Source organism: Populus trichocarpa, chromosome 16, assembly GCF_000002775.5.
Source record: "Populus trichocarpa isolate Nisqually-1 chromosome 16, P.trichocarpa_v4.1, whole genome shotgun sequence".
NCBI classification, from domain to species: Eukaryota; Viridiplantae; Streptophyta; class Magnoliopsida; order Malpighiales; family Salicaceae; genus Populus; species Populus trichocarpa.
Window position 1 is genome coordinate 7,184,535 of NC_037300.2, and position 72,089 is coordinate 7,256,623.

General features: G+C 32.6%; 2 protein-coding genes and 1 pseudogene across 2 annotated transcripts; 2 read left to right on the forward strand and 1 right to left on the reverse strand.

Annotated features, from left to right (window-relative positions):
- Positions 1-16,630: 16,630 nt before the first annotated feature.
- Positions 16,631-23,779, forward strand: LOC7467622 (citrate synthase, glyoxysomal). Its single transcript, XM_002322839.4, has 13 exons — positions 16,631-17,128; positions 17,252-17,432; positions 17,524-17,609; positions 19,417-19,521; positions 19,944-20,006; positions 20,208-20,317; positions 20,647-20,766; positions 20,927-21,002; positions 21,167-21,240; positions 21,365-21,485; positions 22,332-22,429; positions 22,568-22,691; positions 23,404-23,779. Exons 1-13 carry the CDS (start codon positions 16,892-16,894, stop codon positions 23,533-23,535), a joined length of 1,527 nt encoding a protein of 508 aa, XP_002322875.1. The 5' UTR covers positions 16,631-16,891; the 3' UTR covers positions 23,536-23,779.
- An 18,712-nt stretch (positions 23,780-42,491) lies between these two features.
- On the forward strand, positions 42,492-44,083 carry LOC7486477 (aquaporin PIP2-3). Its single transcript, XM_002322841.3, has 4 exons — positions 42,492-42,955; positions 43,049-43,344; positions 43,450-43,590; positions 43,680-44,083. Exons 1-4 carry the CDS (start codon positions 42,655-42,657, stop codon positions 43,797-43,799), a joined length of 858 nt encoding a protein of 285 aa, XP_002322877.1. The 5' UTR covers positions 42,492-42,654; the 3' UTR covers positions 43,800-44,083.
- Positions 44,084-70,122: 26,039 nt separating this feature from the next.
- Positions 70,123-71,156, reverse strand: LOC127904451 (photosystem I P700 chlorophyll a apoprotein A1-like; annotated as a pseudogene).
- Between the last annotated feature and the right edge of the window lie 933 nt (positions 71,157-72,089).

The following is a 72,089-nucleotide window of genomic DNA, read 5'->3' on the forward strand; positions in this document are numbered from 1 at the left end:
TTCTAAAATTGGTATATTTTCACAAGCGACCTATCCTTTTTCAAATTAAAAAAATTAGCCTATTTTTATGGGCGGCTTACCATTTTTTCAAATTCTAAAAATAATTTCAACAAGCCTTTATGCTTCCCTGAAATTCATCTATTTTCACGGGCGACCTACTCATTTTAAAATTCAAAAAATTGGTCTATTTTCACAGGCGACCTGCCTTTTTTCAAATTCTAAAAAAGAATTTCAACAAGCCTCCATGCTTCCCTGAAATTAGTCTATTTTCATGGGTGACTTGCCCATTTTGAAATTAAAAAATTGGCCTATTTTTACTGGTGACTTGCCCTTTTTCAAAACCCAAAAAGAATTTCAGCAAGCCTCCATACTTCCTTGAAATTGGTTTATTTTCACGGATGACTTGTCTATTTTGAAATTAAAAAAAAATAGCCTATTTTCACAGGTGACCTTCCCTTTTCAAATTCCAAATATTAGGATCTACATTGGATCCTTCTAAAATTCGAAACAAAATACTCTCCAAAGGTAAACTCTTAAAACGGGTGCCTTGTCTTATGGCTTTAATTATCCACACCCTATGGATGAGATGTCTTTGTCATTTCTCATCTTCCGTTCACCCGTGAAAATTTCTTCATTTTTCCTCTTGATTGTTGAATCATACGCCAACACTATTTCAAAGTTGAGGTTAAACCATATGCAATGCATGCCTTTCAAAATATAGGCCCCCCTTTTCTTCATAATCTCTTTTTTTTATTGCTAAGGGTTATTATTTCTAAGGTGGTCCCCTTTGTTGACTCACCCTCCTAGTTTACTTAAGCAAGTCCGTGCGAGTTACTTTCAAATCTTGAGTGTCGAGCTGCCTTTGTAGACCTTTTATTTTGTGAGTATTTAGGTCGTGATGAATGCTATCACCTTTTTCTAATCGGGAATGAATTAAAACTTTCTCTTATGACAATGTTGTTTTTTGTGTGCTTTTTTCAAATACTTGTGACACACACTTTGGTTTTCATTTTAGGGTATTTTCCCTACTAAAGATTTCAAAAGATTTACTTTGACTTTTCAAAATCCTAAGATTTTTCAATAACATGTCAAATAACAACATTCATGCAACACTCATAATTTGTATTAGTCTTTGAAGAAAGATATTTTATCATGGCGATTGGTTTAGGAGATGGCCTATTGTGCATTGTGTTTGAAAAAAGATCAAATACTTATTTGAAGTCTTATGTTTTGATTTTTTCAATGTGAACAAAGACAAATGGTGTTTGAGGATTTTTATCAATCTTTCCCGCTCGCTTAATTAGAATGGACTTTTCAAGGCACGTAATAAAGGTTGAGTTTTATGGCTACCGAAGAAAAGGAGTTCACAAGCCCAAATGGTGTTGAAGGATTTTTACGAGTTTTATGCCCTTTCATCCTCTTTTACTATTCTTCCAGTATATGCTATGCTATCAAAGACCTTTGCTTTTAGAAGTCGAGACAAAGGATCTTTCCAGGTTTTTCTTTTCACTCTAAACCTTTGATCAAACACCTAATTGGCTTTTCTTTCCTAAAATCTCTTTATCTTTTCATATTAAGATACCAATACCCTTTTTTATTCCATTTGCAACTTCCTCAATGATTTTTCTTTTCTTTGTTCGTCGAAGCTGCAGGAGAAGCTTTTGCTTGTTTTTTAGATACACGTGTGTCTTTTCATTTCGCAATGCCCCCCTTTTTTTGTTGGGCTATCCTATTTTGCGGCCTTAATTAAGATCTCGTGGATTTTGTTCACATGTATTCTACTTTTTTTGGGCTTTTTGACTACTTTCTCATCATTAGTGGACATTTTCAAATACCTTTATTCTCATTATTTTCTAATACTTGCCCCGAGTATGGGGTGTGATCCTAGCCAGAGTTATCTTACAAAGGAAGAAATTTCACTTCAACTCAAATTGGAACTGTAAGGGACATATTCATCTATAGGGATATCAAAAATGGTCTTTCCTCATTTTAAGCAAGATTGGTCAAGATTGATAAATTTTGACCTCATTACCGCAATAATTTGTATAGATTTGTTTTACAAGTCCATGACTCATGAAAACTTCATCATCTTTGTTCCATGTAGCTTTTGCACAAAACATTTTGATGGTTGGGTCATCCATTTAAGTTTCTAGGTATTTAGTCATCTCCTAGAGAGTTGCCAAGTGAATAGGTGCCCTTGACAAATCATTGATTTTTCTTGAAATCGTTATCCAAAGTCAAATCTTCAAAATCCTTTTTTTAAAAGAGAATGATTTTTTTAAAATGTTTTTTTTTTTAGCTTTTGGGATCATTTGCAAAATACACAAGATGTAACGAGAATGAATAACCAAACTTTATTGATTTCAAAAAGATGAGTACACTACGCATAGTATTTCTTTGCAGAGTTAGAGCTCACAAGCCTCAGCAAGTCGTCTCCATCCACTCTTGTTAATAACAGAGCTCCTCTAGAGAATGTTTTCTTCACTACATATGAGCCTTCTTAGTTGGGTGCCTATTTAGTCTAATCTTCTCCGGGTAGAGGTAAGATCTTTCTCAATACTAGATCTCCTTCCTGAAATACTCTAGGTTTGACTTTCTTGTCATATATTTTAGCCATTCTTTGTTGATATAATTGGTGATAACAATTTGCAGTAACCTCTTTTCACTTATTAGGTTTAACTGCTTATATCTCATTTTGACCCAATTAGCTTCCTCAAGTTTTGATTCCATCAATACCTTTAGAGAAGAGATTTCTGATTTTAGTAACATTATTGCTTCCATCCCGTAAACAAAGGAATAAAGTGTAGCTCATGTAGACACTCTTATTGTAGTGCGATATACATGTAGAGAAAAAAGGAGCATTTTATACCAATCCTTGTACGTGACTACCATCTTCTACATAATCTTCTTAATATTCTTATTGGCAGCTTTTACAACATTATTTATCTTTGGCCTATATGAAGATGAATTTGAGTACTCGATTTTCTATTTTGTGCAAAGCTCTATTATCGTTCTTCCATTGAAGTTCTTAGCATTATCAGTCACTATTTTTTCAGGTGCTCCATATCGACAAATTAAATTTTGTTTAATGAATCTCTTCACTACCTTATAGGTTACATAAACATATGAACTTGCTTCCACCTATTTTGTGAAGTAGTCAATAGCCACTAAGATAAACTGATGTCCGTTGCTGGCTTTTGGATTGACAGGACCAATTACATTGATTCTCCATATTGCAAATGGCCATTGATATACCTGAGGCTTATTTATCTTATCATTGTACACTTGATATATTCTATGCAATCCTTTTCCACAGTTATTCAGAAATACCTGGATCTTTTTATTTCCCTAGCCATCATATGTCCACTAGCATGAGTTGCACAAATCCATTTATAAACTTCTTGGAGCGCTTATTTTACTTTTATCCCATCCAAACATCTCAACAATGTTCCATCGGATGAACTCTTGTATAACACTTCTACATTGAGTTCATAGTACATGGCTAACCTTCGCAGGGTTTTCATATATGTATTGGATGTTCCCGTGGGATACTTCTAGTGTTGGATAAACTATTTGATATCATAATACCACGAATTACCATCCACTTCTCCTTTGACTAAGCAATAGGGAGCCAGAGAGTCTCTAACTTCAGTACTTATGGGTTGCACTCTGTTCCCATAATCAATTTTGGCCATGAAAGCTAAAATAGCCAAAACATAAACAATTTGGTTTTTGTCTCTTCCTATATGAGTTAATTTTATCTCGTCAAATTCTTTTACTAGTTTGGACAAATATTTTTAATATGACCTCAACTTCTCATCTTTTATTTGTCATTCTCCTTTCACTTGACAGATTATTAGCATTGAGTCTCCATATTATTATCTTCAATTCTAATGCAGCTTCTAATCTGAGGATGTAAGCTTCATTCTCAGCTATATTATTGGTGCACTCAAACTGCATTCTAATCAAAACAAAGTATTTCTTTCTGTTAGGAGAAATTATCACTACTCTTGTCCCATTGTCATATACATTTACTGCTTCGTCAAAATACATTGTCCACCAATCTGGTTCTTCTTTTTCTACTACCAGCACATCTTCATCTGGAAATTAAAATTTAAAGGCTTATAATCTTCAATTGCATTGTCTGTCGAATGACCAACAATAACACTTTCTTTCACGACTTTACTTGTCATGTATATTATGTCATATTCAGCCAATAACATTTGCCATCTTGCTATATCTAAGATGATCTAGTTTTGAAATCAGCCATGTAGTGTAATACAATATGTACTGTCAAAGTCATTTTGCATCCCACAAAAGTGCACAACAAAGCTTTTCTACCATTGTATATCTGGACTCACAATCTATGAACTTCTTACTCAGATAATATATTGCTCTCTTTTCTATCAGACTCATCATGTTGCCCTTGTACACATCCCATTGCTTTTTTGGTTGTTGTCAAATATAAAATTAACAGTTTATCTTGAACAAGAAGCACCAACAAAGATGGATTTTGTAATTACTGGATAATTTTATCAAAATTTTCTTGGCATTCCTCGTTCCATATCCAGAGGTTTTTCTTTCGAAGGAGTCGGAAGATTGACTTACAAGTTGCTGTAATTTGAAATATTAACTGAGCATTGTAATTCAAACAACCCAAGAACCCTCTAACTTTTTTTTTCTATTTTAGGAGCTGGCATGGCCTGAATTGTTTTTACTTTATCAGGGTCGACTTCAATACCTTGGCTACTCACCATAAATCCTAGTAGCTTTCTAGATTTCACCTCGAATAAACATTTTATAGGGTTCAGCTTTAACCGATATCTTCTCAACCTTTCAAACAGCTTTCTCAGATTCTGATAATGGTTTTCTCCCCTTTTGGATTTAACAATCATGTCATCCATATACACTTTAATTTTTTTATGCATTATGTCATGGAACAGAGTTATCATTGCCTTTTGATAAGTGGCCCAAATGTTTTTCAGTTCGAATGACATCACTTTGTAGCAAAAGGTTCCTCATAGAGTAACGAAGGTTGTCTTCTTTTTATTTTCATTGGCCATTTTGATTTGGTTGTACCTAGAGAAACCATCCATGAAGGAGTGAGCTTCACGCCGCATTATCAATCAGGATATCAATGTGTGACAAATGGAAGTTGTGTTTCGAGCTTACTTTATTTAAATCCTTGTATTATACATATACTCTGATTTTTTGCCTTTCTTGGGAACTACTACTACGTTAAATACCTATTATGGGTACCCAACTAACTCCAAACAACCAGCATCACATTGCTTTTCTATCTCAGCTTTCACCTTAAGCACCATATCTGAACGAGTTCTTCGTAGTTTCTCTTCATAGGTATACTTTCTTCATTTAATGGCACCTTCTGTACTATAATATTGGTATCTAAACTAGATATATCTCCGTAGGACTGAGCAAACACATTGACATACTCGTGTAGCAATGAGATCAGGTTTACCCTTTTACTAGCAGTGATTAGAGTCTCTATTTTCAATTCTCTTTCATCTTGCCTTGTACCAACAATAATTATCTGTAACTCTTCTTTTGTCGGTTTTCAAGCTCGCTCTGATTTTTCTACTAGCCTAGCAAATTGTTTTACATCATTGTTTTTCATTGAAATTGTGTACTTATCAAAATTTTGCCATTTATTCTTAGTGTAATTTGTTTGTGATTTTATGGATGATCTGCTTTCAGATTTCTTGGAAGCGAAAGGTGTTTTAGTGTAAGTGTGTATTTTGCAAAGATAAAGAGATAGGGAAATTTTTGAAAGTACATGATCTGATTAATAAAAAAGAAAGGCTCAACTACAATGAAAATCATATATTGACATCTTGAGCCAAGATTGCCAACTTGGTGTAAATGCAAAGACAAACATATAGACAAACATAAAAAGCACACTAGAATAACATTGTCATTTACTTTTTGAAGATTATAGAAGCCTCTTGGGTCACTTAATTTTGGAACCTTTCATCACTTGTCAGGTTTCACACGAAAGTCTTTGTAAATGTTTCTTCCATGGTGTGGACAGTTAGTTGCGGTAGCAACTCTTCTCTTCCATAACCTTTCTTTTCTCACTACAGCTCTTGACCTTACTATCATCTTGTTCTAATATGGTGATGCCCATAGCAGCCAAGCCTTGCATAGGGACATCCTTCATATCTTCAGAGTGCATTACATAAGTAGTCTTGGGGAATGATACCTAGATTGAGGGGATGACAATCTCTTCCTCTTCTAATTCCTTTCCTTTCCTTTCAGCCTGGCCAGCCTTTTTTCTCATCTCTTTTATAGTCTTTCTTTATAAGTTTAAAGTGGAGCCTAAATCTCTGATTTGAAGTCTTTAACCTTATTGAACTTATCCTCTTAAGATTCCCAAAGATAAGATCATACTGGAAAGGAAGTTTATGCTTTAAGAAATATTTGGTCGTCATTCTTATAGCTTCAAAAATTATCGATTTTCTCAATATCATGTTTTTTAGCACTCATTTTGTATTATCAATCTTTAAAGTATGGAGATTTCTATCTTTGCTTCGTTCGGGTTTTATGTAAGGAACTCTCATATTCTATGCCATTTTCAAGGTTTCTTTGGTCTTAACATCACCAATGTTCCATTTACAATATACTTCAAACACTAATGTAAGGATGACATCACGATGCCAACGATGTGTATCCTAGGCCTTCCTAATAACATGTTATATGATGAGTGGATGTCCATTAATTACAAGGTTACTAAAAACACTTGTAAGCCAATAAACATCTTTATTTCAATGGTCCCCACCACTTGCCTTGAGGTACCATCATAAGCCCCAGCTGTCATGGTGCTTGGTAGTATATACGTTGAATCAACTGGCATTTCATTAAGCACATACTTTAGGAGTACAATTAAAGATGAATTGTTGTCCACCAATACTTTGTCAATAGTGCAATCATTTCACCTCACAGTGATGTATAAAGGTTTATTATGACCCATTCCTGCAGTATCGAGCTCGTCTTCAGTGAAGTATAGGTAATTTGTTGCATGGATTCTTTCGACTAGATGCTCCATAGTCTTTTAGGCTATATCTTGGGGCATATATACCTTGTTTAACATTATTTGCAGTGCATTACAATGGGGCTCGAAACTCAGGATAAAAGACATCAAGAATATCCTAGCAAGGGTTTTCTTCATCAGCTTTAGGAATTTATTGTCTTCTTCCTCACTCACGAGTTTGTTTATTTCCATATCTTTGATGGCATATACAACCTCTTTGCCTTTGGATTTTTGTTTCCTTTCTAGTTCTTCAGGTATAAAACCCCGCCACGTCAAGTTAATCCATCAATCTCTAAAACACAAGAGTAAGATCCTCAATATTGAGAGAATTTCCATAATTATAAGGCAATGCATTATAGTTCCCATTGTAGGTAGCGACAGGCTTTATTAAGATAAGATTCAATTCTAACATGTTATACAACCTATCCATGGTTACCCTTAAAACCTTTTTTCTTTATTCCAAACTTCACAACATTTATTCCCGCACTACTATAAGCATGATTAGGCAAAGGGTTGGAATTGATGTTGGGGGTATCTTTAAAGGTTATCCATCCAGCATTGAGTAATTGTAAGAACTTCCTTTTGAATGTTAAGCAAGTATCAATATTATGGTCAGGGTTTCCAAAATGGTACTCATATGTTAGGTATAGTTTGTACCAATTTGGGAAGGGAGGCTTTAATGGTTAAAATGGAAAAGAGGCCACATGACCTATGCTTAACAATTTTGCATGCATTTCTTCTAAAGGCACACGTAAAGGCGGGAGTTGTTCTTGGTTTCTTTGATAGGCTCTTTTTGGATTGTTTTCGACTTGATTTTATGGTGGGTAAGTGGGCTGGTTTACTAGAAGAGGCTTAACAAAGTTAATACTAGATATTTAAGAAGACGAGGTCTAGTAGCCTTGGGTTTGGTAATTCCTCTTACCTTTATATTGTTCTTCCACATTTCTCACTTCAGCATCCTTTTTCCTCCTAGTAAACCTTTTTCTTTTCAGTAGGTTTCAATATTCTACTAGCTTTTATCCCTTGTTCTATTCTCTCAGCAGCAACAACAACATCATAAAAATTTTGGGTGGAGCTACCCATCAAATGCTCATAATATAGGGACTTGAAAGTATTAGTGAATAGAGTCACCATCTTTTTCTCCTACAAAGGTGGTTGTACATGCATTGCCTTTGTTTTTCCACTCATGAGTGTACTCCCTTACAGTTTCCTTATTGCTCTTCTCCATCCCCATCAAGCTCATATGGTCTAGAGCAATGTCAATATTGAACTTGTATTGTTGCAAGAAATCATTCACAAGATCACTCCATTTCTTGACCCTTGTGTTATTTAAGGTCATATACCAGCTTAATGCAGAACCGGTCCAACTGTCTTGAAAGAAATGGATAAGCAACTCCTCATTGCGTATAACTTCTGCCATTTTATTGTAGTATGACCTCAAGTGCATATTATGACATTCTAGTCCCATATACTTGACTAACTCAGGCACCCTAAACTTCATGGGCACCATTACATTTGGTACTAAGCATATCTCAGTTGTTATAACCAGGTAATATACATCAAATCCCTTAACAGCCCTCAATCTTTCCTCTTAAGCAGCCCACTTATCTTGTTCGGGATGATCAAAGGATTCAATCTCATGGGATCCCTCTATTGTTAGATCTCAGCACTTGAGCAGGCATAATCGGGCAAGTCATCAGAATGCTTGTTATTCCTTGTGGTCTCATAGCAGGATTTTCCTCTAAGTTTTATAAATCGAGGATAACCTGAGCTATTGGCGGCGATAGCATGGTTAACTGTTGACTGGATGTTCTATTCCCATACTATATTTACATGAGTTGCTCGAGTAAGCTAGTCATTAAAGCTATGTTAGTCTTAACATCTTCCAGCTCTTTTTTGCAGTGGGCCTCAAAGTGAGCCCTCTCTTCATTTTCCATTCTTTTGCGAAGCCTGGTATTATAGACTCTAGCAAAGGGCCTATGTTAGGAATACCTTCTTGCACATTCTATAATTCAAAAATGCATATGGATATATGATTATGCATGATAATGCATGTTGGATATGGATTAGCTATACCCTAGGCTAATATATGGCCATCATTCCTACATAAACGACTAGGTTCTGATCCTTTTGTAGCTGACATGACAATTTAATCTGAGCTAATTCTTAATAAAAATACACTCATCATAAAAAGATATTTCTCAAAAGGTTAGGTTTAAACCTTTTTCATTAATACTTAATGAAAACTTTTACATTTGAAAGATAATTTATTCATCATCATCGTTTACAAGGAAAAAGAAAGACTTTTGTTTTCTATGTCCCTAAGAAAAGAATTAGTCTTAGTCATGCTTTGTTGATATCGATGGACATCCCAAGCTATGTGAAAAAGAGGTAATGAAACACATTGACCACGTGGGTAAAACCCATATGAGCTGAAGAGTAAAAAGACTAAGAGAACTCATCTCATAAATTACAAACCTCATCCATCGAGCAATATCTGGCAAGAAAGGAGGTCCTATATTTCCAACCAGGTAAGGATGTATGCATGTCATCTAAGACCCAGCAAGGTTCTGAGCCCAACATGGTTTAACAAAGAAAGAGTCTAGCAAGACTCCAGCAAATTAGGACCCCGGCAAGGTTCTAAGCATAGCAAGGCTTTAGTTGATTAAGAACCTAACAAGGTTTTAAATAAAAAGTCTGGCAAGACTCCAGCAAATTAGGACTCGACAAGGTTTTGATCCCAACAAGGCTCCAACAATTAAAAACCCAGCATGGTTTAACAAAGAAAAAGTCTAGCAAGACATCAGCAAATTAGGACTTGATAAGGTTCTGATCCCATCAAGGCTTTAGTTGATTAAAAACTTAGCAAGGTTTTAATGAGAAAGTCCAGCAATACTTCAACAAATTAAAACTCGACAAGGTTCTAAGCCCAGTAAGACTCTAGTTAATTAAAAACTCAGTAAGGTTTAACAAAGAAAGAGTCCAGTAATACTCCAACTAATTAGAACCCGACAAGGTTTTAAATAAAAAGTCCAACAAAACTCTAGAAAATTAGGACCAGACAAGGTTCTGAGCCTATCAAGGCTCCAACAATTAAAAACCTAGCAAGGTTTTAAAGAAAGAGTCCAACAAAACTCTTGCAAATTAGGACCCAACAACATTTTGAGCTCAACAAGTTTCCCATTGATTAGAAATTCGAAAATGATCTAAGCCTAGCAAGGCTCTAGTTGATTAAAAACCCAATAAGGTTCCATCAAAGAAAGGTCTAACAAGTAAAAACCTAGCAAGATTCCGAGACTCCCCTGGATTTTTCTCCTTTTAAAAAAAAAAAAAGCTCCACGCCACATCTCTTTCAATCTAGTAAATAGTCAGTGTTTTCCCTTTTGCTAACAGCCTTTCCATGCATTGAAAGCAGCCACTACGAGCCTTGAAACAACCCATCTCCTTCTTCCATACAGTCTTAAAAACACACAATCCCCTCTATTTTTTTCTTTTAACCAACACACCACATAGGGAAGATAATGAAAAAAACATAAAAGTAAGCATCTTTGTCTCCTCCAATCATGGTCACCACCACAACAACATTTACTTGTAGTAACAACCCTTGACCAACTCTCAAAACCAAGCCACCCTCCCTCACAAAATCACTCCAACTTTCCACCTATAAACCAACCTCTTCCTGCCTCCATCTCCATTATAAAACATAATGACCAAAACTAGTAATAGTCCAACCTTAACACCATTGTTTCTAGCCTCTTCCACTTCCAGTAACACCAAACCCATAACAACATCATTGATGACCCATTAACCTAGCTATGATTGAAACCCAATAGCCTCTTCACCTAACAACCTCCTCATAAACTAATACCCCTTCACAACCATAAAGTCAGACTCTAGCACCGTCCACAAGTGACAGTGACACCATAATAACCATTAACATGTAGAGAGAAGAACTAAAAAGAGGGCAAAACCAGTAGAGAGAGAAGAGACCGAAACTTTGGACCACTAGATCTCCTCCCTCAAGCAACGATTTACTTCCTATAGTCATCGCTAGTATAGGAGCAAAGAGGAGACAAAGGCGTTTCAGATACATTAGCTCAAGCTCTTCTAGTAGTAACAAGGCATGAATCTATATGTCGATAGTGGTGGCGGTGCGTGAATACACGTACTGCCACTATTCCTACACTTACAGCCTTGATTTTAGTAGTTTCTATACACAAAAATCACCTTGAAAGATCGATTTATAACCTCAAATCTTCTTCTTTTTTCTTACAAACTATAAGATTTGTGAAATTTGAAACAATGTTTATTGTTGTGTATAATTTTTTTAATTGGTTGGACATTGTTTATTGGATTTGTTGTGTTCTTGAGTTAAGATGGTTTGATAATTTGTGTAAGAATGTTGTTTTTTTTTTTTTAAGTTGGTTGCTATTTGAACATTAAATGTATGATTTAGGGATTGTGTTTGAATTTATATTGATTTGAGTTTTGATTTTTGATTCATGAATTATGTTTGGGTATGGTGTTTACTTGCTATTGAGTTGAGTTTGATTAATGAATAATTTGTTATTGAATGGGTATCTTGTTCGATTTAAAACACATTATTTAGTTTTGCTAAATATGGCTTTAGTTAAATTTTCAAATGTTGAGAAGATAATTTTGCAATTAATTTTGGATTTTTCTTATCACATTATTTTTACATTCCCATATTTAATATTTGAAATTATGACCTACACATGAAATATTTTTTTGGTATTAAATAAACTTGTTTTTGTTATATATATTAAAAAATACATAAATATTTTGATTTGCATATGGTCAAGTCTCTCAAAAATAAAACAAATCATATTTGCATATAAAAAAAATACAAGGCATGATTTAGAATCTTTAAATACAAAATTTCAAGAAAAATAGTTTTGTTGATATATTTACATGCATTTTTGGATTTAATAACCAATTTATGAAATCCATGAAAACTTGGCCTACGTTTTAAGAATACCAAAAACTTTATTTTGTTTGAATATCAAGGATTACAAACTTATGCGTAAGACATATTTCCTATATTAAAAAAGAAATGCAAAAAATATGTTTTGACAATAAAATGGTTATGTTTTAACCTAATAAGATAATAATTTTTTTTACCGATGATCACTTTTTTAAAACCTTTAACATACCAACAACTAACACAAAAACAACATAGTTTATATTAGACAAACAAACAATCTAACTTACCTTAAGTAAGGTTTATTGGGGGTGATACTTCCTCCCTATACACAACCAATCCCCTTATTCAAATTCTAAGACCAATTAGGGTTTCTAGTGATTAAAATACTAGATGATAACTCCTATCCCTTTTTCATAAGAAATAAAAATCTCTTGTTCTTTCCATCCATCATCACAAAGATCCCAATCTAAGAGCATGATCGCCACAACACCACACACTTGCGACAAATATCATTGTCTATGTCATAATTAACATCATAATCATAATCAAAATCAAAATAAATATAAAAGATTGGTGGTTGGTTCCAATCCATATGCATCCTAATCAAAAGGCTACCTCTTTCGTTCACGTCTCTAAAATACACTCTCAAAACTAATTACGAATTTGTGATCATTCTCCTTGTGATCTTTTAGGTTTCTCTCCATCAATCGACAAGTTAATTTTAAAACTTGCCTTCGTAGATCCTTAATTTTTAGTTCATTAACATTATGCTCTTAGAATTCTATTTTTCAAGGTGGAATCTTCTCATCACCTCCTACATGAACATTTGTTCTACAACCTCCTTCAACCATGGTTATTCAACAACACACAACAACTAGTCACAATAAATTGTTAGGTCATAATACCAACTAACACAATCAACAACGAAGGATAATAAAGTTTGTTATAATTTAAAAAGACTAAAAATATGATAACTATAAGGAGACTCAAAATAATTAAATTTTATTCATAGAGTCTCACCTACAAAAAAGCTATTATAAAACTTTATATGGAAAAACTGGAAAACCCTATTTATTAAATAAAACAAATTCCAAATATGAAAACTAGAAATTCCTAAATAATAATAATGAAAAGGAAAAAAATAGGAAAACAATATTATAACAAAAGCTAAATAGATCAAGAGACATTTCACTATGGATTGTAATAGCAGTTTCACTTTCAATTTCACATCTTTTCATGAGCAGATAAATGTTTTTTTAGCTTTATTCCATAAAGGCAATCAGGTTTTTTCAATTGTCAAGTACAAGCAAATAACGATTTAGCCTTAGAAAAGACAAAAAAGAAGCTTTACTTTTGAGGGTATTTCGATATTTTTACATGGGTATTTTGTATAATTAAGAGGATCATGGGGGACGTCTTAGTATTTTGACGTTGTATTTTGTATTTTTTTTTAATCAAAAAGCTGTTGGAATGTATTCCACACGCCCTAACGAGTGGGCGGTGCTTGCGCCATTAAGGAGACGCGTTAGAAACTTTCTAGTGGCCAAATCTGCCCATTTGTCATATCACCAGATGAGCAGTCGTTCCCTCTTCCACATAGAGCGGTGCGTGTAGACATATCATGGTTAGATTTTCACCGGTGATCGATTGTTTGAGTTTTTTCTTTTTCCTGACAACTAAAGTGCACTATTGTCCTTTTTTTTTTGCATGGATCTGGCATCCTTAATATAATATTGACATTGTAATATATATATATATATATATATATATATATATATATATATATATATATATATAAATTCAACTCATCATCTAATTAATAAAAAGATCAATATTAGTAAAAAATTTGAAAAAACATTCTTAATTCATTAAAATTGACTATTTTATAGAATGTAACATAAAATACAGGTTACTCTTATTTTTAATTTATGCACCATGTAAAACTCTAAATAATATAAATGTGCTACTTGACAACTAAACTCTATAGTATTGTTGTTATACTTTATTTCGATTATTAAAACTCTAAAAAGCTTTAAAAAATCAACAAAAAATATAAACATTAAAATTTGAAAATAATTATTCTACTTCAAAACTCATCAGAATAAATTGAATCTTTATTAATTTTCTTATAGGTTTTTTTTTTCCTGTTGTCTTATGTTGTTTTTACTATTTTAAACAAAAATTAATAGTATCGAAGCCTTTTTTTTGTTAATGTTTAGAGCATGATAGTAGTGTCTGCTTCAATTCTTTCCATGAATCAAAAACTAATTTATTTATTATTAATTTATAATCATGTGGCATATAATTCAATTTTGTCCCTAATTTTTAATTAAGAGCAATTATAAATTATGTTTTTCAAAAATTAAATAAATAAATTATTATTTGATAAAATAAAAGGTTAATATGGTAAATATTTAAATTTATTCATTTATAAATAATTTTAATCAATTTGGCTATTGGTTGGGTCTGGCATAGCTGCCAGACCCAAGTCGCTTGGGTCTGACATGGTTGTCAGACCCAATATGTTTGGGTCTAGAATGGTTTCTAAATTCAAGGGGTTTAAAATATTCTCTATATTCTTAGTATTTTGTTTTACATTTTTTAAAAATAATATTGACTTGTTGCGGAGCGTGAGCCAATATACTAGTTATGAGAAAAAAAATAAAAATAATTAAGGAAAATGTTTAATTTCTTAAAAAAGCTCGTGCATTAGGTTCAAACCAAAAAATTCAACCAAACCATTTTTTTTAAAAAAAAAAAAGCAATTGTGAACCTAATTGAACTGAATAAAAGAACTAAACCAATCATTTTAGTTTAGTTTTATATTTGTCAAAACCAAATAAGTCCAATTTGAAATAATTGGCTTTTATATGAGATGTTTTTTACATGCTTTAATTTAATAGGCTTTTAGTTTATAATAGGTTTTTCTATTTCTAAAATTTAAAGTTAAAACTAAACTCTGAACTGATTTAAAAGTTATCTAACTAAAATAATCCAACAAATTTGAAAAACTATTAGTTTTAGTTAACTTCACAGGTGGGACTAAAGAGATGGTGGAGATCATAGTTATAAAATTCAAATCGACTTGACATGTCACTCCGAGACTTGACTAACTAAGAGTTTAAACTGAGTTAAGTTGAAGAAAAAATAGGGGAAGGAATTCACCTGGCCGAATCCAATTAAAAATCCAGATTACCTCGCAACTTGTTCAAAAACTCATTGATTAAAAAAAAATTAGTTTTGATCTTTTTTTAAGTTATCTTAGGTTAATTTTCTTAGCCTTTGACCTAGATCTTGTACCATATTGATAGCTAGATTGAATTGTAAAACTATGGTATTAATTTTATGGATAAATGACAAACATTAATTGGTGATTCCCAATTCCACTTAGCATGCTCACATATTAGATGGTATAAGAAATTTTGTGATGTCGAAAATAACTAGCAAAGTTTTAAAATTTTTAGTTCTATAGAATATAGTTACATGATTAATTAAAAATTTTAGTACTATAGAATACACTTAAATGATTAATTAATCCAAGCAAGGGAGACTAAGTCACGGGGATTCATAAACCAATGACTATACTTGCATTGCATGTATTTACTTTTCCTTTCCTAACCAAACCAAGATTGTCAATTTAATTTTGATTTGCATTTTATTTTTTAATTGGAACATTATGTTTTGATTTTGTAGCATCTTGATGTGTTGTTTTTAAGGTTATACTTTATATTTTTTTATTCAAATCCAAAAATAAATTAATTTAAAATTATATAATTCAAATTTTAAATACAATATCAAGTATTTAAATATTTCTGCAACCTGGATCATCGGACCATGATAATCTCATATAAAACAAATTAAAATAAATTATAAAACTTGATTTTCAATAAATTCATTGTTAAATGATGAAATTGAAAAAAAATCAATCTAAAAAATGACATAATAAAATGATTTAAGTTTACCAAGGTTAACTCGCAAAACTTGTGACAAGGTCATAAAACTAATATAACTTCATAAAAAACAAACTAAAACAAATGACAAAGCATTGTTCATAATCAACCAAATATTGAAGATGCTAAATGATGAAACTAAAAAAAAATATCAATAAATAAATAAATAAAAAATTTTAGTTAATTAGGTTAACTCTTCAAATTCATGACAAGAGTCATGAGACTGAAATAACCATAAAGAAAACAAACCATAATAAATTATAAAGTTTAATTTTCAATAAATCAAATGATAAAAAATAAAATAAAAAAAAATATTATTCACAAAATGAACCAGACATATAAGAATTGGAACATCTCAGGTAGAATTCGGAAAAAATATCCAAAATAAACTAAAAGCGATATAAAATTTATTTGGCTGTTATTTTTTGTGTATTTGGGAGTGTGGTTGTAATTATTTTTCACTTAAAAATATATTAAAATAATATTTTTTTTATTTTTCAAAAATTATTTTTAATATCAGCTCATTAAAATAATTTAAAAATATAAAAAATATTAATTTAAAGTAAAAATATAAAAAAATTTAATTTTTAAAAATATTTTTAAAACTAAAAAACAAACGCTTTAAACAAGATCGAGGAATCATTTAACACGGAACGAAACGGAATTTACAATTTTAACCAAGCAAACACCACTGCTACCGGTGGGCTCGCCATTCGAGGATGGTGAAGTTTCCCAAAATAGATAAATGAACTATTAGATTGGATAAAATTTGTTTTTTCGATACTTTAAAGAGTAGCAAATTCCTTTTCCTCTTTGATCACCTCTGCCCAGATATAGATCATTACGTCCCTCAAAGGAAAGGAGCAATCACTCTCTTTCTTTTCTTCTAAATAACTCACCTTTTCCAATCAAGATTTTTTTATTCCAATTATTTAAACCAGAAAAGAAATGTCAGAATCATCTATAATTGCTCGCGGGCGGTTGGCCGTGCTCACAGCTCATTTACTCGGAGCGCCCCTCGAATCGTCGGAGGACTCGGACATCCAGCGGTGGTGCGTGTCTGCTCAAGTCCCTACTCCTGGCGATCTCAAGGGCGTGTTAACTGTGATCGATGAGAGGACCGGTAAGAAATACCAAATTCAGGTCTCTCAAGACGGGACCGTCAAAGCCTCTGATTTCAAGAAGGTATGAGTTTTTTTTATTATATCATAATTTAATTCAATTTCGAATCATTAGGCATTAATTTTGATTGATTGATTGGTATACATGATTATGATGATGATAATGATGATGATGATGAGGATGCAGATCTCAACAGGAAAGAGTGACAAGGGGCTGAAATTGTATGATCCAGGATATCTGAATACAGCACCTGTTATTTCAAAGATTTCATATATAGATGGTGATGAGGGTATCCTTAGATACAGAGGGTACCCTATTGAGGAATTGGCTGAGAGCAGTACCTTTTTGGAAGTAGCCTATCTCATTTGTCAGTAACATCCCTGAGTTACAAAACTAACTTGCTGTTTCATAAACAATACGTGATTAAGGTTTTAAACAATGTTTGTTTTCCTTTTCAGTGTATGGGAATTTACCGTCTCAAAGTCAGTTAGCAGACTGGGAATTTGCCATTTCACAACATTCAGCTGTACCTCAGGGTGTTTTGGTGAGACTCTCTCCCTCCTTCTCTCTATCTCCCCCTTCATGTGTTTTTGTGTTTGAGCAATTGTTACAACATAGACTTTGGTTGCAGAATATTAAATGCTTTTTAATCTGGGGTTACCTCAATTTGCCCGTTGCAATATACCTAGTTTATCAATCAATTCCCCAAACTAACTTTTCTATCAGTCACGCCCCTATGTTTGAACTTTACCGCAATCACCAATCGAAAACGGTTTCTTACATGTTTTGACGGGAAATTGTAGTTAAAATTCTAGGGCATCAGTTTAGGACTTCAAAAGGTGGCCAACAACACTTGTTTCTCTCCAAAGGTCTTGCAGTAAACCTAAACATCAAACCATACTATCTATAAAAAGATCCTTCAAACTGTTTGAGATTTAGTTACCGATTTTTTTGAGAGAGAAAAAAACTGTTCTTTTCTTCCTTTTGAAACTCCAAACTAATGCCTTAGAATTTTAGCTGGTAATGTTCCTAGAAAACGTAAGGTTTAACTGTTTTGTGGGGTGATTGAGGTAAAGTTGAAACACGGAGGGTGATTGATTAAGAAAATATAGTTTTGGGAGTTGATTGATAAACTTGGTATAGTTGCGGGAGGAAAAATGAAGTGAACCCTTTAATCTGAGCAATTTTTTTTATCATTATTAACTGAATTTTGGTTAAGCGCAGTGGAACTCAATTGCAAAATAAATCTCTACAAAATCTAATAATATAATCTAGTGATTCTTCTTCTATTATTGTCAAAAAGACATATTCAGTTCCTTTTGTCACTGAGAGAGAGTCTTAAACATTGTGTGCTGACACTTTAGAAATTAGAATATGTGGTCTTATGGCTCAAAGCATACTGAACTTTTCAAATTACTGCAAAAACTGAAGCTACATAGTAATGCATTTGACTTGTGATGCAAAATGGTGACCATGACATTTTGCTTATTCTATACTTTGTTTTCCGACTATTTCATAATGCCTTTTCACATTTTCGGGGTTTCAAAACATGCTTGTGGCCATGGTAATTGATAATGGCAGGTTTGAGGGGAAAAGTTTGTGCAATTGGGTATTGTTAATGCTAATTTTGAGTTTTAGCTGACAATGCTTTTATTATTCATTTAGGTTTCATGTAGAAATGCTTAGGGGTAGTTAAGGAAAGTGTCTGCATTTTGTATTTGATTTAGTGATGTGCTAGATGATTAGAGCTTGCATCCACCAAAATGGCAAGTACAGTGATGAGGAAAATGAAAGAAAATTGTCATCTCACCCGAGAAGAAGAGACAAAAAAATGTGAAGACAAACTATGTGGTATAAGGCTGGGGTTTTAAAATGCATATCATTTTTCATGCAAAAGGATTTTGGTGTTGACTGTGATAGGTCTTCGTTAAGGAAAATGCCATGTCACTTTAACCTTAACAGTCTATATACAAGTCCTTTCTGTTGTGGTTTATTATTTATTTATTCTAAAAAGGAATTCGATTAAAATCAAATAAAGTCAATCAAAATCATATATTGGGATATAGGGAGAAAGCTACTGCCATTGCTTTAATTAATATATAAAAAACTAATTTAACCAATTGATCAAATTAATATGATAACATCATGCAAATATAAGTAAACTAATTAAAGTTGATAAGATTTAATTAAAATTCGAATTAAATATTCATTTTTGACCACCTTGATCATAAGTTACAATTGCTTGGCTTGAAATTCATTTATAGCTGTTTGCTATAACAATTTTATGAAGAAGTCCTGTTACAAGTTAATCGAGGCTTTATTTCTTAAAAGTTTTAGAATTTGTTTTGCAGGATATTATACAGGCAATGCCTCATGATGCACATCCAATGGGGGTGCTAGTCAGTGCAATGAGTTCCCTTTCCATCTTTCATCCTGATGCTAACCCAGCTCTTAGAGTAAGTTCATAGATTAGCTTAGCTTCAACACTTTGAGCTTTATATTTATGCATACTGTTTGTGTGACATATGCAGCTCTTGTTTGTTCCATATCTCTTTTTTTCTCCAAGAAGATAAAAAGAGTACTTGAACTTATTAACAGTGGTAATAGTTTTTCTGGCTTGAAATTGTTGCCTGGCTGCTTGAAGCCAATCAAGTTGCATGATGAGCTTGGTTGTTACGATCTGGAATGAAATTTAGTTTTCTCTATCCATTGCTTGTTTTTTTTTCTTTTTCTTTCCATTATTTTTTAGTTCTTTCGAGTGGATGTGTGGGCATCATATTCTTTTATCATTCTTAAATTTCCATGCCAATGTGTGTGCTTGTTGCTATCGAACTTATTAGGTTCTCATGCATTTTTTATGTAAATTTATTTGATGCAGGGGCAAGATCTTTACAAGTCAAAACAAGTGAGAGACAAACAGATTGCACGCATTCTTGGAAAGGTTCACTCATTTCAATTTCCTTACTTCTCTTGGACCTAAGAACATGTCGTTTATGATCTACCCATGCTGTCAGACTCTGATTTGCATCTTTTATATACATGTTTTTCAGCTTAAATTTGTTTTCAGCATTTAAGCAAATATGGTTTTGCAGCCTTGGTCATAATCTGTCGACTGATGGATGTAAACTGGGATATTATGCAGGCACCAACCATTGCAGCAGCAGCTTATTTGAGGTTGGCTGGTAGACCTCCAGTTCTGCCTTCTAGCAACCTTTCTTATTCAGAGAACTTCCTATACATGCTAGACTCATTGTACGTCATCTGCTCATCTTTTGTTCTTATTACTAACAGGATAATTATAAATAATTCCGTGATAATTTGTTCTCATTGATGGTATTTCTGCATGTTTTAACATTATACACTATACTCTTTTGTCATTTTTGTTTTCTTTTCATTTTCTTTTGAAAGTGCATTGCTAAATGTGTTTTTATTTCTTTGTAGTCATGTGGTAGGCTCAATAAAGCTACAGAATGAGATGCAAATAGTGCCTCATTTTTGTATCAAAATTTATTTTGATTTTTGAGTTGTGGATTTTTCTATGTCATTTTACATAATTAAGATTTCCTTTTCTGGATTTGCAGGGGCAATAGATCATATAAACCAAATCCTCGACTGGCTCGAGTTCTAGACATACTTTTCATACTGCACGCAGAACATGAAATGAATTGCTCCACTTCAGCTGCTCGACATCTTGCATCCAGGTAGTTATCTTACACAAATAAAGCAGCCCTCTGTAATGTCTCACTTTCATTTTCTGAATTTTTAGTGGCATAAATGTGTACACCGCTGCTTTTGCTGGGGTTGTAAGCTTGTAGTAAAGCAGCCCTTGTCTTTTCTCATTTTCCTTGTCTGAATTTGCAGTGGTGTCGATGTATACACTGCTCTTGCTGGGGCTGTTGGAGCATTGTATGGTCCTCTTCATGGTGGAGCAAATGAGGTAACCATAATGGCATGCTTTTTCGTAGTTATTTTATCCATACTTAAAACTGACCTGCCTGACATTTTCTAGCAATTTGTTTTATTCTGCTGCTAAAAACCTTATTCTGCTTCATTGATTGTTCTGCCGCTAAAAGCCTGTTTGTGCTTCATTGATTGTTATAGGCTGTGCTTAAGATGCTGAGTGAGATTGGAACCATTGAAAACATTCCAGATTTCATCGAGGGTGTGAAGAACAGGTGATTATTTATTTCAATCAAGTGGATGTATGTCTGCCACAAACTTCATGATTACTCCGCTTGCAAATGCTTTTATTCCTTTAGAAAGTTTTGATTTATATTATTGGGCATCTCCATTCTCCAGGAAGCGAAAGATGTCAGGTTTTGGGCATCGTGTGTATAAAAACTATGATCCCAGAGCAAAAGTCATTAAGAAATTGGCAGAGGAAGTGTTTTCCATTGTTGGTCGGGATCCTCTTATCGAGGTAATTTTCCACTCCATTATGTGGCGGGAAGGGGGGGGGGGTGTTGGGTTTAATGCCACTGTTGTTAAGCTACTTTGAACTGTCATAGACCTTATGTTTGCGAGTCACGCCTTCTAAATCACCAAACTGGGAGCTAAAAAAAATGCCAAGAATTGTCATAGAACATTATGGGAGGAAAACCCAAATAACATGATTTTGAAGCTATCTTGTGTTATACCCTATCCTCGGCTCAAGAGATCAACTTTTTTGGTGTTGTGCCACATTAGGACAAATATTAAAAAGTAGTTTATTATTTTGGACGAGCCATGTTGAGTTGAGAGAAATTGTCACCTCTATTATTTAAAGCTACTTCTCAGTGTGAACGTCTATTATTAATAGGAATATTATTTTAAAAAATTTAGGTTAAAACTGAAAAGAGCATTTAGTCATATTCTTGAAATAATGAAGGCTAAATTGATGGTTTATGTTTTCATGGGTAATATAGTAAGGACAAAAGAAATTGATCCTTTTTGGAAAAAGAATTTAAAATATGGACTGATTGGTGGTCTAAAATGATGATAGAATTTATTCCTACTCTTCTTGTAAAAATTGAACTTTTTAGTACTTTTCCCAAGCATCTATTGTAAAGAGATTATGGAGGGCGCTCCCTTATGTCTTTACAGTAGATTTATTTTGCTTCGAACTGTTATGCATCAATTGTGGCTTAATAACCATATGTTTGGAATTTTATTGACATCTGTTTGTTTTTCCTTTTGCAATGATATGAAAAATTTAGTTATACAATAGACGGTAAGAATGTGTTGCGCCTCCAATTTCTTTATGCATTTGTTTTTATGGTGTTTGCAGGTAGCGGTTGCCTTGGAAAAAGCTGCTTTAGCTGATGAATATTTTGTTAAGAGGAAGCTGTATCCAAATGTTGATTTCTACTCTGGGTTAATATATAGGTACAGATAGATATCATCAATTTTGCACCTCATAGTGCAGTTTATGCTAAAGATAAAGAAAATGACTCCTGGAGGCATTGAAAAGAATTTCTTTTTCCTCAAGCTTAAAATGTCTGTGACTGGAATTCTTGTTAACAGGGCAATGGGATTCCCAACGGAGTTTTTCCCTGTCTTGTTTGCAATTCCTCGAATGGCTGGTTATTTAGCTCACTGGAGAGAATCACTGGATGATCCTGATACAAAGATAATGAGACCACAACAGGTTACTTCCTAACACTTTCTTGAATTTGTTTTCCTCGTTAAACATGAAGCTTTTCTTATACCCTAAAGTATGGGCGATCAAGTTGGTTTTTCTAGTGCAAGAAAGCTATTCTATAAACTATCTTGACCAGCCGGGCTAATAAACCATCATTGGAACTGTAAATCATCGTGACTTCAATTCCTTGAGGTATCAAATTTCTCTTTTGGAAAAATGTAGAAAGAGAATTCCTTGATTGGCTTGGAGTAGTATTTTCTTGCTGGAGCGGCCATAAAGAAACTAATGTATACAACTTTTTTTCAAGCCTATCTGTTTGTCAAGGCAATACTACCTTCAATAATTTTGAAGTAAAATTTTTCTTTCTTAATTATTGTTATGCGCTTCTAGTCAGTTTATTGGCCTTTACATGATTTGTTTTCAGTTAGCCATATAATCATCATCATTACACATCCACATGATAATTTAATATTTGATAAAAAAATACTGGATTCCAAGATATGCAAGGCTTCAATCCATAGCTGAACCAAATACCGTGTGAGCTTCTAACCTGGATTCCTTTTCTGTTTATTAACTCTTTGTATGCACTGTTTCTGGAAAGAAGGTTTATATCCCACTTTGTATGCAAGGCTTCATCCATTTTTCTTTTTAGAAATTACGTATGTTTCTGGTTATTAATTGGGAATGTGTGATATCAGTCATCTGTTTGGTGATTCAGGTTTACACTGGCGAATGGTTGCGACATTATATGCCACTCAAAGAACGGATGATACAAACCGATGCGGATAGGCTTGGCCAAGTTTCCATTTCAAATGCCTCTAGGCGACGACTTGCTGGATCCGGGGTTTAGCTTATGACTGGATTTATATAATTCAAGGAAAAGAAATGGAAATCAATGACAAGATAATTTCTTGAATGAATAAATGCTCCTCTGTTCAAGGTTTCTTCAACGTAAAAGCATGATATGAATTATTGTTTAGGTGTCTATCAGGTCATAAACGGGCAAATACTGCACTCTCTCTGTTTGTATTCACAGACAACTTTACATAATTAATATTTGCAATTACAAGATATCGATTGAATATTTCACTTGATGCAGTGGCCTTGTCTATGCATCCTTTTTCTGTTCTCTCGGTGTCAATTTCACTTGACTGCATGGTTCTTAATATAAAACAAGTGTATTGTCCGCACAGATTCTTATTTTCACTTTTGTTTTTAATTGGAATAAGATAAATTTAGGGCCACTTCAGCAGATACCTGATTAATCTTCGGAGAACAAGTTTAATAGTAAATAACATTAAAGAACAAGTATTACAAATATTTAATAGATCAAATTTAAAAGTTAGAAAAGGATAAATTGATGCCACATTGTATGAAAGTGGATTCATCACTATTTAACTACCATTAATGCCAGAAGCATGAGAGGTTCCCTCCAAACAAATCAATTAATCCTTATGTATTATTATTTATTTTTTTATGAGTAAACTCATTTTGAAAAAATGAATATGAAAATCAACAAAAATAAGTTGTAATAACATACATAAATAATATACTTGATTAATTTTATTTTATTTTTGAAAAAGAAACATAAGTGCAGGGAATTTTAAAAACTAAATACAACAAAAAAAGAAAAATAAATGATAAGAAAAGCAAGTAATGCACAAGGCACAGACTAAACGTACAGTAATGAAGACGATAACCGAAGAGAGCAATGAAGAACATGACGGAGATACATAAGCCTCCCTGTCCACCCTATTTGGATCCTTGTTATTATTATTATATATATTTTTTTTGTCTGCTCTCTGGGGATTCAATTGAACACCATCTCTGCATTGCCATGTTGAAGTTTCGTTGCAGCTGTACTCTGACTTGCCGGAAGCCCGTATTACTCAATGCACCAATGCCTAGATATGTAGACAGCATGCATGGTGTAATTTTGCTGATTAGTATTCTTTTTTTCCATCTATTTAATATAGATTGGATTTAGTTATATATTCTTGCTAGCAAAATGGATAGGTAGGAACTCAAAACAATTTAAAAGAAGAGGATATTGATGTTGATTGAGATACATCATCTCAGTGTATTTAAATGGATTTTGATCTTGCTAATTGAAAAATGGAACCATGGAGGACGAGGGAAAGTGACAAAATGATCAATAGTGTGGATCTAAAACTACATTCAGCATTGTTTCGTTTCATTTCTGGATATTTCTTAAGAATGTTGTCTTATTTGATGATGTTGTTATTTACTGTGAAGGATTTTTGTTGTTTCCTTTCATCCAGCAATATTTTGTTTCACTTTTGGAGATTTCTTAATAATTAGTGATACCTAAATTTCTGTTTGGTTTTCAACATGGATTTTTCACACAGCGAGACTGATTTTCTCCATTCAAATCTTATAAACATCTCTCTTAGGATTGATTCATGTGAAAAAGATTTCTCTCACAACCCCCATAGTTTAAACTCCATAATTCAAACTCTTCAAGAATGTCACCGACATAAGTTATGAAAGACATATATAATACTTTTCAACACAAAACATTTGAGTATGTGATTGAGTAGAATGGGAGGGAGAGATGAAAGAAAATGTACATTTTGGAGACCCTAAATTTGAACTTCTTTTAAGGTTGTGTTTTGTTCTGGATTAAAGAAAATCAGGTTAAAATTTTATGGAGTTAATATTTAACTCCGTTAACCTTCTTTGGAAGGGTTTTTTTTTTAAAAAAAATGATGTGCTTCAAGTCAGATAGACTCCACCTCATTTGTACATGCCAACAACTTATGTTTTATTTAGTTAATAAGGAGAAAACAAATCTCATGTCGCTCTCGTTCTTCTTTCTTATTTGCAAAACCCTCTTTTTAATCATGATATATACAAAATTGTAAAACCATGTCTTCTTCCAATCATCATTGTTTCAAGCAACCCATGACCTTAACTAAGTTTTACATGTTAATAAACTAGAGTTGCAATTGGCATGACCGGTCAAGTCAGTATGGAACTTGGATGACCTGACAAAACTCCAGTGAAATCCTATCTTTTTTCATATAAAAAGTGCTCATTTTGAATTAGGGATAAATCCGTAATTCACAAAACAGAGCAACCACACTTGAGAAGATAATTGCCAAAGAAGAGAAAAAATTTATAATTCCCATCTTCCTCTCTTCTTCATGATCTACACGCAAAAGGCTACATGATGCGAATCTTGTGACTACGTGGTCACGCAACCCATAACAAGATTGACAACGAATCCCGGAAAGCCGAAACAGATCTGATAGGAGTGTGACATAATGAAAACATGTCATAAGACACCAGCACTATTGGAATAAGAACTCCTACCTTGATAATACAAATTCTCAAACGAGATGTATAAGAAAAACATCACAAAGCCTATTATTAATCTTCGATAAGTCAATTAAGTTCGTTAGAGAACAAAAAAATGCAAGAATCTCTCTCACGCAAGCTGAATAAATTTAGCAGCAAAAGTATTATCAAGTCAATATTTTGTCCTTACAAAGAGTATTTATATTATTGAAAATAAAACCCTAACATTAAAGGGTCAATCATGTACCCAATTTAAATAAAGCTCATACTAATTAAAATAAGATTTAAAAAAATAAAGAAAAAATAAGAAAAATAGTCTAAAATGCTTTGTCACAATTTGTTGCATATGATAGTGAAAAATACTCAAGATAAATAATTGTTGAAGAATTTTTGTTGAACAAAAATTTGATGTCTTGTAAAATAAGAATTAGTTTCTGACCATTTAATTCTTCTTATTTAATCTGGAATCCTTGTAAAATAAGTAACCCAAAGGCTACCATATAAGTTCCTAATAGCATTAAAGACTCTTTGTAGTGAATAAAATCCATAATTTTTAAGCAAACAATGTTTTTTTTGTTTTCACATTTTGCTGTTAGATTTTAGACTCAACTTTAAATACACCATTCTTCTTGTCCGAATGAATTAGAAGTCCTCTCATATATAATTGGAAAGATATAGATTTATAGTTTCCAACTCAATTAGAATAGCATCTAAAATCCTCTTGTAGCTTCATATATGAGCTACAAATTAGATAAAGGTTTAAACTAGTAAATTTAAACCTTTTTTATACAAGTTTCTTGACTTAATATATTAAATTTATTTTGTTTTAGACCTTAGAATAGACCCAATAAGCTTGTCCCGCAAGTAAGCTTGTCCGGCAAGTATTCACCATGTTTATTTATGTTTTTGATATTTCTCTTCTTTGATTGCTTCTTTATAGGGTTTATACAAATGAAAAAAGTCCCAAAAGACTTGTGCCTTAGCATTGTAGTTATTTCCATTCTTTACAAGCCACTCCTCGGACATGCCCATAACCTCATCATCCGTTCTCAGCTTGATTTGGTGTTGTGAGTTTGTCCACAAGACTTGTACCTCCATGATAAAGTTTTTTATATTCCCTTTTGAGAGAAGAATTGAGAGGAAGATAAGATGTGAAAATAGAGACTTAAGGATGGTGGGTCTATAAAGAAAAAAAATCCTGAGTTTGGTGAATGATTAATTTAAAAAAAAAAAAAAAAGATAAAATCTTGTGAAGAATAAATTTATTTGTGTTTTTGAGTTAATCCACTTCATCTATAATCCAGTTATTTAACCAAGTCATTCCAGATTTGATCTTATAACTATGGTTTTAATTATAAGAAAAATAATTATAAAAAAAAACATGGCTTAAATAATATAAATTAAAATTTAAATAAATAAATAAATAAAAATCAGGGTTAACATGTGGACTTGGAGAAGAAAGGGGAAAGTTATTCAAAGGATGGATGAATTGCAACCATAACATGTAATTTAATGATTGCCATTCAGAGCAATTCTTTGAAACTGTACTCGAATTTGCAGGGTTTTTTTTTCTTGAGCAGATTAGTTTTCATCTCAGGATAGAATTTTATGCTTCATTGAGAGTGAGGAAGGGTTCACATTGTTTTTTAAAATAATTTTTATTTAAAAATATATTAAAATATTTTTTATTTTTTAAAATTTATTTTTAATATTAATATATTAAAACGATCTAAAATCATTAAAATTTTAATTTAAAACAATTTTTTTTTGAATTTATCACAAAACAAAACAAAAACTAAAAAAAAAACTAGATTTAACCTCAGCTCTAAACATACATTTAATTTACATTATATAATATTGATTGTTAAAGGGGGGAAAACTTTTTAATTTTTGTCGCTCTCCGTCCATCCCACCACTCATTTTCCTTTTCTTTTAATTTTATACATTAATAGGTCACACTAATACATTTCTTTTACTAATTCTTAGCTTTATCTAAATATAAATCTTGATTTAAAAATTTATTAGATTCCGCCATTATTATATATAAGTTTCACATATTTATTAAACATCCGTTAAATCATTTTTTATACTATTTACACTTCATTCTTTAACACTTAACCCCTTAATATTTAATATTCAATTTAACCCCAAACTCCTTTTTAATTAAAAAAAAAACTTAAATGATACAAATATAATTTTTTACGCTAATCACCCATATTGAAATTAACAAATAAGGAAAAACAATATTATATATGTAAATCTTAATTTTACTTGTTATCATAACCCAATCTTCAAAATATTTTAAAATCAAAATTAAAAAAACTTCGGTCAACTAGGGTTGTCTAAATACAACTAATAACAAGAATTTTCAAAAGAAAAGGAGGGGAAAAATAATAATAAATATAATTTGGGATGAATTGGACAAATAATTGCAATTTAAAAGGTCAAGGATTAATCTAGAACAGGCAAACAATAATAAAAAAATAACTTGGGGAAGATAGGGGCTTAATTGAAAAGACATTTGAAGAAAAGTTTTGAAATTGGATGAATTTGCATGAATTGGATAACCAATGACCAAAAATGAAAAAAAAGAAGCAAAATATATGTACCGAAAATCTGAAGATAAAAGTCCAATTTGGGTCAAATTGTAAATTTGCAAAACCAAGGGCTAGAAATAATTGAACTAATTAGGGTTTTAAATCTTGGATTTTCTTTCAATTTAATCCCTAACTAGAATTAATTGATTTTACTAGTTTGGCCATTTTCCAAATATTTAATCCTTTCCAAAATTATGCAATTTTAATCAATTTTGCCCCAAATCACATTTTTATTTTCAATCATGCCCCTAATTGAACTAATTAGACCCTAGATTGATAGGTTGTTACAAATTAGTCCTTAGTTCCTACAATTATGCAATTTTAACCAATTTGACTCCCAAATTCATTTTTTGATCTTCAATTAATCCTTTAATTGAGTTTTAATTTGAAAATTTATTTTAAATTCATCCTTGGTTGTTTTTGTTTTAATCAAATGTAAGAAATTTAGATAAAAAATAAAACACAGCTGGAAACTAGCAAGTTAAAATATACCGAATAAGCTCCCTAGAACAAGCAAGCAACCAAATTAGCACAACTAACGTGTAGTTTTTTAGTTTTTCTAATCTTAGCCAAATTAAACATTTTTTCTTCCATTTCTATTTAATTGAGCTCCTAATTATAATTCAAATCATTCCTAAATTTTAAATTTTAGTCAAATCTCTACCTCGTGATTTTTTTTAAAATTTAGTAAGTTGAAAAGGTGATCTATGTCGTGTTCGTTTCGAGATATGACCTACATGAAGTCTCATATATCAATTAGCAATAAAAACCATAAAAATCCTCTATGAATTAATAAGATAAAAATTATTGAAAAATAAAATTACAACTTCACGTAATATAATGTTTTTTAAAAAAGAGAAACTAGGTGGGGGTTGGGCCATGGGAACCCCTCACCTGCCTTTATATCTTTTCTTCAGTCAAATCATATTGAATTTTATCCATATAAATAAATAAAAAATTAATTTAATCGATGATTCAACACACCAAATACTCAATAAGTCAAATGAAATTATCATGCCTATGAAAATCTCATGAGCTCTCTAGTTTAATACCAGTACCTAAAATTACTTTGAGTTTATTAGAACCTAATCTTTGTATTCTTCTGAAACAAATAATTTAGTGAGTTCAATTTAAAAATTAATTTAATCATATGACCAAATTTGACTGTCAAGTTATAAACAAAAATCAATGAAAAACTTGGTGCAACTCAGCACTTCAATGAAAAAAAGAGAGAGAGAGTTAGTAACCGATATGAAAATACAAGAATTAATTAATTAATTTTTAAAATTAAAAAGAGTAATTTATTTATTTGTTAATAAGTAGAAAAGTTGTAATAAACTCTATTTCTTTTTTTTTTTTTTCTTCTTATTGAAAAGAATTATTTTCTTTTCCGGTAGGTTAACCCAAAGCATTTTTTTAATGTTTTTCTTACCAAGCATGTAGATCCAAAACATGTTGTTCAATTAACAAGACTGCATCCTGGTGCCTCTCTTTTGGCGTCGGATTATTAAAGAACCTCTCCCAACCACGCAGCTCCACAACCAATGCTTTTGAGAAAGTAAGTGGAAACTTGGTTTCCACGTAGCTTCATTTTTTTTGTCGCGTGCATCACATATCTTTCTTACATGTTTCTCACAAGTAGTTAAGAGTGACTCCCTTTACTGGTGACCTAACTCTTTTTGTTCAATCGCTGATGCTTATATAAAGTGGCAGCTCCTCCATATCTAACGCAACTCAGATCTCAAACCAATTCCCTCAGCTCAAGTCCTAAGCAGTCTCGAGCAACTCCTCTTGCTAAAGCAACGACATCTTGCATATCACCATTAATTTCCAACAAGGGAAGATTTGAAGGAAGGATTTGTCTTCGGCAATGGAAAAGAAGATCAGAGATTTGAGTTCTTGGATGGAGGTTGCGCCAGCACTCTTCATCTCTTGGCGCAAGACTTCCAATTCTCCTGCGCTGGAGACTATTACCGAAGAGGAGGCTGAGGGTAGGGAAGATGACAAATAATTTAATACTCAGTGTTCTTCTATTGTTTTGGTCCCTCTATTTTCTCTGTATATTGGTTGAATCCGATAGATCTTGCAATATAACTTAATTTTGTTGTTCAAACTGGCAAGAATTGTCCGTACTTGTAGCATTTTCTTTCCTTCTCCAATATTCCGCCGGTCCTTGTTTGTGCGTTCACCATAGCATCTAAATGCAATTTCCAACTCAATATTTGGAAGTGTTAATTAATTCTGTCTTCGAAAAATTTATTAAGTTAATAGCCAAGATAGTGGCTTAGCTCTAATTATACTTCAAGTTTAAGGTATAATTCTTTCATTAAGTCTTGGACAAATTATTCCTAGTTCGTTTTATAATTGCAGGCAGGTAATAAAAGAATTGTTATTCGAATCAGGTCCTTTGAAAAACGATAAACTATTTCGCTGAGCCAGTCTTTTTTTCTTTTTTTTTATTGGATTGCTTATACTATTGAACCCTTTGGTTCAATTGCAACGCCAGCAATTATTGACCCCAGATGAACCGGTCTACCATAGGTGAAAAGTCATTCTCTCGAACAAATAATGACTAAATAAGAAGGAAAAAAAACACATGGAGCCACAAGGATTCATACTTCGACCTCTACACTTATGGACGCATGCACAAGCAATCGGGACTTTTGTGCATCAATAATACATATATAAACACGCAAAGGAAAATATATTATTCCTTAATAATAAAAAAATAACCAAAAAAATCCAAAACATGAACCCAAAATGATTCAGGAAGAAGATGAAATCTTTTCACTAAAATTCAACCAATTCTTCATCCTCAAGCTCTCTCCGTTTGAAGCTCAATTATTGCTCCAGCTATTAATATCAATGACCAAAACAAAAGAAGAATCCTCGAAGCAAGCCAGCAAACACAAGTCTTGATCAAGCCAAATGATCAAATTGCTTCTGACTTATTCAAATCCGAAGAGGAGGTTATTAAATCAAATGCCTCTCTTGGATCAAATTGTCTTTCCAAGTAAAGAGATGATGGTTGCATCCATATTAAATCAAGTGCCTCTCTTCAAAGAGGAGGTTTATTCTTCCAAGGTTATCCGGCAAAGAGCTTCTTCTAGAAGAGAACCTCGATCGGGCCTGAGAAAATGGTAGCCCCGATGGGAAGCAGTGGGATAGCGGTGTCATCCTAGCAACTATTTAACACTTTTATGTTTCATCCATGTAAGATCATTTTGTTCATCTTTGTTAGTGAAGCTTACAGAATAAATTTTTTTGCTATGTAAATTTAAATTATTTGTTTAACCTCAAAAAGAAAAGAAGGAAATATAAAATTCTTCTCAAGGATTACACCCTTATTCCTTCCTTAGTCCTTAAGGATAATTTGTCCGTCACTCAATGCAAATAGTTGTAAATACAAGTAGCCTTCTAAAGTTCAGACAATACCACCTTGAAATGTCGCGCTCCTATTCAAGGCCTGTGAAGTAGAAAACACGCTTGTTTTTTTCTCTCTGGCACAATAATAATCTGAAGCTAGAGAGAGGCAGCATGCACAAAATGAAAAACAGCAAAGGAAAGTAGAAGCTATCATGTAATTTTCTCGACTTTTTCTGATGTCTCTAAACAGCCCTCCCCTAACCCTATAATATCTATGTAACCTAGGCTGCAATAATTAATTTCAATTAAAGAAATTAATTTTAACATTTTTTATAAAATAAATACTAATTTATTTCAAAAATTTAAACAACCCAATTTTTTTAATTCTTTTTTACATTTAATACTTGTCATTAAAAAAACTAATCAAAATGTTCAGGTATTAAACATGATAAACACTTGTCATTTTTTAGGCCAAAATTTATTTTAAAGTTAACCAAATTCCAAGCTCAAACCAACCTTGAGCACTACCATGTGATTTAAGTTCAAAGCAAATATAACCTGGCTTTTTCTACTATAAAAGCTGTGGTGTCCTGCAAGCATAACTTTCATTTTACAGTGCATCAAATATGGTAGTTCAATATATCTTATAATCAATCGGTTGGTTACACGTGATATTATTATATTCATATAAATATTTATCTATTATTAATAAAAACTTAGTTTAGTTTTAAAATTCATATAATATTAGATTAATGAATCTAATATTTGATTTATGAATTTAGAGTAAAAATAAAATTCATTGGACAAAAATGCTTTGTAAGGAAAATAATAAAGTTGTTATAATTATAGGATTCTTATTGCATCAAAGCATTATTTCTAAAATGTTCATGGTCGATACTTTCTTAAATACTGGACATTTATTAGAGCCATAAAAACTAATACATATTATGTTCTTTCCTTTATAAAATGAAAGAATTGTTCTCATAAGCTGAGATATAAGGGATACCTATAACTAATATATAGCTGCTTGTCATAAGACATCACTACTAGAAATTCAACAAATAGCAACGGAATTACCGATGGAATGTTTTCGTCTGTACTTTACAGTGATATTTACCGACCAATTTAAATTCATCGCTAATACCATTGGTATATACTGACGGAATTATTCATATACTGACAAAATTCTAGACGGAATATAAAGAATTTCAAAAAACAAAGTGGTGCGATGACGTGGAAGTTTTTGTGGGCGATTTTACTAAAGGAATTACAAAGGGATTCAAACCAGAATCTCTGTACAATGACATGTCCACTTCACCGACATAATTGTCGTCGGAAGCACATATAGAAATATTTCGTTGGTTATTCCATCGGTAAACGTTAATATATCACCACGCTGCCGACCTTCCCCTCCCATATTTCTCCTTCTTCTTCCCCATCCCTGCATCTAAACAAACGCCCTAAAAAAACTGCAAAGAACCACCCCTCAAAACATCCCTCACTTCTCAACACAAATCATCATTCTTTATTTTTTGTAGTTACAGCATCCGTGTCCTGATTTATTGTGGATTTTGTCATTTTTTGTAAGTAAATCTATCTTTTTTTTAATTTTAACATTAAAATGTCAATTTTATTATTATTTAATGTTTTTTTAGTACATGTATTTTGTTAGGGTATATACATGTTTTATTGTTTTTTCTCAAACAAAGTTGTAGTATGAATGTATAATTTTGTACTTCTTATGGTTTGTTTTAGATTTTGTAAAATTATATTTGTTTGTAAATTGTTGAAACTTATGTCGAATTACTGAATTAGATGTGTTGTGATGAAATAAATAATAGCTTGTTTAACGAGTTTGTTTTAATCTTTATCAATGTTATTGCTGAATTGTAATTTTCGTAAATTTATGTGTATAAATTTGTATGGACGTTGATAATTGATAATGAATATTTAAGAGAAGTTTTAAAGTAAGTTGGATAATCTTGAGCTAAACCAATATTTTTGCAAAAATTTTTACTTAACATAGTTAATTAATACATGTTGTCATCATTATTTTATATAGGTTTGATAGAAGTCATGGATGATCGTTCATGAATGTATCGAGATTCACCCCAAGAATTGCGGAGGATAGATTATTGTAATGAGTTTCAGGGTTTTATTAATTTCTCAACATTTATTCCGAGAAATTTTAGTGGAGGCGGTATTAAGTATCCATACAGGAAGTGTAAAAATAAAAAGTTTCTACATCCAAATATTGTAACGATGCATCTTTTACACAAAGGGTTCGTGGAGGATTACCTATGTTGGTATACACACGGAGAACTATTTGTTCGTAATGAGAGCATGGTAGAAAGGATGGTTGAGTCAACTTTTAGTGCTAGCAACGTGCATGAAGTTGTAAATGACAACAGTAATCCTTACAGAAATATAATTATGGATGCAATGAGAATGAATAAAGGTAATGACAGTCAATGTCCAATCGTAGAAGAAGAATCTAATGCAGACACAACTAGATTTTTTGATCCGTTGAAAGATTCTGATGAACCATTATGGGATGGCTGCATGTACCAGTACTGACTCATATGAGAATTCCATACGGAGAGATCACTTATGTTTATGAAAAGGCTCTCTTGACAGTTGTGTAAGTGATCCTTAGACTTGAAATTACTAAATTATATTATATAAAGAATATTGTCCTTTGATCCTGTTACATGTTATCTTAATCGAGGTAACGAAGGGGCATACATTAAGTATATTATGAACTATATGAATGTATTTGAGTTATCAAGAGAAGATTCATCACCTTAAATGAATTAGGAAAAAAAATTTCATTTGCTCTCAAATAGTATTGACTTAGAAATCATTGGTCAAAGTGGAATGAGATTTGAAAAAAGTTTCAAATCTTATTCAAACAATCAATAACTATTATGTAGATAACAAATATGATTTAACATGACAAATATACTTCATGCTTTAATGTTAAATCAGAATATTATTGATGAAAGAACATTAATTATACCAAGAAACCGGTCACTGAAAAGTTAAGTCAAACCACTAATGACTTTTTTAATATTTGGATGATCATGACACGTTAGTGGATGATGCACTTGATCTTCAAATATAAATTAATCAATTATTGAATTGATAATAAATTAAATTATTTAATTTTGTTAATTCTATTTAATTAGAATAATAATTTATATTTGAGCCAACATATTTGAAACCTAATAGGTCACACACATTAAGAACCATTAGTCAAAAATTAAACTAGGATGATTTAATTAAGTATGACTTGATTAAAATATATTTTAAAAATTAAGGACTAGAATATAATTAATACATGGATTATATTTCTAAATCTAAAAAAATCAAATAAGGACTTGATTGAGTTAATTTTAAAAAATTTTCTAAGTTAATATATGTATATTATTAAAAGGATAAATTGATATTTTATTAATTGATATTTTTCATATTTTTCTATATATATATAGTAAACTATTCCCTTTTATTTTAATATGTCTTCACAGCAATCAGCAGTAAGATAGTGAGAAATTATAAATACCTGCCATTTCCTTGTAGCATCGGGGGCGACTTTTCTGGATCATCTTAATGCTGATTGCTGTGAAGACAATTATCCAAACTCAGTAATGTCAATCTGATCACCATAACTAGAACCTCGATGTGAATTATACCACTTTATTATGTGATAATGTGCCTTGGCCTTAATTTGCCCCGACTCTTGACACGCTTTGCTTTGTGCTCACATGCATGCGCTCAGCCTTGCTCGAGCACCTTAGGTTTTGAGGTTCGGGGTTAATTTTTATTGATTTATTTTTATCTTGAATTTAATTTATTATAAAATAATTATTTAACTCATCAAAAATTATTTATTTTTAGCTTATTGTTTTGTTCAATCCAACCCATAATCTAATTAGTTTTCTTGAGAAGAGTTTCTTTAAACCTAAACATTTTTTTCAGTTAAAAAACATGAGATTTATACCCAAAATTTTTAGGTTAATTTGACTTAATGGAGAGAATCAAAGCTAATAATAAATAGTAGGAATTAATTCTAATAATTACTATAATTAATTACGTACACCCCCGGGTGGACCGACTGCATCTCCTCCTTGCCATCCTCCATGTACCGGTAATGAAGCTCACTGCTGCTCATGGGAGGAGGTCGAGTAACTTAAAGTCTCATTTTCTCTCTCGATTTCTCTTCTCTCTCGTTGATTGCTGTTACTGTTCGTTGTTATGGAGAAGAGGGACGAGCTGAGTTCTCTGTGAGAAGCGTGGGTTGCCGGTGAAAGCTTTGATTTCAACTAAAAATAGTGGAGAAGGGTTTTGCAAAAGAGATCGACAATGGAAGGAGTTCAACCAATGGTGACTGAGCGCTTTTGTTGGTGGTGTCGTCGTCGTTGACGTGTCACTCATAATATGGTGGTTTGTGGTTGGTCAACAGCGGAGAGGGTGACTAGTTGTAGCCTTGTAGGGTGCGAATAGGGGAGAGAGGGGTTGTCACCAAATTTTCTCTATAGTGTTATATTTTATATGAATATTGGTGTTATAATCATTTTATAAATAATAATTATTGAGGAGAGAATTAGACAAACTTATCATATCTTTTTCAATGATACAAAAACTTTTTCACTAGAATAAAAATTGATTTTTATTCTTTTAAAATTAAACTAAGCAACTTTACACAAAAACATGTAAGTCATTCATGGTTAAAAGAAATCCTAAAATATCACTTTTATATTGGGTTGAGTAAAAAAACCAAAAAACCAATTAAATTGAGAAAACCAGAAAAAAAAACTAAAAAAACCAAACCGTGAAAAAAAACCGATTAAACCGATTAAAATTTTGAAAAAACCGACCGGTTCGATTCGGTTTCTATTTTATAAGTCTGAAACCAAATAAACAGAACCGAACCGAATCCAAAGTGGAAAAACAACCGAGCCAAACCGAAAAAATCGAGCCAAACCGAAAAAACTGAGTCAAGCCGGTTTAAACTGGTTTTTGTCCAAAAAACAAACTGAACCAAAATCGGTCGGTTTGAACCAGTTTTGATTTTTTTGGACAAAAAATAAATTTCAGTTTAGTTACTTGTTTTTGATAAAAACCGAACCAAACTGAAAATAATCACCCCTTTATAATTGCGTAACAACTGGCTCAACATAATCCAAGATTTCTCCAATTTTTAGCTTTTCCTTATTAGTGTTGTTTTCTTATCGGGATAGTGATCGATTAGTGATAGGCAGTGGAATTTTAATTCTTAAGCAATCGTTGGTGGCTGCTCTTCGGGTTCAATGCAACGTGGCATGAGGTGAGTGGTTAGGAGAATCAACGGTGATAAGATTGTTTGGCCTGAGTTGGATGGCGGTGGTGGTGAAAGGGGTGAAGGTATTTGGACGGTTGGTCACGCCACCAACGTCATGATCCACAAACGGTAATGAGTGATGACTTGTTTCGGCAGATGCAGAAATTACAAGGATAGAACAGTCATGTGGTTAATTTTTAGCCACATATTTCTTGCTGGATTGCAACGACGTCGCATTATCTCAGCATGCAGCCGGAAGGAAAGAAGACTCGTGTGTTTTTATTATTGTTGTTCTGGAATAATAATGTTAAAGATGTTGAAAAGATAATATCACTTAAAATCTGGACACATGGGCACATTTCAATTCCATGAAAATTAACAAATATGAATCCCTTTAAAATTCAATTCCATGTAATGCTCCAATTTCACCAATAATCTTTATTTTATAATTAATGATTTTATATTATATATAAGAATAAAAGAGTTAGCGAATAAATCTCGTATTGAATAAATAAACTCTGTAAGAGCCTCAGAGAGGTAAATGACTTGACGAATATCCTTAGAGTTCAATCCACCTGACAAATATTAGTAAAGTTGGGTGAGAAGTGAGGGAGAGTTTTAATGAACATATTCCACGTTGAATAAATAAACTCTAGAAAAGTAATATATAAAATTGAGAATACGACACTCATTATAAAGTTGAAGTTTTTTTAATGGAATTTAAACTCAAGTATCAAATTTAATAGAATCATGATTTAATTTCTAGAGTTTAAGAAATTGATTTTTTTTTTTTTTGTGATTTGATCAAATATCCATTAGAGTTATGATATATCTTTAATGTATTTTTTATTTAGAAAGAATATCTATTACGTGTTGCGAGATCTGGATTATTTTTTTAAAAAATATTAAATTAATATTTATGTGTGTTTTTTTGATAGATTTAATATGTAAATATCAAAAATAAAAATAAAATTTTTAAAAAACATTATGCATCGCATTACTAAACACACATCTAATATGTTGTGGTTATTTTTTTGTGATATCCACAACCTTTAATAAATAATTAATAGATTTTAAAAATTATTTATATTTCAAACAGTAAAAAAAATACATAGGAAGTAAAAGCTTAAAAATAATACTGGCACTAAATCTACGGGGCTGCGAAGATCATTTAAGCTGTATTTGTTTCTTGGAAAGTGGTTTTTGAAAAACCACTTTCCAAGCTTTCATGTGTTTGTTTGCCATTAGAAAAATTGATCAACAGAAAACACTTTCTAGTCAAAGAAAAATTTAGTTTGATTTCCAGGAAAGTGTTTTTCTTTTATTTTGGGCAGAAAACACTTTCCGGAAGTTGTGAAAAATTCAGAAATGTCATAATATTTGCTGATTATATCAAATTTGATCCTCAAACTTTTGATTGCTATATATATTTTGTTTTGAATATTTTTTTTCAATTTCATCCCTTAGAATTTAATTTTTATATTAATTTTGGTCCTTATTTTTGTAATTATTATTTGCTTTTCCCTTATCATTTTTAATTGAATTTTTTTATCTATCAAATTTGGTCCTCATTCTTTTGATTGTTACTTATTTTATTTGAAATAATTTATAAAATATTAATTATTATTATTTTAATTTCTTCATCTTTCAATTTTTTTTTTTTTTAGATTTGATCTCTATTATTTTGATTATTATTTATTTTATTTGAGATAATTTATAAAATTATATTTTTTTTCAATTTCATTCTCATTCAAATTTTTAATTTGTAAGATTTGTTCCTCATTATTTTAATAAACTTGAAAAAAATAAAACATTAATAAGTTATTTTTTCAGCTCATTTTCCTTGATATAACCAAATACTGCAAAGTGTTTTCCAACTTATTTTTCATTACACTACCAAATATCGGAAAATAATTTACTTTTCTGAAATTCACTTAAAAAAAAAAATTACTTTCCAGTAAACAAACGGAGTCTTAATCTATATCATGAGCATGTAAAGAAAAAAAAAATTAAATACCCATACACCTTCAAAAAGCGTGGAGGATTATTTAATGAATTAACTAAGGACTATATTTTTGCATTGAGTAAAGATTTTGCAATAGACTCAATGTTTGTAAGAATATAACTATAGTTTATTGAGAAACTTAAACAAATTTATGGACAGAGTGATTAAGGTTGGAGTAAAATTGCTAGTTCTGTATCGAATTGAACATGCATTGAACATTGGAGACCAAACTCGACTTTGATTGCATAAGAATGTGTAAAATGTGCTGAAATTAGTGTCTTTTACTATTCTTGCATAATTTCATGAAAGTTTCGGGAAAATGGTAAAAGTTAGAAAATTATTTGGAAATGGAATAGTTTAATCACAATCGATTGTTTCAAAATTTAATTTGTATTTAAATTAATTAACATGTGTAAATGTCAACTCAAAATTTTAAAAGATCTAATAATAAAGAAATGAGATACAATATAAAAATAGAAAATAATAATAATAAAAAAAATATATAAAAAAAATGGGTCATCGAAGAGTCCGTTTTGAACATATTTGGTATCGTTAGAAAGGTTTCGACGAGACGATTCTAACCACATATTAAAATACCATAAAACAAGATGATAATTGATTAAGGGTTTTATTTGAGGTTAATTTAGGATTAATTGTGATCTCGTTTGGTTGTCTTCAAATTTATAGTTAGAATCATCTCGTCAAGATCTTTCTAACCGTACCGAGTATGTTGAAAACAAAGTTTTGGTGTGTTTTATAACCCATTCTTTTTTTTTCTTTTCTTATTTTTCTCTTCCTCCAAATCAACTTATCTTATTTAAAAATTTCGAATTGATTTTTGTTGAGATTAATTAATTTACAAATGCTATGTATTTTGAAATATGACTAAATAATCGTTATTGTATATAAATGAAATTCAAATTCATGATTGTGTTTAAACTATTTATATTTGTCAAATACTTTTCTAAACTATATCATTCTTTCAAAAAAATTTTTTTTATCAAAATGTGTTATTGTTTTTAAAATAAAATTCTAAAGAAATATGGGAATGTAGTTCAACACTAGTGGACAACCGACCAAATATAGTAATAAGTGGTTAAAAGACAAACAAGATCTCTCATGTTAAAGGACAGAGTTTTCCATGATTATCACATTGTGAAACGTGGCAAAATACCATCCAGGAATGTTTCCCGTACTAATTTCTTTTTTCCTGAAAATGTTCCTTTTCAACTGGGGGAGTGACGGATTAGTGATAAGCACAGAAATTTGATTCTTAAGCAATGATTGATGGCTGCAATGTGGGGTCAATATAACGTGGCATGAATTGAGTGGATGGGGCAATCAACGTGGCTGGAGAGAGTTGGACGGACGGTGGAGGTGAAATGGATTATGGTATATGGTCGGTTTGGTGACAACGTCATGATTCATAATAAGCATGTGATTTTCACCGGTGGCTGGACGGCAACAACTCCGGTTTGTTTGGAGAAAGGAAACAAGGCGAGGGCAGGTAATTCCGTTCTTGCTTTGGAGAAATCAATCAAGTCTCTTGAATGTCGATGACTGATCATCAGATTTTAATTGTGTTAATTTAAGGGACATTTTTTTAATAATTTTCCAGGAGATTAACAGTCGACCACTCTTGTCGTATTGAACTCGAACAGAGCGTTTCGAGGCATGAAATGAAAGAGAGGGTTTCATTATTGGCCGGATCAACTTGAATGTGTTAAGGTCGCGATTCATTATTTTAGCCATTAAATTGATGGTGAGCCCATTAATAATACAGTAATATATTATATTATTCACCCGCCCGGTGAGATCATTTTCTTTTAAATTAAAGAATTCTGTCGGCTCTTATAATGTAATTTTTAGTAGGAAAAAAATTTAAAATTAATTTAATGTAATTTGATCGACTTATCATTTTAAAAAATAACTTTAATTACCGATAAAAATATAATTTAACTCAAAATAAATATTTAATATAATTTTTTTTATAAAGATTAAGACGACAACTTATTATATCAATTTGGGTTAACTTACCAATTCACATGTCAGGTAATGAGACCTTAATAATCCCATAAAAATAAATCAAAATAAATTATGAAGTTTAATTTTTAATAAACTCAATATTTAAGAATGAAATTGAAAAAACAATCAATTAAAAAAGGATAAAAAAAATGATCCGAGTGAACCAAGGTTAACTTGCCAAGCTCGCGATCTAGGTCATATGATTGAGATAATCCAATATAAAGCAAATTGAAACAAATAATGTAACTTAATCCTCAATAAATCTAATGTTGAATGATGTAACTGAAATTAAAAAATAGATTAAAAAGGAAAACAAAAAATTACTTAAGTCAATCCATGTTAACTTACCAAACTCGTGATTTGAGTCATGAGATGGAGATAACTTTATAGAAAGTAAACCGAAATAAATAATGAAACTCAATTTTCAAATAACCCAATGTTAAAGGATGAAATTGAGAAAAAAAATTATTACAAAAATGAGAAGCAAAAACTCAAGTCAATCAGTCAAACCCGTGATCCGGATTATAAGACTAGGATAACATAAAAACAATAAATTAAAAAAATTTATAAATTCTAGTCCCTAAAAAATTTAATGTTGAAAGATAGAATTGAAATTAAAGGAAAAAAAAAACATAGATTGGGGAAAAAAAACTAAAAAAAAAATATTATTGAAATGAATAGTATTATACGAGGAGTACAATAATAATTTAAATATTATTAAAATTTAAATTTTAATGAAAAAGTTTATTTTTATATCCATATTTCATTTTTATCATCGTGGTAGAGGCAACATGATAAATTGGGTTTTCACCATGTCAATATGCAAACATTAAAGGAATTTGAAATAAAATGTAGTTTAAATTTGAAGTCACTAGGTCTCCGATCCGGTTTCACCAACTAATTAGTTTTGATGGAATCGATAACATTGTTCATGCCTTTCTGATTGAGAAAGAAAAGAAAATTACACCGTAAAAGTTGGGTCATTTATTTCATGGTCAAAAGTGATTATCTCTTGGAAATTCAATCCGACAGGTTATGTAGTAAAAACCCATGTGAAGCTCGAAGAATTGAGTGAAGGCTGGAACCATCTTTACAGCAGGCCGGAAAAAGCACACCCATGAAGTCCAACGTGGGGTCACGGAAAGTTTAAGAAATCATAGATTGTGAGGTGGGGCGGCGAAGCTAAGTTAATTTAACACTCACTCCTCTCCAACACATCGCATGCATAAATAGCACAGCATTTCTCCACACTTCCACCACAAAACATTTTGTTAGTGAATTATAATACCAACCATACCGCTTTAGCTTTGTCTCTCACCAAACTCATCAACAGCTATGGGCAAGGACATTGAAGTTGGAGGCGAGTTCAGTGCCAAGGACTATCATGACCCTCCGCCAGCGCCATTGATCGATGCTGAGGAAATAACCCAGTGGTCTTTTTATCGGGCTATTATTGCTGAGTTCGTTGCCACGCTCTTGTTTCTGTACATCACTGTTTTGACCGTGATAGGTTACAAGAGCCAGACTGACGTTAATAAAAACGGTGATGAATGTGGTGGGGTTGGCATTCTTGGCATCGCTTGGGCCTTTGGTGGCATGATTTTTATTCTTGTTTACTGCACTGCTGGTATCTCAGGTCAGTAATGGAAATAATATAATCACGTATAGCTGAATTGTTTTTCTATCATCTCTTGAAATGGGACCGATGAATTTGCTAAAAATTATGCAGGTGGACATATTAACCCGGCTGTGACTTTCGGTTTGTTCTTGGCTAGGAAGGTCTCCTTGGTGCGTGCCATTCTATACATGGTGGCTCAGTGCCTGGGGGCCATATGTGGATGTGGACTTGTGAAAGCATTCCAAAAGTCTTATTACACAAACTATGGTGGTGGAGCCAATGGACTTGCTAACGGATACAGCAAGGGAACTGGGTTAGGTGCTGAGATCATTGGCACCTTTGTTCTTGTCTACACTGTTTTCTCTGCTACCGACCCCAAGAGGAATGCAAGGGATTCTCATGTTCCTGTTCGTGCTCCATGTCCCTCTGTCTATAAAATCAAAATTAGAAATTCTCAAAGTAATAAATCCAGGTTATCAACTGGTTTTCACTAATTTCCTTTCCAACTATAGGTACTGGCACCACTTCCCATTGGATTTGCTGTTTTCATGGTTCACCTGGCCACTATTCCAATCACCGGTACTGGTATCAACCCTGCTAGGAGCTTCGGAGCTGCAGTGATCTTCAACAAGGAAAAGGCATGGGATGACCATGTGCGTGGCTAATCCCCAGTAAAATATATATATTTCCTAATTAGTTTCATATTTGGTGTGCTGATGTAAATTTTATGTTGTTGCTTCAGTGGATTTTCTGGGTTGGACCTTTCATTGGTGCTGCAATTGCTGCCTTATATCACCAGTTCATCTTGAGAGCAGCTGCTGTTAAATCCCTTGGATCCTTCCGGAGCTCTCCCAACATATAATATTTCCATTCAGTTATGGAACGTACGCCAAAGATTTAACTAGTCCAAAAGGGTCTGGGACTGGCCAATATGTACATTATTCAGTCCAGGTCTAAGATATCAACGTTATGTCATGGTTGTGAGCTTGGGCACTTGTTTTATTTATGCTCAAATATTTTCACCTTCTCTGTCTTGAGTTTTTCTTTTTGGTCAATATGTAGTCAATATGTAGTGTTGATGAATCAATCAGCAAGTGCTCTGTGTTAGTCTTTAATAATTTCGATCCCTCTGATCTCTTTTCTTGATATCTCACTGTTATGTCAGGGAAGGAAATTCACGACTCATTATGGCATATATACCTGTCGTAATTATATACAAATAAATCATTTCAAATAATTAAAAAAAAGTGAGAAGTTCAACTTTTTTCCATTTTCGTGCAGCTTATAAACTCTATGTGCTATATCTCTGTTGCATCACTCACTGTTTTACTACTGGGCTCACTGGTTGCATCACTCACTGTTTTACTACTGGGCTCACTGGTTGCATCACTCACTGTTTTACTACTGGGCTCACTGGTTGCATCACTCACATATGACTACGGACTGCAGTGTTTGCCTACAGTAATTGGGGTTTTATAAAATAATTAAAATTAAAAGGATATAAAATTATGGCATTTACTATAGATCTACACTCTATAACATTATCTGTGGATCCAGATACAATGGCATTATAGATTCAATGTGGACTCGCACTAGTGTCTGCTATGGAGGTGGAAATTATAAACTTACCCTCTATTTGTTCGAGAGCTATAAGAATGCTTAGTAATTTTTGTGCTTTCTAAAAAAGTGTAATTTAGATTCTTCAATAATTGCTTGCCATTTGGACTTTATGTCTCTCTCTTTTTTTTCCCTCTCTCTCTCTCTTATCTAAGTTAAGCTTTTGCTCTATCTATGCATCAAGAAAAGAAAATCATATTACCTCTCTCTCTTTCGAGCTCGTTGTCACGAATAAAAGGACAATTTTTTTTTTTTTTTGAAGAGACAACTGCCCAAAGCAAAAATGATAATCAAGGAAGGTAATTATCGATGTCCATTGATGAATAAATATTTTTTGGTATCATGAAAAATAAATTTTGATCTCAAATCCCTATTTAAATTTTACAGGTGGACATATATCCAAATCAAAGAGGATATTTTTTTATTTAAAAAAGATAAAGATAAAGAAATATCAATTTATTATATACGAAGAAAAGAGAATGACAATGTGAACCTCTTGTCAAAACTGGTAAGCTCTAATTCAGATGAACTCAATTTGGATATATGGATTGAAATTTTAAAAAAACCAAGAATAGAGGAAAGGCTAGAGGCCACCCCAATCGACCTAGAGAATGATTGGAGAACTTCTTTAGGGATTATCTGCTAATTACAGAGTTGCCTCTTGAAAAAAAATGAGGCCATTCATCTAACTGGATGAGCAATATGGTATTGTTTGGTTAAAGGGGTCTTATATAGACAATTTGCCCTATCTCTTTTTTTAAAGTGTTTATCTCATAAAAAAAGCACTTTCTGCGAGAAATCTATGGGGGAATCCATGGTTTATACACTGGTTCTAGAGCTCTTACTACTCAGGTCACCAAGATAGATTCTAGTGGCCAGTTGTCTTAAGCGATGCTACTAACTTGGTGAAAAGATATGATCAATGTCAGAAATTTACATCGGTCTCTAGACAACCCTCTGTAGAGTTGACAACCATATCTTCCTTATAACCCTTTGCCTAGTAGGGGATGGATTTATTGGGTCCTTTCCCAAATACCATAAGGAACAAATAGTTTATTTTGATAGTTGTGGACTACTTCATCAAATAGATGGAAGTAGAAGTTTTGGTAGATATCACCATTAACAAGGTCATCTTCTTCTTGTTGAAGATCATCATTTGCACATTTGAAATTCTAAAAATCTTGATCACTAATAATAAGACACAATTTAATAGTTGTAAGATGAAAGAGTAATGTCAAAGGCTTCATATTGACCATTGACTTTCCTCAGTGTCTCACCCCTAGACAAATGACCAGGCTGAACTTACTAACAAGGTCCTACTCAATGGACTTAAAAAAAAGATAACAGAAGCCAAGTTAGAGTGGGCCTACTCAACGAGATTCTATGGGCCTATATGACTACTTATAAGACATTTACTAGAGAAAATCTATTTCTCCTCACTTATGGAATTAAGGCTCAAATACCAGCTGAGGTTGGGTACGCAAGTCATTAAGTCGACTATTATACCTCAGAAGGCAATGAACAAAGCTTTAAGGCCAATCTAGATTTCTTGGAAGAATCTCAATTGATCATGGAAATCAGAAATGAGGTTTATTGACATACCATAATGCTAGAGTCAAGAATAGAAGATTAAAGTTTAGGAATTTGGTGTTGAGAAAGTTAAAAGCTATGAGCAATATAGCGAGCAAAGGCAAGTTGGGTATAAAATGGGATGGTTCATTCAAAGTCGCAAGGGTAGTAAAGGCAAACACTTACTAGTTAAAAGATATGGAAGGGAATAGTCTCCCTCATGCTTGACACTCTAATAATTTAAAAACGTACCATGGTTAACGAAAATAAGAATGTAAATTTATAATATATGTATATTAAAAATTACATAATATGTTTTCATTCTCTCCAGGTGATTTCTAAAGGCCTCTCAAGAATTCACTAAGGATTAATCTCGGATCCCTTATTCTCCAGTGCAATCTTGGACTGACATATTCTCTAGGTGATGATTAAGGGTCTCTCACCAATTCGCTAGGTTTGATCTCCTATTCTTTAGTACATTCTCGGACTGACATATTCTCTAATTGATACCTAAGGGCTTATAACCAATTCACTATAGGTTGATCTCAGATCCCTCATTCTATAGTGCAGTCTTATATTAGCTTATTCTCTAGGTAATGCCTAAGAGCCTCACATTCTCCAAGTGTTGTCTAAAGGCCTCTCATAAATTTTTTAGGGGTTGAATTCGGATCGTCCATTCTCCAGTGCGGTCTCAAACTAACACATTCTTCAGGTGATGCCTAAGGCCTTTCACCAATTCATAAAGGTTAATCTCATATCCTTCATTCTGTAGTGCAATCCTAAATTGACATATTCTCTTAGCAATGCTTAAGGTCCTATCACAAGTTTACTAAAAATACTCCCATGGATGGCTAGATTAAAGAAACAAGAATTCTTGAATTACAACCATAAAATAATTAGGTATACCTGCAACTTAGATTTCCTCTCAATCCCGAGTAGGGTCCAAGTTCCACATACTAATGACAGTTAAAGTTAAAATCTCGTTAAAATTTGAAATTGTTTCTAAATATAGGCGTTAGACCCATCTAAACTATATAAGTTCAGCTCGTCAGATGCATGAGGACATAGAACCCAGTATGAAAATTTTACTATGTATAGGCGTTGGACCCATCCAAACTAAACAAGTCTAACAAAAAAATATATTTTACAAAGAAAATATCAAATTTAACAAAATATAGATATTCATTACATGATGAAAAACCCCACAGGATCAGGATTGTGCACACAAGTTAAAGGGGTGGGCCTAAAGCTTAAACATTAAGAGTAGACTCCTAAGTGATAACGTATTATTTGGTGGGAAAGGCTTCCGTCCATACCTAACATCCCTAAGCTTGACAGAATACTAGGCTCAGATGACATGAGTCTAGCTCACTTTCAGGCCTTAACACCCTTGGGCGTAGCTACAAGTCAAGCCCAAGTGAACATAAGTCTAGTGAACTGTTACACCTAGTGCCCTTAAGCTTGGCTACGTGCCAAATCCAATTGGACATGGGTCTGACGATCTTATTAACCCAATAAACTTGGGCTTAGCTGCGTGACAAGTCTAATTGGTCATGGATCTAACGTGCTGCCAGACCCAACACCTTTAGGCTCGGTTACTTGTAGATTTTTCTTTTAAGGTTTCCCTGGCAATGAAGGTTTGTTACTCGGATTTTGTTACTTGGATAAAGTTGATGAATTGTGCGACCCCTTGAAGGTTTTCTAAATGTCAAAGGGTATGGTTTGTGTATGTTTTCTGTTGCTCCCCTGGGCATCCTATTCAAGCTTAACTGGTGCACAATTTTACTCATGCTCATTAAAGTTTAACAAAGTTTAAGCTTGGATCGAAGTTTCTATTGCATCTGCTCTTGACACAAAAACGTACAATATGCACTGTTATGTGTTTGGAAAATGGTCTCTAAAGGAGAAAAGTTTGGTTGAGATCCTTTTGGGCAAGGCCCAATAAATTGATTAGCATGCTTTTATGTCACCTGCTGCATTAGGTGGTCCAATTGTTTATTTTCCTTTTATTCTTGGATACCCGCCACGTGCCAAACATGTCATTATAGAAACTATTGCCATTGGATCCTTCCATCATGCATGTCATTGGTTAAAGGAGCAATGAAAAAATAGAAATATTGAAATGAGATCGTATTAAGTGGCTATTAATGTTTAAAATTTTCATTGGAGCTCACTTACTCTTCTTCTGCTTGATGCTGTTTAGAATTTGAGGCAAGTGTTCTGCAAAGCAAATACCTGCATCTTGATGAATTGGCTGTTGAAAATATTATTTGGGTGGATGAAGTTGATGGTTTACGTGCTGTAACTAGCCACATCGAGGGATATAAAGTTGTCGGCCTTGATTGTGAAATGAAATCCAATTTTGTAAAAGGCAGCAAACCCAAAAAGGTAGTCACAGGTTTGGGTGTTGGTTGTCATTTTCTGATGGATAGTTAATATTCACTTCTTAAAAACACCTCGCTGTTGCTATGTAAAAATTCTCCAGAGTATTTATTTTATAATGAAAACGGGTTTTTTTATATTTCAGGTTTCTAGCATGCAAATTTCTAGACCTACTGACGGGCTTGTCAGTGTGATAAATTCCTAGTTAATTTATTTATTTTTATAATTTTTAATATAAAATATTAATATTAGAGATATTTATCTTTCCGTAACCATAAATTTATAAAAATATATCTCAATATCCTACTATATTTTTATCTCTGTAAAGAATATTTGTTTCTCATTAATATTCTATAAGGGATATTAATCCCTCATTGATTCTATCAAGAAAAAATGACTCTTTAACCCATTAAATCCAGCAAAATAACAAGGCTTAAAAGTTATAAATACCTCCAGAACCATCTAGGTAAAAGGTTAAGAATTTTTATTCTCTAGACACTAATACTTGTAACCAAGAGCATTTATCATATCAAAACAAGAACATTCTTATTCTTGAAATTTAAGGTTTATTCTCTCATTTGTTGCCATCCATTTCTTAAAAGTTACTAACTTTATCATATCAAAACCCTTTCCTTTCATAACAATTTCTTTTAGGAGGGGAAAAACATGCGTCATTCGACGTCGCCCTGCGATAGGATGACGACTCCACCAGTGAACGCCTTGTCTAGTTAGACTAAACTTTGTTTGTTTGATTGTTCGTTTGTTTTGACCAGTTTAATTTTGGCACGTATTTCCACTACTTTAGCATTTTTACTTCTTGTTCATGCATAAGTACATCGAGTATGGATTAATGCTCTTATGCATTTTAATTTCACAAATAGATCCAATTCTAGGTTAGGTGGGGAGTTGTGATTTGTCTCATGACTTTCAGTTGGGGTTCAGATTCGTAAAATATTCATCTATGAGTTGAGTGTTTATATGATAATGGTTATTACACCGTACCCCAACCATTCTTTGTAAACCCCTATATTACCTTCACGCAAAGTGGTCACTAGGCAATTTATAGACCTTCTTTTAGACTAGGTAGAAAGCTTACCCATCATGTAATGGCTTAGAACCTACCTTTAGGGTGCAAACTCCCTAATAATTCATTTTGCATCAAGACAGATCTTATCAATAATCCTGAACTCTATAGGACTTTCTGAACTAAAACCACGACTTTCCTAAAAAGAGCCTGAGATGATCAAACTATGGGTTTTTTTTTTCAATCCATACCTGATATGCTTGTACACATATTTACATCCACACTTATACATCAATTCATTGTAAATGACATACATACACGCACCAGGTTAAAATATAGGTCCCTAAAGAGTCTACAACACTCGACTTCGAGTAAGAAACACGGAAGATGAAGAGCGTGCTCACCGTGATGCTTAATTCCAAAAAGAGTTAGAGTCTCTAAAAGTTAGCGTGGCTCGCTTACTAGCTTACTTGAACAAGCACTTAGAAATGCCTCTGGTGAAGGTATTTCCAACCAATCTGTCATCTTTGTTTAGAACCCAACAACAACTCAGCCTAAAGAAAGAATGGATAAACATGGTTAAAAGCCCCAACACAATCCAACATTTGTACAGTCGACAACATTGACGCCAACACCTGCTGTCATAGATGCATTCGCCAATGAGTCCCACAAGACAAAGTCATTCGATGACATTGATCAAGATAAGATGGCACGATGGAAGCCAGAATTAAGGCTATTGAAGGGGTAGACTTGTATGACCCAGAACAAGCCGCAAAAATGTGTCTGATCCTGAATGTGGTGGTATCGAAGAAGTTCTATGTTTCTAAATTTATCAAATATATCGAAACACAGTGCCTCATCACTCATCTTAAATCCTATTACAATAAAATGGTATAAGTAGTACACGATGAAAAACTACTAATGCACCTTTTTCAAGATAGTTTAAAAGGGGCGACATTGAACTGGTACATGAGATTGAACACCACAAAGATCCGCAGATGGAAAGACCTGGTAGATGTTTTTGTCAAGCAGTACAAGTACAATATGGACATTGCTCCCGATAGAACTAGCTTGTCTAATCTAAAAAAAAAAAAGACAAATAAAGCATAAGGGCATATGCCTAGAGATGGAGAGATCTAGCTGCACAGGTGCATCCATCATTTTTGGATAAAAAAATGATCACTATATTTGCCAACATGCTCAAGGCGTCATACTATGAGCATGTGATTGGTAGTTCAACCTAGTAATTCACTAACGTTATGGCAGTAGTTGGGCGCATCGAATAAGGAGTCAGGAGTGGTAGAATTTCTGCGTCCACTGAGAAAAGAGGCTTTGAAGGGAAAATGAAGAAGGTCGACCATGTTGAAGGTGGCTATAAGGGTAAGGAAAAACCAATTCCAAAACTACCACACTCCACCTCAAATTGCCAACATCAACTCCTCATTTCCTACTCGAAAACCTAAGCCTTAAAACCTTCAAGCCAAAAGCCAAACTAAAACTTTCCCGAAAAAGAATTACTAAAGGGTCCTCCAGGAACAACTACCTCCATTACTGTTACCTCTAAATGAGATGTACTAGAAGCAACTAAGCATCGAGCATGTACTCTCGAACCCTTGGCACCTCTGCATCCACCTTATCCCAACTAGTACAAACCTGACCATACTTGCGAGTATCATATTGGTGCTGCAGGACATAACATTCATACTTGTAGTGCTTTCAAGAAGAAGCTCATGTAGTTGATTAAAGTTGGGTGGATAACATTCAAAGAAGCTCTAAATGTGAGTACGAACCCTTTACCCAATCATGCTTCAGGTAGTGGATCAGTAAATGCACTAGAGGCGGAATACTGGGGAAATTTAAAAGCACAATAGTAAAAGCAAGGTGCGAAGAAGGCAGCATGAATTATTGAGGTACTCAAATTTAAAGGGTTATCCATAAAGGACAAAATTCCACTGAAGTTTTCTATCCACAAGAGCTTTTATGAGGAGGCTAGCTGGAGGGAAAATGCACTAGAATAAAAAAATGAAGCCTGCACCTATTATTGCCTTCTGTTTGATCATGTCTTTTTTAACCTATTTTAGTCTTGTTGGCAACTTGGCTCATAATGCCACAAGACTTTCTTCGTCAAATGAGCCCTTCCTTTTAATAGGATCATGTGTTTTCTTATGTTCATGATGTGCCTTCATATTTGTTGTTGTTTCATGCAAATAACACACTTACACAAGCACACCCTTTACTCACAAGAATTCTTTGGTGTGTTTCCCTTTTTCTTCGAAAACTATGCATGATCTCATATTTTCACAAAGATTTTTAGGAAATCAAAGTCTCAATACAAAAAAAAATCCAAATTGGTGTTTGTTCTAATAAATAAGTTTTGGAAATTCAAGCAATCACCTAGAAAAAGAAAAAACCTAAAGAACAACCCAAACACCATAAGATGACTTCAAAGCTAAGTTTTAACTAAATGAATAATGAGAAACCATTTTGCATATTGGCATGAAAGAAAGCAAAGCTTATTGATTTGAATGCATACGTTTGAAATGAGAAAAAGGTCATCTTTAATAGTCCTTTCACAATACTAAAAAAAAATCCATTGCAATCCCTTTTTGAGCCTAATGTGTTTTTCTTGAAAAATAACCTTGGTTAGGATCACATCCCACACTGAGGGGCAAATGCAAGAAATATGCAGAAAGATCCTCAATGATTAAAAGTGCCCAAACAAAGCTAGGGGCACGAAAGAATCCAAAGTGCTTGAGCATTCCACAAAAATAACTAATATGATAATGCTCAAAACCAAATAAAGAAAACAAAGAGAAAAGGCCCAAACCCGATACTAGCAGGCAAGATGGACCATTTTGCAAAGCAATTCAAAGGATAAAAAGGTCTGGAAACAAGCACAAGTGATCCTTAGTCTTGAAATCCTTTAAACATCTTTCGAGCCTACAAATATCATTTTTCTTCGTAGTCAATAGCCAAAGCCTACGTTACGTGCCTAATCAAGCTTTTTTTTTTTAAAGGCAGGCAATCTGGATCATTAAACAATGTTTTCTCATGTGAAACAAACTCTATTATTCATACAAATAAAATAAATGCTTTGAAGACTTGTTCTCGAAAACCCACAAATTAAAGTTTAAACATTTTTTGATCAACAAAACACCACTTCACATTTCCACCAAAAAAAGAAGTTTCAACTCTTATGAAAACATATCCATGGAAATCTCTTGAATTCTTTTCAGAACAAGTTTGCTTGAAATTGACGTCAAAATGGTTTCTATGTTTGGAATGGCTTTGAAGTTCCAAAACTTTCCAAGAAAGTGATCCTTGTAAATAACCAACCTCGTCCTGCATGACTTCATCCCTAGAAAAAGCCTAGAACACTTAAGGACATGATCAGGCTGGAGCAATCCAATAAACATAATTAGACTGACTCTGAAATTCCCTTTCTAGAAAGACAAAGGATGTTGAACAAAACTGAAGATAAAGGTCTTTAAGAAGGAAGACATGAAGATATAATCTAAAGATTTCTTATATCTAGAGGTCAAGAGAACAAGTAATGGCTCGAGTAAGGAAGCAGAAGGGCACTGAAATTAATTAATAGACACCCAACTCTAGAAAAGGGAAGTCCGTGAAGAAAAGAGGACCTATATTTCTCATGTAAGTATACATGCATCATAATGCATTGCACTTGAGTCCTCGTTAAGAAACTAATGAAAATAATCCTTGATGGGTTAATAGTTTACCAACTCTATCTTTTTTAGTACTCCTTTGAGTCCTCAACCATCTTAGATAAGACGTTGTCTAGCCCTATTTCTCACCTTTTTAAGAGCACCTTCGAGCTCTCAACCCAGATAGTGTGCTTTTTAGCCCTATCTTTTTTTCCTTTGTAGTGCGCTTTTTAGCCCTCACATATCAGATAATACGTTTTCTAGCCCTATCTCATCTTTCTCTTCCGGGTGTGCTTTCTAGCCCTTGTCTCCTAGATAGTGCATTTTATAACCCTATCTTTTTCCTTTCGAATGTGTCTTTGAGCCCTCATCTCCTAGGTAGTGCGTTTTCTAACCCTACCCCCTTTTGAATACGCCTTTGAGTCGTCATCTCTTAGATAGAGCGCATTCTAACCCTATCTTTTTTTTTACTGCGCTTTCGAGCCCTCATCTTTCAAGTAGCGCGTTTTCGAATTCTACCTCATTTCAAGCGCGTCTTTAAGCCCTCATCTCTTAGATAGTGCACTTTCTAGCCTTATCTTCATCCTTTCGAGTGCGCCTTTAACCCTTTATCTCTCGAGTAGTGCGTTTTCTAACCCTTCCTCTATTCGAGCACGACTTTGAGCCCTTACTTCTTAAATAGTAAGGTTTTTGCCCTATCTCATCTTTCCCTTCTAAGTGCGCTTTGTAACCCTCACTTCTTAGATAATGTATTTTCTAGCCTTATTTCTTTTCCTATCTTATCTCTTTTCCTGTGAATGCTTGGTGAGCCTTTGAGTCCTCATTTCTCAGATAGTGCGTCTTCAGGCCTTATCTTCTTCTTTTTAGCGTGCATTTAAGTCCTCATCTCTCTGATAGTGCGTCTTCTAGCCCTATCTCTTTTCCTATGAATGCTTTCTTAAACTCTCATCTTCTTGATAATACGCATTTGAGCCTTTGAGTCCTCATCTCTCAGATAGTGCGTTTTCAGGCCTTATCTTCTTCTTTTTAGCGCACATTTAAGTCCTCATCTCTCTAATAGTGCGCCTTCTAGCCCTATCTCTTTTCCTGTGAATGCTCTTTTAAGCTCTCATATTCTTGATAATACGTATTTGAGCCTTATCTTATCATCCCTTCAAGACATCTCTGGCCAAATCCTTTCATCAGGTAAGTTACATTTTCCTCCTAGGTAGGTCACCCATTACAATGAGACCACTTTGAAAAATCTTTGTATTTTTCATCTGGGCAGGTTGCCCATTACAATACGACCACTCTGAAAAATCTTTATGTTTCTCACTTGGGCAGGTCACCCATTACAATGAGACCACTTTGAAAAATCTTTGCATTTTTCACCTAGGGCGGTTGCCCATTGTAATGAGACAATTTTTAAAAAAATCTTTGCATTTTTCACCTGGCAGGTCCCCATTACAATGAAACCATTTTTTAAAAAAATCTTTACATTTTTCACCTAGGTTAGTCGCCCGTTACAATGAGACTATTTTTGAAAAAAATTTCATTTTTTCACCTGGTAGGTTACCCATTACAATAAGACCACTTTGAAAAATCGTTTTTCACCTAGGCCCGTCGCCCATTATAATGAGACCACTTTGAAAAATCTTCGTATTTTTTATTTGGACAGGTCGTCGATTACAATAAGACCACTCGAAAAACAATCTTTGCATTTTTCACCTAGGCAAGTTGCCCATTACAATGAGACCATTTTGCAAAATATTTGTGTTATTCACCTAGACAAATTGCCCATTACAATAAGACCAATTTGAAAATTTTTGGCATTTTTCACCTGGATCAGTCGCCCATTATAATGAGACCACCTTGGAAAATCTTTGTATTTTTTCACCTGGACAAGTCGCCTATTACAATAAGACTACTTTGAAAAATCTTGCATTTTTCACCATTCGAAAAATCTTTGTATTTTTTCCCTTGGGTAACTCATCCATTACAATGAGATCAATTTGGAAAAACCTTTGTATTTTTCATCTGGGCAGGTCACCCATGATGATTTGACCATTTCAAAACCTCTAAATTCTACCAATAGGCAGGTTACCTGGTACAACCATACCACTTTAAAAAGTCTTTCACAAAGACTATCATTTTTCTTTACAAACTCTATCTTATTTTCCTTCGAGTGTGCTTTCTAGCCCTCGTCCTTCGGATAATATGCTTTCTAGACTTGTCCTTTTTTCTTCTGAGTGTGCTTTTTGAGCCCTCACTTCAAACATTTATAAAAGGATTGACCATTTCTTAATCTGGTGAATCCGTTATCTCTCATTGCTTTTTCTTCCTTAGAAAGCTTACTATCTAAAGTCTCTTACGAGACTTTTGTCATCAACATTGTAAAGAAGGGGGCAAATGTCATAACTTATTTCTAAGTTATTCCCTAAATTCATCTTCTTTCTTTCCAAAATAAAATAAAATAAAATAATAATAATAATAATAATAATAATAATAGCAAGAAGACTAACATTTTGGCAAAAGTAAGCTGAGAGGATTTCACATGTACAAAAAACCAACCTGCAATTTTGGATGTAATCGGAAGCCTAATTGTACTCTATTTTACGCAAAATTGGAGAGACAACGCAAATTTAAGATCAAGTTACGTGATTATTGGATGAATATACATACAAATTAAGCCTAAAGACATAATTAAAGAACTCTAGGGACTCAATTGATTGAAATCATGGGTGAAATTAAAAAAAATTAAAATTTTAATGGTCAACTGAGGGTTAAATTGCATAAATCCAAAACCAAGAACCAAAATGAAAAAGGCGCTAAAATTCAGCACTGACATTAAGTTCGATAAGGGTAAAATTGCATAAAATTAAAAGTTTTGGGTCAATTAGGGGTACAATTAAAAGAAATTAAAAAGTGGAGGACCAAATTGATCTTTGGGAAAATTCCTATATTAAAACTCTAAATCCATAAAACGGAGTTGTTTTGAAAATATTAGAAAAAGAAAAGAAAGAAAGGGGGGACCAGACAACGTGTCGTCTAATGACTGTTTATCTTATTCTACATTTCATCAGAAAAAGATGCTTGAGTGGCCTCTTTCCTAAGGCATTTAATGCTTCATCTCTCCACTAAATTTGACAAAACTTGCAAGTAAATGATGGCCTGACATATGACTACACCCTAGTGTGGGCCTTTTTGGTCAATTGATGCCACAACAGTCGCGACGTCACCCTAAAATGGCCAACCCAATCAGCCTTCAACTGTTAAAATTTGACAATCCATGATAGCCACTTTAAATCAACGGTTGGGATCCTTCCGGGTCGAATGAAAAGCCAAGATTTGGCACCATTAAAGATAAAATATCCTTCGTCCACCCCCTATAAATATGGGTGGATTTCATGACCTGAGGGAGGAGATAATCGGGTGCAAAAATTGAAAAAAAAAGTCTCCCTCTACTTTAATTTTCTACCATTATTGTCCCCCCCCCCGCCATGCTCCCAGATGCCACCACCTTATAACATCGCTGTAAACAGGTGCGACCAACCTCCTCCATTAACCCATCCTTTCACCGACAACAAGGGTAGTCGTTGTGAACTTCTTCCCTCCTCGCCACAAGTTTTCTCTGAAAAGTTAACGCCAACATTAGTCGATGGCGTCTCCATCCACAGCTCCACCATTAGTCGACAACAAAATCAGCCGGCCACTCTTTCCATGCCAGGTAACACCTTTTCTCTACTTCTCCTTCTTTTTCTTCCTTCTGCATGTTCGGCTTCTGCATGTTGAACAGGAATTCAGTCTGCATGTAGGGAACAAATTATAATTAACATGGTTGCTGGGTCGAGCCCGCAACCATATGGGTCTGGGATGGACCCATTTCACCCCAGCCCAAACATCTAGGCTAGGTCCAGCCTACCTAAAAAAACATAAAGAAGAAAAAGGGTTTGTTAGGCCACTAATCAGCCCAACTCGACTAGGTCGGGTTGAACCCGTTTTGGCCTAGCCCGGATGGCTGGGTTTGGTCTAGACCAATTTAATAATAATAATAATAATAATAATAATAATAATAATAATATATTATTTCAAAATATTTTTGATTTTCTCGCATGTTTTTTCTAATAAGTTTGCATAATATCGGATTGTATATTTACATTGTAAGATACGGATCCGGTATTAAAATACCCAATTTTCTCCAAAACATTTCTAATTTTTTTTTTGAAAATTCAAAAAAAAAATTTCAAAACTTTTAAATCAATTTCCCTTCTCAAAAAACAAAAAAAACAATATTTTATTTTCATGCATATGGTCAAATCCTAAAAGTTTCCTAAGCATATATATATATATAAAGCATCTTTCTTATGTTTTTAAATGAAAAAAATAGATATTGTAACTAGTTTATGATTATCTATTAGGATTTGGCCGAAATATCAAAAACCCTTCACCAATCATTTTGTTCATTTATATTAGGGTTTAGCTATAGACTTGAATATTGTGGGTGTAAAACTACACAGTAAAGTATACCCCTCAAGTATTAAACATATAATGAAATAAATGCGATACTAAAATTTAGATCTTAGAATGATTAGAATTTAACCCGATAAGGTAAAGATTTCCTCACAAAGAGAAATCTAGCTCGAACCTTAGACAAGACCAATGGATAGAGACACAACTTAGAATAACAATCAAACAACAATGCAGCTTACATCAGGTAGGGTGCATTAGGGGTGATGCGTCTTCCCCTTGCATAACTAGTCCCTTACTCGGACTCTCATAAACTATAGGTATTCTAGTAACCATAATATTAGGTGGCGACTCCTGAACCTTAATCATAATTTTATGATTAAATTCATAACCCTTTCATTTCATAACAATACCTCTCAGGAGGTGAAAAGCGCATCATTCAACTTCGCCCCGCGACAATCATATATTATCATAACTAACAATAATAATAATAATAATAATAATAATAATAATAATAATAATAAACTCAATTAACATTCTAACACAAAAACCACATGAACCTTAGTTTTAAGAATTGGGTGTTTTTCAGTTCTTCATACATTTGACCCAATTCAAACCATTTCCATGCATTCTTATAACCTAACAATAATAGTAAATAATCGAATTAACATTATAATTCAAAAAACCCACATGAACCCTAATTTCAAGAATTGAAAATGTAAATGAAATTGACAAAATGATTAAAAAAAAAATTAAGTGTGTGTGAGAGAGAGAGAGAGAGAGAGAGAGAGAGAGAGAGAGAGAGACGTCACCAATTCTAGAACGAGGGAACGCTTACCACCAATGACTCTAGAGAGAGGGGAGAGAGAGAGGAGGAGGAGATTTAGGAAAGTGGGAGAAGTTATTAAGAATTTAGCTTATATAAGAATAAAAGAGAAAATAATTTAAGACTATAAAATTGTAAAAGTTACTTACTGAACAAAATATCTCAATCCATTGCAGTTAATTTACATATAATTATATGTTTATCTGAATTTGATGCTCGTCAAATATTTTCTTGAAACTGTATTCTTCAACAATGATCTTCTAGGATGGAAAAATATTGATAAATTGTCACTCTAAGGCACCTTACCACCACCATCATGTCTTGGAACACAATTGGTTCTTATTCTCATGTGAGATTTAAAATAATACAAGATAAATATTGAAATCTCTTTACTAAAGTCTCGCATATTAAAGTCTCAACATGCATCTTTGTTTTATCCTTTTTCTTAAAGTTGTACAAATACCTACATAAAAGTAAATATAGATTAAATGATCAAATGTTTAAAAACACATAATAGACACTTAAGAAACAAGTAATCCCTAACCTCTTGAATGAATACATTCTTATGTACTGCACATGACCTCCAACATTTGTTTCATATGATAAATGTATGGATAAATGTTCCATTGAGTTAAAGATAGAAGGAGGGAAAAACATTTCAAGATTGTAGATTGTCTCAATATTGTTCATTTCAAGTTGTTTGAAGTGTTGGGAACGCAACTTGTTCAAGCAACCATTTCTCAAAAAGTGGTTAATCTACATAAGTACATCCCATATCCCTTTTGATAATAATTCCCTATAAGTAATTGGAATGAGTGTTTGCATAAAGACGTAGTAGTCATGACTTTTCATTCCTCATAACATGTATTCCTTCAAATTCACTAATCTAGATATGTTCGAAGTATAACCATCAGGAAATTGTTGACTCTTAAGCTATTCATAGATAAGAAATTATGCCTTTTTGTCTATGGCAAAAGTGGCTTTGGGATTTGCAACACACACTCTATCATTAAGCAACTCCATATTCCGACGTTCACAAAACAAAGCTATAGTTATTCCAGATTTTATATTGTCCTTTGTTTTCCCTTTAACGCCCATGACCATGTTAAAAATATTTTCAAACACATTCTTCTCTATATGCATGACATTCAAATTATAGTGGATGACATTAATCTTCCAATAAGGAAGATTCTAAAAAAATACTCCACTTTACCTAATTATAGGTCACACCAAAACTAAAAAAATTATGATTACCGTATTGAAAACCAAAACAAATGTCCTCATGCTGCAAGGCTACATCATAAAATACTTTACCCGATAGTATTGGCGGTGTAACATCCCTTTCAACTTTACTTTTCAAGAAATCTTTTATATTGTTTTTGTATCGATGATGACTTCGTAAGAACCTCTGATAAAAATAAAAATAAAAAGCTTTACCAGTATTTGTTAAAGTGAAGATCTTATTATTTTCTATACAATATGGACAAGCAAATGTTTTAGTGTGCTTCATCCAAAAACCATCATATACGTAGGAAAATCATTTATAGTCTACATCAAAGTTGTATTCATTTTAAAATTTTGTTTTCTTGAGATATCATACGTCAAAACCCAAAATGATCATAACTGATTCAACTCATCAATCAATGGTTAAAGACAAACATCTATATTCCCACTGGACTGTAAGGATCAAGTATGACTATAGATAAGAACATGAATTTTGGTCTCATACACATCTTTAGAGGCAAGTTGTAAGCTATTAGTAGAAGCAGCTAACAAGAATAGAGTGCAACAAAGGACCCAAATGGATTAAACCCATCAGTATATAAATTAAGATGTACATTATGTGGTTCCATTAAAAACTAAGGATGCACCCTATTAAACTGCTTCCTAGCTTAACTACCGAAAGGGTGCATCATGACTCCATCCATCGCATTATGTGAATGATATGATGTCATATGCTCAATTGTCTTTGTAGACATAAATAACCTTTGTAGCCTAAAAGTGAGTGTGAAGTATTTTAGTATTTTGTATGCAACTAGTGCTCTTCCTCTACTAATATTGGGTTTATATCGAGCATGTCTATAGGTTTTACACTTGATTAAATTTGCATCTTCACCCTATAACATGCAAAAGTTTGGGCACATATCAATTATTTTATATCCTAAGCCAAAGGGTTTCATCATCGATTTTATAACATAAAAGTTTTTTTCCAGCCTATTCCTTTTAAGTAAAATGTTTTTTTGCATATTCGATGATGCTATCATAAGTGGCCTCACTCAACCCATAATCTGACTTGATGGTAAATACTAATACAATGGTAGATAATTTATATGATTTATGCAGCTATCCTATAATGGTTCATAACAATATTTTAAAATGTAAAAACCTTAGTTGCATCTATATTTGGCTCTTCATTGAAACATAAACATTTACTTGAATAACCATAATTTATTCTCATTGCATCAATTATCATACTCTTATAATAATTGCTATTATCATTTATAACTTTATATATGTTGCTAGAACTAGATGCTGAACCAATAATCCTTTTTAACATGGTCTCATAAGAAATATAGGGTTTACTGTGTACAAACCAACATAATTATTTCTCTACAAACTCTGTTTTTAGAAGATGCATCATCACAACATCTAATTAGTGAAACTTTTTTATTTTTACACATTACACATGAACATCTAATTTCATCTCCACTAATATTCTTCAAATTTAAAAATATAAAATTAATAAAATCATCAACCCCTTTAGAATAACCTTCCTTATACAACCTTTGGTGAGTTTTGACACATCCAAGAACAACCATTCATTGTTTAGGAAACCTATATAAAATATCAACAACAACATTTATTAGTAATGTAACCATCAATTCAAAATTCAACTTTGATAATTAAAAATGAATTCACAATCTAATAATTAATAATCATTTGTACAAAAATTCAAAGTTGCATCAAAATATGAACTAAAATAAATCAAATTAACAACAAGTTATCGATAACCAACTAACTATCTATCAAATATTCAATTCAAACTTATTCAATCTAAATTAATACAATTTAATTGTTATCAATTCCATAAAAAAAATTCTAAAATTTTCAACTTAACAATAAAATTGACAAAATACAATTGGTACTCATTAAATAACCCATCAATTCTTCCATTACAACAACCTAAGTTATAAAATCAAAATAAATTTCATTAAATTACAAACACATTTAATTTTTTCAAATCCTAAACAAACCCTACCATACAAATCATAGTTCAATACAACAAAGTTCTTTATGAAAAGGTAGTAAAACACTTAAATATACAAGCAAATTATAATTACAACACAAAAATATCAATAAATTCACCTTAAATATAAATGGGTAGGTTCGCTTACTTGGTATAGGGAATATTTAGAAAACAAAAATTAAATCATGACAATGATGCTGACACTATTATGTGTTGGGGTGGCTAAAATTATGAGGATTGGGCCTAGTTTTGTGTAAAATGGGGGGAGAGGGGATAGGGATGATATCAGTTATAATACTTTTAGATTTGCTGACAGAATCACCGATGAGAATTGGCAATGAAATATTTCCCTCAGTAAATCCATCAACAAATAATGACATGTCATGTTATCGATGAAATCACCGATAAAATTTTTCTTGGTTTTTAATTTTTTTTTGTTAGCATTTCCATTAGTAATTATCAACGAATATTTTTTTGTTGTTTTTTTCATTGAACATTACTGATAAAATATTTTCTTGTTAGTAATTCCGTTTTTATTTATCAATTTTCTAGTGTGTTACCTTGGTACCATTTAAACCATTGAATTCAATGAATTTGTCCTGGTTCTTTGCTTCTTCTTCTACACTTACATGGGTAATAAGAGCTTTAATTGAGAGCCTTTTATTTATTTATGCCTCAAACATTTGAAAAAGTCTTTCCAAGATTCTCAATTTATTAATGATGTCTGCAACTTGCATTTGCTACTCTACTTGGATGACTTTGTTACGCTTCTTATGAGCAAGCATTTGAAGTTCATTGGATTGATCAACCACGAGCTTTCCTTCATTCATTTTGAACTTGAAAAATCATCCACAAGCATACTTCATGGAACCAACTTCTTCAGTATCATATTTTTGATAGAGCACCTTCCAAATCTTCTTGAAAAAAGTAAAACCCTAATAAAGATCATCAAAAAGATAATTTAGTTAATAATTACAACAATTATTATTATCCTTCTCCCACTTCTTAACTTTTATCTCATGTTAAGCTTACTCTTCTTCATTCTTCTTTTTGTTAGGGTTTTTCTAGTTAAGACATAGCTGGCATTCAATAGAGTAAGATAAATTAAGGTCTTCTACCTCCATCTTTTGACCTTATCTCCATGGAAGCGAAATGGCTTATTAGGGTCACCCACTCCAACGGAGCTTTGCCCATTGATAATTATCTTACTCTAATTGCATCCAATTAAAAATTTAATAATTACTTGCAATTAAAAAGAACCAATTGCTCATCACATCACTCAACGGCAATAGATTTTGGATTTTTATAAAGTTATACTAACTGCTACCTTATGTTCGATCCAACTAGCTAATTGGCGCAACCCTCAGCTGGCGAATATTGTCGAGTCTGATCTCTGAGGATGTTTTGTTTTTGTCCCAATCCTTCCAAAAAATGCATTTTCGTGTGCATATCAATGGAGTCAACAGCACAATTGCTCGTCACATCGCTCAACTGGATATTTCGTGAAGGGAGGAATGTGTGTGTATAGAGGGAAGATGGCATCTTGTCTTTTGCTTTAACTGATGTAATCAACAAAGATATATAATTTTTAATAAAATTATAAAGAATGCCTGCACTTTGACATTTAAAAATTTATGTAAAGACAAAAAATACATGTGACTTTCATCGTTTGCTTATAATTTCACATCTAGTCTCGTCACGCTTCATCATCAAAATAAACGAGCAAAGGGTAACAATGGATATCCATATTTTTTTTTATATTTATATTTTATTTATTATGTATTACATAAAAAAAATATACATATTCATTGTCTTACTATTATTTATAATTATAATTAATATATATATATATATATATATATATATTTATTGTGAGATATGTATATATCATATTATATTAAAAAAATCTAAGTGCTTTATAAATATATTTATATAATATAGATATATATTTCAAGTTAGGTTGAGCAGATTATAAATCAAATTTAATAATATTTATATCATATTCATTACTTATTAAATAATATAATTATATAAAAAAACTCATGTTTTTAATTCAAATCACGTAGGTATCAATAAGTCCAGATTAAATTATTATTCCTGGATCAAATGTACCACGCAACTCACTTTATCACACAAAATATATATATATAAAAAGGTAGAGTAGTTCCTTTGGGTCTAAAGCTTTTTCTTTCTTTTCTATTTCTCATTATGAATCCTAACTCTTTCACAACCAAGGACAGAGCTATAAAATTTACTTTGAAGGAGTCAGTAAATATATTAAGAACAAATAATTAATCACACATATCTAATGAGATTTAAAAGTTATATATTAAGAAATAAGTTGTAATTTTTTATTTTAAAATAATTATGCATAAAAAAGTTCAGTTTTTTTTTTAAATATAGCTAAATTTTAATGAATTTATTTATTTAAAACAAAAAATTGGGAGATTCGCCTTCCCTGTCTGCAACCCTAGTTCCACCAATGTTCGCAACATAATTTAAAAACAAAATTCAATTCGACTAATATCATTTGTTTTTATGTTTCAAAAATACTTTTAAAAAAATTTGAAAATTTTTTATTTTTTTCTTTACTTTAAATTAATATTTTTTTATATTTTCAGATTATTTTGATGCGTTGATGTCAAAAATAATTTTTAAAAATAAAAAATATTATTTTAATATATTTCTAAATAAAAAACACTTCAGAAATTAACCATAACTATATTTTTAGAAGCGCTAATTGCGCTAATTACAATGCATGTATAGTTCTAAGTTAGAAGAAAACTTGTAATGTTATTAGTAAAAGACGTGATTAAAAAGAGTATTTTTGCTTTGGATCTGTGAGGCGTGACAGGGAAAGTCCCACCTAATTAATTACATCTTTGTACAAATACAATAATGAAAAACACGATTAACAAGAAAACCATTATTGGGCTATGTCACTTAATTTAACATTGCATGAGTGTCGTTATCAACGTTTAAGTGTTTTAGGTTGACAATACAAAAGAATAAGAAATTAATAAAGAAAGAAGATTCTACCATTGCGGTGAGCTGGGCTGTTTGCCTAAGCGACGGTGCGGCTGAGGAGGATTACAAGGAGCCTTCTTTAATTTAATGTGGCAATTAAATATATGCATAATTCAGTGATTGTTTTAATGGACAAACTATGAATATAGAAATAATGGTCATTCTCATATAAATCGTCTTTTTTATTCATAGTTTCTTTATCATTATCAGGTGTCAAGGATAGAATATATTATAAATCAATATTTCTTGACATTATAATATCACATTTCAACTATATAAATGCACCCAATTGTATTCAATATATTATATAAATAAAATTGAAGTTTGGATGTTAGGTGTGGATTTCAGGCTCTAATTATTAAGGCTTCTTCCTAAAAAAATTATAAGAAAATTATTAATTTCATAGGTTTTTATTATTATTATTATTTAGAAGCCTATTTTGGGATTTGACTACTCCTATTTCGGGTTTTATGGGAACTTGGTAAAATAGAACAAGTGAAAAAAATATTTTAGGATTTGACTACTCCTATTTCGTGTATGGGTGAGGAGGAACAATAACATCCTAGCTCATGGATGAACTAGGAACACTTGTGGACGAGCCTGGAACACTCGTGGACAGACTACTATCACCAACACTTCTACAATAAACAATCTCATCTTCCACCAATATCACTTCAAGACGTTCAACCTCCCTAACCTCTTGAAGTCAACCATGACATAAACTAAGTGTGGTGTTGGCCATAATATGTCTCATCTCATCGACGCTTCATAAATAGTCATTGTTGTTTTCCAAGCCTCCTGTACCAATTAATGAATATATATAATAGCATCAAAAATATTTAAAAAAATATTGTATGTAAAACAATATTGCATATCAATCGATTTTGTCTCGTATATTGGAGAGCATAATTCATTAGATTACATGGATGCCTTAGGAAACGCAACAAGGTAGGTGTAATAAAATGACATGTAATGGTCAGATACCATCTTATATAGAAATCTGCATTAATCATCAAACGTTGCTCCTAAAAAACACAATCTCTCCTAGCATCCCAAAGATCTAGGTAAGATGCCTAAATCATCAGTCAATCCCTCTTACGCTTACCCTAACAACTAATACTATACAGATCATCACCAATATCAATATAATCTGGTATATACTGAGATAGTCCAGACAGTCGCATTACCCTATTTGGGCAATGCATCTCAACAATGTTGAAGCAATGCAACAAGACCTATCCTAAACAAAGATCAGATCCCTCACAGCATATATGCAAAGCTGAAAATATCAAGTCCTTCATATATGACATCCATATGACCTATTAGAACATTTGAAAGACTTATATTAGATAACAAGTTGAAACTAAATAATTTACATTCAAATAACAAAAAAATACAATACATTTGTAACTCATACCTTATGTGGTTATTGTGCATCCAACTCATCCCAATAGAACTCATGGACATGAGTAGGATTTACTATGAAATGTCTAGCCCCACACCATCTTACATGACAAGCCACAAAGTTAGTACATTTTTTGTATTCAATTTATCTAAATAACATGTTGACTAGAATCAATTTTATTTGATTATTACCTAGAACCAATGGATTGTGGCCTCTAAATGACAATGTCAAACATATTATTATCCCAACTCTCTAGACATCCAATATGAATATGCTTCCATAACCAAACCTATATTAATCAACATTAACAGTTTTAAGTTAGTATTTAAAATGCTATTAATTTTAATAATCAAATAATTTAAAATAATTATACCTGGAGAAATAATAAACACTCCATGATTTATCTTCTCATTTGTAGACATACTTTACATAGTTGCTGATAAAGATATGCAAGCATAGCCCCCCCAACTATAATTACAAATGGGTCATGAATCCTTGAGTAGTGTCTCAAAGAATAATGGTATTACATTACCAAAAGTACTTGTGAAAATAAGACGTCCAAACATATATAATATGTATGCCCGAGCATACATAACTAATTGGTCCTCTATAACATCTGCCATGGGAGTCTTAAAATTTAAATTCAGCCATGTCAATTTGATGCAATCGCCCTCATAAGCACGAGTTGGAGGCACCTGTCTTAATAGATGATCACGTAAAACATCTCTGTGAACCGACCCTCTACATCCTATCACAGGGGCTCCATCTATTGGAAGACTGGTTAACATGGCAACATCCTGCAATGTGGGTGTCATCTCACCATTACATAAATGTAAAGTATGTGTGTCTTGCACTCCCATTGTTCAACCAAAGCTACAATCAATACGTGATCAAGATATATGCCACACAATTGACTGATCTAGAAAAAGATAGTCTCAATAACATATAGGCAGACACACTCATGCAACTTCATCAATGTATGTTAACGAGGTGTTACATTATCACCACCCTAAAAATTAAACAATTTAGTTATTTAAACAATTAAAGTAGTTAAATTTTATTTATGTAAATTACTTAATTAAAATAGTTATTAATCTAGAGATTCGACCTCTCTGCTCTACATATCATTGAAACGATGTTGGTTCTACATATATAGAATCGACTTATGATCAGGATATGCCTTAACAACTAGATGGTCATGTCTATCAATACTCTTAGAAGCAATAGAAACTCCTCAGGTCCAAACCATGCCTCTATCAAGGTCTTGTATAAACAAATTATTAGTCTTTGCAATACAATTAAACATCTATATAGTTGAATTAAAAATAATAAGTGAAGTTTACATAATTTGGAACAAATATAAACAATTAACATACATTGTTTAGTTTCATTAGTTTTTTTGTTATGACCCTTTTGACCGCATATGCCATATTTATTCAATGAGTGCTCCTCTCTAGCATCTATCTTATTTATGTAAATGAATGGTTTTCCTTCAAACCTTATCCATTTTTCATCTAGTTGGACACACACACACACACACACACACACACACACACACACATATATATATATATATATATACAGGCTAAAACAGCGTATCAAGTAAGGGTTGAAAACGAGGACTATATATATTTTTGTATGACAAGTTTGAGTAGAAATCATAAAAACATTAAATATAGTTCATATTTTATAAAGTGCAACAATCAATTAGATATGAACATGGTCGATGATACAGTTGTTATTTTCCTTAAATGAAAAGTTGCTTTATTGATATTAATCATTTCCCCGACTTCTCTTGTAACACCAACTGTTGGAGGTGTCTTAGACTGAAACCATATCATTCTAATATCAAATAGATATACCAAAATGTTAATCATTTCCCACACTTCTCTATAAAATTTATTACCCCTAAAAAAAGATTATTTGCATTATAGCCAATACAAATAAGCTACAAATATTTTTTTAAAATATTATTAAAAACCTCAAACAAATTTGTGTTCGTATTGTCATACCGATGACCATTGTAATCATATGACAGTGCCTTTTTTTTTTAGATTCAACTTCAAGCCATGCTCTGATTGGGTAAAGTAGAATCGTTGAGAAAACTTGAAAAAAAATTCATGAGTTTCCTTAATGGAGTTCAACTAAAATAGGTTCATTGATGGGAAAAGATTTGATTTAATTCATGTATGTGAGTTTCTAAATTGATGTTTGAGTATGTGTAGTTGAGTGTAATCATAAAGAAAACAAAAGGGGAACCCTAGGGTGATGATGGGATAGGTTCGGCCAAGTTTGAATTGTAAAGGGGTTTCAACCAAATAGGAATGGTGGAAGGTTGAATTGTTCTGTGATGAATTTGCATGTTGTTAAAGTTTATATTAGTGTATTAATGTTGGTAAATTAGAGAGAAATTGGAAGGAAATCCAAGGATTGGAAAACTTGACAAGATTCGATCATAAAGGGATAAAAGTAGGGAAATGGGTTTTTGTATCATTTGTTGTTTCAAGTTGTGTTAAAACTTTAATTCAAACCCATTAAAGAAATTTTAAAATGATGAAATTGGAATGAATGTCTTTAAAACATAAATCTTAATTAACAGTCCCATTTTTGTTCCATGTATGCTATGAAGCAATCTACTAACACTTGGTAAACACCTATTAGTAACCAAAAAAAATATAAGTGCATAAAACTTAAATGAATAAGTTAGAAGAACTTTTCAAAATTTAAAAAAACCTTTCGGGGAAGCCAAACCAATGATAAACAACTTTCACTAGTTTGAAAGATTACAAGATGAGTATATTTAACTACAAATCCTTTGTACATATACTACCTTACTTGTCAAGGTTTTGTTTTATACCGCAATAGCCTATCACAACACCTTATGATTCTCAAACTATTATCATCCTAATTAGAACATCTAATTGCTAACAGTTAGTATAGGAACTCTCCCTTAAGAGTTTGCAGGCTCTCCAACTCTTCAGTGAACAATTCTTATTGAGAAATTTATTCACAATCAACTCATGTGTCAATAGTATATTCTCTACAACTTTGTGTAACGCCTTAGTTGATGAGGCACTCTTGCTCTACTACAAGTGCTTCTCTCATACCTTTTATACATATCTATGTGATAAGAATAAGAACCTTTGATAAACAATATCTTCAAGTTTCCTAGTTATGTTTTTAATATATTGCTATTGTGTTTAACAAAAACACTTCTCTCACAATTATCTTTGGATAACTTGTAATTATCTTCTTTTTAATTTATACTTGACATGTCCCCCCCTCTTCTAGGTCTATCTCAAAGGAAACGAAAACCAAGATTTGCTTCATCTGGTATCAAATGAGAGCTACAGGCAAATAGAACTCCTTTCAGGAGTATCAGTATCGTCACATGAATTGTAAATGCATGAATGTGACGGACCAAAAAATCCGCGGTTCCTAATGGAATAGGTAACAAAGCAACTTGCCCCCACTGCCACTAAGTCATCGCCCCCCCAAGTCAAACTGGTGCTTGCTGTTGCACCAAGAGTCGTTTCACCAGGTGCTAAAGCATGCATGTTTTGTATCAATTGAGCAAAGACGGGTTGTAATTGTATAGCAGTAACTGAAAACATATCTTGAGGGTGCTTTAAAGCGCTCATGGTATCATTATGAATTTATAAACCAAAACTGTGAAAGCCTAAAAATATACATACCTAGTTAAGATGTGATATGATTGCATCGCGACGCCTAAAGACATGATCTAACAGATTGTTGTATCGAGTAGTCAGATCGTAGTCTCTTACCATAAAAATGGCTGCATGTGCAGCAGCACCAACTATGAGAAATCCACCAATCCACATGTGATGTGTGAACAATGACAGTTGTGTATCATAGTCTGTAGCTAGATATGGATAAAGGGGCATGACATACATATGGTGAGCCACAACAATGGTTAAAGAGCCTAACATTACTAGGTAAAGAGATAATTGATCATGTCATGACGTTGTTAGGATCTCATATAGGCCCTTATGACCCTGACCTATAAATGGCCCTTTATAAGCCTCTAAAATATCTTTTATACCATAACCAATGGCCCAGTTAGTCCTACACATGTGACCTGCTACTAGGAAAAGAATTGCGATAGCTAAATGGTGGTGTGCAATATCAGTCAGCCATAGACCCCCAGTTAATGGGTCTAATCCTCCACGAAAAGTAAGAAATTTCAAATATTTTGACCAATTCAAAAAATAAGGTTGCTCCCTCGGCAAAACTGGGATAAAGTTGAGCCAAAAGATCCCGATTCAAGATAAATTCATGAGGAAATGGGATCTCTTTAGGATCTACTCCAGCATTTATAAATTGGTTAATTGGTAAAGATACATGGACTTGATGCCCCGCCTAAGAAAGAGACCCAAGCCCTAGTAGCCCTGCTAAATGGTGATTTAACATAGATTCTACATCTTGGAACCAAGCCAATCTTGGAGCAGCTTTGTGATAATGGAACCAACCAACAAAAAGCATTAAGGCTGCAAAGACCAATGCACCAATTGTCGTACAATACAATTGTAATTCACTAGTTATTCCAGATGCTCTCCAAATCTGAAAAAAAACCAGAGGTTATTTGTATTCCTCGGAAACCCCCACCCACATCACCATTCAATATTTCTTGGCCCACGATTGGCCAAACTACTTGGACGCTAGGCCCAATATGAGTAGGATCGTTTAGCCATGCTTCATAATTGGAAAAATGAGGACCGTAGAAATACATGCCACTCAGCCAAAGAAAGATGATGGAGAGTTGGCCGAAATGAGCACTAAAGACTTTTCGGGAGATCTCTTCCAAATCACTGGTATGGTTATCGAAATCATGAGCATCAGCATGTAGGTTCCAGATCCAAGTGGTAGTATCATGTCCTTTAGCTATTGTTCTTGAGAAATGACCTGGTCTAGCCCATTCCTCGAAAGAAGTTTTGATGGGATCCCTATCTATCAAAATTTTTACTTCTGGTTCCGGCGAACGATTAATCATTGAGTCCTCTTTCCGGACAATACATACAAAGAGACCTGCCAACAGTCAAGTAATTAGTGAACCCATGAGAGATTTTTCTAATTAGTTTTTTTCTATCTAGTAATTAATCATTGAGTCCTTTAGCAAGTGTTCGGATCTATTATGACATAGCCACGAGGCGTTCAACAGACCTTTTTGGGCTTTGAATTGATGCAAAAACAATTTTTTTGTGCAACATTAAAGTTTCGGTAGATTTTGGAGGGAAACATGCTCAATATCATTTGATTTATCTGGTATTACAGAAACGAAAACTAGATAATTATAAAAATAATCACTTGACCAATTCTTTATCTAATTTGGATAAACTAACAATCTAAACAAGTTTATCTTCATCAACGTAAATATTTTTTCACTAATCAAAGCCAATCATTTCAACATTTACAATCTCCTTTGACAGATTTGTGATAAAACATAATAAGGATGAATTAACATGCAAGTAGTTCAGATAATTTAATCATAAACAAATACTTCACTAAAATATACCTGCAAATGCAATCGAAACAATGTTATATAGCATGAGAACAATTAATAATATTTATGTAACAACATCCTAACAGTTCCTAACATGTTTCATACTAACTATTCATAACATATTTAAAGAATACTTCATGTAATATGTTTCATCCTAAAAATTCATAATATGTTAAAAAATTATCATGCATTAGATATTGTTATGCAACTACATGCATCAAGTTCAAAGTGCATCAAGTATTCAACATGGAGCTTCCGCTACTAAAAAAAATATCATAGTTATGACATACCTGAACACTCAATATTCAATATTCATTACTAATAAAAAAAATAAGTAAAATCCTAGACATAAAAGAATTTTGATGGCTAGTTAGCTGACTTCCTCTCCCTTGCATGCATCTTTGTCACCTTCTTGGTTTGTCA

Coding starts and splice junctions, on each gene's coding strand:
- LOC7467622 (XM_002322839.4), top strand. CDS start 16,892: ATGTCAGAATCATCTATAATTGCTCGCGGGCGGTTGGCCGTGCTCACA. Junction 19,522..19,943: donor ATGCTAACCCAGCTCTTAGA/GTAAGTTCATAG, acceptor TATTTGATGCAG/GGGCAAGATCTTTACAAGTC. Junction 21,003..21,166: donor TTCATGGTGGAGCAAATGAG/GTAACCATAATG, acceptor TGATTGTTATAG/GCTGTGCTTAAGATGCTGAG.
- LOC7486477 (XM_002322841.3), top strand. CDS start 42,655: ATGGGCAAGGACATTGAAGTTGGAGGCGAGTTCAGTGCCAAGGACTAT. Junction 43,345..43,449: donor CAAGGGATTCTCATGTTCCT/GTTCGTGCTCCA, acceptor TTCCAACTATAG/GTACTGGCACCACTTCCCAT. Junction 43,591..43,679: donor AAAAGGCATGGGATGACCAT/GTGCGTGGCTAA, acceptor TTGTTGCTTCAG/TGGATTTTCTGGGTTGGACC.